The 72089-nt window shown below is 43.4% G+C and overlaps 1 protein-coding gene and 2 pseudogenes across 2 annotated transcripts; all 3 read left to right on the forward strand.

Annotated features, from left to right (window-relative positions):
- Nucleotides 1–9550: 9550 nt before the first annotated feature.
- Nucleotides 9551–10161, forward strand: LOC123105738 (arabinogalactan protein 16). The gene is made up of 2 exons (XM_044527900.1): nucleotides 9551–9755; nucleotides 9844–10161. Exons 1-2 carry the CDS (start codon nucleotides 9647–9649, stop codon nucleotides 9948–9950), a joined length of 216 nt encoding a protein of 71 aa, XP_044383835.1. The 5' UTR covers nucleotides 9551–9646; the 3' UTR covers nucleotides 9951–10161.
- Nucleotides 10162–14111: 3950 nt separating this feature from the next.
- LOC123163279 (glycerophosphodiester phosphodiesterase GDPD6-like) lies at nucleotides 14112–41792 on the forward strand (annotated as a pseudogene).
- A 3308-nt stretch (nucleotides 41793–45100) lies between these two features.
- Nucleotides 45101–48292, forward strand: LOC123040010 (glycerophosphodiester phosphodiesterase GDPD6-like; annotated as a pseudogene). The gene is made up of 8 exons (XR_006418035.1): nucleotides 45101–45451; nucleotides 45708–45895; nucleotides 46360–46543; nucleotides 46649–46723; nucleotides 47039–47148; nucleotides 47272–47490; nucleotides 47579–47734; nucleotides 47816–48292. The product of XR_006418035.1 is annotated as a glycerophosphodiester phosphodiesterase GDPD6-like (transcript).
- The last annotated feature ends 23797 nt before the right edge of the window (nucleotides 48293–72089 follow it).

Consider the following 72089-nt stretch of genomic DNA (forward strand, 5'->3'; position numbering starts at 1 on the left):
GAGGTAGGGGTGCGCGCCCCCCACCCTCGTGGAGAGGTGGTGGGCCCCCTGGCCTTCATCTTTTGCAGGTGTTATTCTTATTTTCTAAAAAGTGGCTCCGTGAAGTTTCAGGTCATTCCGAGAACGTTTGCTCCTACACATAAATAATACCATGGTAATTCTGCTGAAAACAGCGTCAGTCCGGGTTAGTTCCATTCAAATCATGCAAGTTAGAGTCCAAAACAAGGGCAAAAGTGTTTGGAAAAGTAGATACGTTGGAGACGTATCAATTACATTAGTAGGAATATAGGCGGAAACGTCTCTAGATTGAGTCTCAACTATTGGTAAAGCGGTCATACTTCCTTCGCCTAAAAGAGAACTTAATTTAGCGGCTCTTTCTAAAAGGCGTGAATGCAAATAAAAAACATCCCCTGGATAAGCCTCACGGTCAGGAGGTCTTCTTAATAGAAGGGACATTTGGCGATAAGCTTGTGCCTGTTTGGAGAGATCATCATAAATTATTAAAGTATACCGTTCGCGGTACATAAAATACTCAGCCAGGGCTGCTCCCGTATAAGGAGTGAGGTATTGTAATGCAGCAGGTGAATCCGCCATTTCAGCTACTACAATAGTGTATACCATGGCCCCCTCCTCATGGAAAGTAGTTACTACTTGAGCTACGAAGGATGCTCTTTGACCGATAGCTACATAAACACATATTACACCTTGCCCTTTTTGATTGAGAATTGTATCTGTGGCTACTGCTATTTTGCCAGTCTGTCTATCCCCAATAATGAACTCTCGCTGACCGCGCCCTATAGGGATCATCGAATCGATAGCAATAAGCCCGGTTTGAAGAGGTTCGTATATGGAACGCCTGGAAATTCTACTTGGAGCAGGAGATTCAATTAAGCGAGATTCGGAAGCTACAATTTTGCCTCTCCCATCAATAGGTTTAGCCAGAGCATTTATAACATGACCCAAGTTATATACGCTCACGGGTATCTGAGCAATTCTTCATGTTGCTTTTACAAAACTTCCCTCTTGATGCTAAACCATAGCTCTAGCTGAGTAAAATTCCACAATTTCTAAGGACGATATGCTTTTTTTTCATTTTCCACTGTGAAAGCTTGTCTCAATCCCTCCCTAGTCCTTTCTTTCCTGGGCACAGGCTTACCTGGTTGACCGCCCACATTCATTCATTGTTTGTTCGGTTGTGGAATTGAATCACAGAGCTAGTGCAATTGGGATTTAGAGTCACATGCATGAAACTAAAGAGGATTTTCAGTCCTCTGCTCTACCAACCAGAACCTAGAAGGACACTTCACACCCGATTTGACACAGCTAGACTGGAAACACTACTTGTCAAGAGCACATACCCCAGTATAGAATACTTTTTGAGTATGTCGGTAGGGTCCGGTCATCCGCTTCCGTGCTTGCACTTCTGCGTAACTAGGGGTGCAAGTCCAGTACAGCGTACTTTCATAATTGAATCAAAAGCGTCGATACATGAAAAATCTCTATATATGATATTTATGACACAGAATGTTATTCTTTCAACATGATTCCTCAACAATTTTTTCATTGTAACTGACTGTCCGTTCTCTACGTTCCACTTTGGTTTTCGACTAATAATTACCATGATGAATTTCTCTTACTGCTTGGTTTCGCATTGGATTTTGGAAACTTTTGTTTAGAAAGTGGTGTCACGACCGTGGGGATCAAATGGATGGTTCAGGAAAGTCTAGTGAAGCGGCACGGTCTAATCATATAGATGACTATAGTGGTATGGTTCCATAGAAAACTACTGGAGGCCATTACCGCCACCGAAATGGTTTCCATGCTCCGTTGGATGATTTGACGATATCGCAGTATCAAGCTAGAACGGTTTCAATTTGTAGGACGGGAAAGAAACCTCATCCTTTGGTGCACACTAACCGATGAAGCTCAACCCTCTCTCGAACTGAGCTATTTCCGCTTTTTCAAACAAAAAGTTCGAGTAGTTCAGTGAAAAAACGGTCAAGCTTTCTTCCATCCTTCCTAGCTCCTCGAGCTTGCACCCGCTCGACGCCTTTTTCATTGTTCGTTCTGAGGTGGATTCAAACCACTCTCTCCGTTTGAATTTCGAGTCCAAAAGGCCCGGCGAAAGAGGATTTTCAGTCATATGCTCGCTGCCAGCCAGAACGGGATTTTTCCACTTCACACCCACACAATCGGGATTTGATGAAATAGCTACGTTTTTTTCTTATTTGATTCGGATACTATCAATCTACTGTCCATCTTTCTCTTTAGTTTTCTCCTTTCTTTCTCCTCAACCTATCTCCATTGGATGGACTTACGAAAGAATAATATCTAATCTCCCCATCGCGGTTAGGATCCCATGAACCAAGAGCGCCAGCATCGATTCCTCGATCTTCCTACTGGAGGCATGGTCATGGCTCTCATTCATTCATTTCATTCTTTGTTTTGTTGTGGAATCGAACCACTCAAAGGATTTAGAGTCCTTTTACCAACCAGTCAGAACCAATATTTCTCTGTTATATTCCATTTTTTCTTTGTCAGCTAGCACAATTTGGATTCCAAGTCCAATGCGCTAACACTTTCTTTAGTTTTCTTGCTTGATTTTTATACGATTTTTTGTGAAACTAGCGTGAAAGCCGTTGCGGGTTAGCGCATCCGTTTTCTTGCTCTTTCTCCGGGCTTTGACCATGTCTCCCGAACAATTTCAGTACATATGGCACAAGACGATTCCACATATATATCGAGGTCGGAATGGGATCGGGTCTTTTCACGTCTCACCGTAATGCCCTGTTTGTCTTGATTGGTGATTGATAAACAAGAAGGAAAATGGAAAAGTAGAAAATCTACATGTTTATACCGTCGAGGTCCTTAGTTTAGTCAAGTAGGCGAGGGCATTTCCATCACGAAGGATTCAATCCAGCCACAGGTTCCCCTAGTCGAAGACCCCATCGTGGTATGCGCCAATAAGACCACCAAAGGCCTTTGTGGCACTAGTGGTACACAGAAGTCATGGGTGATCATTGGTCCGATGCTTCGGGTGAAACCAATTCCCAGGGTGTGACGGGCGGTGTGTATAGGGCCCGGTACATATTCACCGCGGCATGCTGATCCGCGATTACTAGCGATTTCAACTTCACGTTCCCGAGTTGCAGAGAACAATCCGAACTAAGGCAATCTTTCTGGATTCGCTCCTCCTTACAGCCTTGCTTCCCATTGTCATTGCCATTGTAGCACGTGTGTGGCCCAGCCCATAAGGGCCATGCGGACTTGACGTCATCCCCACCTTCCTCCAGTATCTCACTGGCAGTCCCTCGTGAGTGCGGCACGCACCTCTTTCTTTGTTTCGGAGTGGGGCGCGTACTATTACCACTACGTTCCACACCATTTTCTGGCCTTCATGCCGAGTCTTCCTCCGCCGCCAACTCGACATCATCGTAACCAATTTCAACCAAACCTCCATGCTCACTGGTACTTTGACGTCACAATAGGTAGATCTCCGTGGGTCTTGGGCAAGACGACTTCGGTTCACATGTGAAAGTGCTTCGAAAGGCACCGGCTCCCAATGGTGAAATTCTTGCTGAAAGCACAGCTACGTACTGGCACTCAATCAAGTAGTAGCGCTGGCACGTCACTCAGTGGCAATTTCTCCTTAGGCGCATGTCTCAGCAACACAAAACGAGGGTTTCGCTCGTTATAGGACTTGACCAAACATCTCACGACACGAGCTGGCGATAGCCATGCAGCACCTGTATGAAAGTCAGTACCATCCTGTTAAGGACAGGTTTTGTTGTTCATATGTCAAGGGCTGGTAAGGTTTTGCACATTCTATCGAATTAAACCACATGCTCCATCGCTTGTGCAGGCCCCCGTCAATTCCTTTGAGTTTCGGTCTTGCGACCGTACTCCCCAGGCGGAGTGTTTCACGCGTTAGCTGGGCCCCTAATCCGCGTAGACCAAGGGCGAACACTCATCGTTTATGGCATGGACTACCAGGGTATCTAATCATGTTCGCTCCCCATGCTTTCACACCCCAGTGTTGGTAGGGACCCAGAGATTTGCCTTCGCTTTTGGTGTTCCTTCGTAGATCTACAGATTTCACCCCTACACACGAAATTCCACTCTCCTCTGTCTCACTCAAGTGAATTGGTTTCGACATCATTCCGCCACTTTTGGGCGACTTTCACTTTCAACCCGATTCACCGCCTGTGTGCCCTTTACGCCCAGTCATTCCGAAGAACACTTGCCCCCCCCCCCTGTCTTATCGTGGCTGCTGGCACGGAGTTAGCCGGGGCTTCTTTCTCGAGTCCTGTCATGATTGCGCACTCAACGAAAGAGCTTTACAAGCGGCATTGCCCTTCTTCACTCACGCGATATTGCTAGAATCGGGCTTTCGCCCATTGTCCAAGATTCCCCACTGTTGCCCCCCGTGGGAGTCCGGGTCGTGTCTCAGTCCCAGTGTGGCTGATCATCCGAAAAGACCAGCTAAGCATCATTGGCTTGGTCAGCCTTTACCTGACCAACTACCTAATACTATGCAGGCTCATCAAACAACGTTTTTTGAGCTTTCTTCATGATTGGGCCCAAACTGTTCGGCAGATTCCCACGCGTTACGCTCCCGTTCGCCACTTTGTTCTCAACTATTCCGATTCCAGCAAACGGAGGCCGTTAGGTCAAAGCCATAGCGCGCGCCCTATAGTTTTGAAGCAGGGCGAGACCACTTTAGCTGGGAGCCTCTTTTCCTTCTGTCCAACTCCCTGAAAACAACGTTCGACTTGCATGTGTTAAGCATATAGCTAGCGTTCCTTCTAAGCCAGGATCAAACTCAGATTTTGATTATGATTAGGCGGGGACAGGATTCGAACCTGCAGTCTTCAGGTCATGAGCCTGGTGAGTCGACCAATTCCCCTACCCCGCTTCTTCCCCTGATCTTTCTTTCCCTCTTCCCATAAACATTGATTCTCTCTCCTAACCACTCTTAAATATGTGAAATACATGGAATCGATCCAAAACTACAAGCAAGGGAATCAACTCTTATTGCCGTAAAGGAAACATAACCCCTTTATATATATATATATATATATATATATATATATATGTATATATATATATATATACATACATACAAGGAACAAGTAGCCGTCGCCACCTATTCCTAAATTAAGGGAATGCGAGAAAGATTTCTCTATGTCAATTCAAAACAAAACAAACGGACGACTGAATCCTATAAACGAAATTCTTTTGAGAAGAGCTTGCGCCTATGCTTCTATAAAAATCACCTATGTGGAACGGATGCTTCTACTTGGTCATCATAGACCAGCAAATCCATTTGAGAGCTGTCTTTCTTTGATGGTAGTGTCCTTTCTTCACGCTCACCATCTCTGCAGAGCTTAACAAGATAATCCACGCCAACAACCAAAGCCAACAAGCCTTCGCTCAGAAGCTCTTTCTTCATCTAAGCTTTTAGTAACATTAGCTGTCATCAATAGGGTGGAACGCATTAACCAGTAGAAACCTTGCTTCAAGGTACATTCTTACATGTTTGGAGTTTTGTCTGGATCTCAGTACCTCAACTATTGGCCTTACATGGCCTGACATGGGTATTCCCTCTTTCTAGTCCCACTCTTCTCCAACAGAGCTCCCTCACTAAGCGAGCATTCGACATTCCTAGTATGTTCCACTCATTCTACGCCAAGCACCCAATCACGGGATCAGAATCACACTCTAGATCATACCTTTCACGAAAGAAAAGGACAGGCAGCCGCTGCTAAACCAAGATCTCCATCTCTTGACTCCGTCAATCAATCTTACTTATAGGGCACAAAGGTATATTTACCATACGAGATGTGTACACCTACTAAAGGGAATAGAAAGATCTTGGGCACAAATACTCCACTTTTCACGAAAGACATAGATTCACCAATGATTGGTTGGACTAAATACTACATTTATTTGCTCAGAAGAAGGAAAGTTGGTTGTGAGAATGATTTCTCGTACGTAGTCTTTCCTAGGACCATTCCAACAGGATGCTCAGAGGTGGGTGGAGAAAAAGCTCAAAAGGCATACTTCCTGCGCTTTCAGAGGATCTAAATCAGTCTTCATCCTTTCGCTTTTCAAAGCCCCTCGCAATAAATATGTAAATTCGTTTCACAGGAATTCAGAGATTTTCAATCTCCTCGAAAGAAAATGAGTTCGATCAGCAACACTGGTCTCCGCAGCACCAGGATAAAGACCTTCTTTTTACCCATAACCTTTCTCTGCAGCATTGGAACCAAGATCGGGCTTGGCATAGTTACGTGGTTCCCGTTCTATTTAACTAACACTAACTAAAGCTAACCGGAAGCTTTCTTCTCATGCGACTCTTGGATCGAAAAGAGGCTGCTGGACTGGACCACGGCTGAAACTGCCAGGCACGGACTAAAAGCTTTTATTAGGGATTCCCGAGTCAAACGACTACCATACATAGCATAGAGCTGGAAGCTGCACTAGTGTACAGAAAAGACTGGATGTGAACACGGGCGGACATTGGCTATGTATGGGGCACTCACTAATCACTATTAGCAGGAAACAACTAGCAGAAAGAAAGATGAACACACTTTCACTCCTTGCTCTTCAGCGCGTACTCACACGAGGGACTCTCAAATCTCTATTTTAGATCATAATCTTTCGATCCCTTTACCGAAGTGATTGATAGCAGGGCTAAAAAATCATAGGGCTTCTTCTATTTTTAGTGTGAACTCACTTCTATTCTATATCAAGATAGGGGCTTCAGTACCTGGCTAACCGCCCGGTGGAAGACCTGGTTCTACCACACAAGGGCTGTTTTCGTAGTCCAGGATTATTTTCCTCATATGTAATTTCACCTCAATGTGGAAATGTCTGATCTTATTCCAAAATAGAAGGTCTTCATGAAGGTCTGTCTTGTTTTAGGAATATAGGTACCGAATTTCAATAGCGGTAGGTACCAAGGAGAAGACGAGTCAGGGCCGATTGACAAGACTAGCTAGGCTGACCTTCCAGCCATACTCCATCCAATATCGAACGGAAGTGCTAAAGGTTTAATGTGATGCTGACCTCAATGAACCAGACCTCTAGAATTCGTTCATCCCTTCGCTCCGAGGATTGGTCGAGTACTTGGCCACATGCATGATTAGGCATGTTGCCAGGATGTCCCATTAGAAAGGCAGGTCCCATATTTGAAATATAAAATTAAGATCAGATAGTGCTCGAGAGGTTTTTCTCCATACGAGAAATCCTTCACTCACAGGGAATTCAAATAGATGTGTTGAAGATCATCAAAGAAAGGAAAAAGACTGAATTCGATCCATCTCCTCCCTTTTCTTTAAACCATGAGCTACTCCTCCCTTTTCTTTTTTTATGTAATTTCAATACGACTTTGTTTGTGTTCAGGTTTTCAATTTAGAACCCCACGGAAGTGAATAGAAAAAAGAAAAATACCCCTGTGATACGCCTTCCTTTACCTATTTCTAGATTGATTGATGTTCAATGGAGGGAAACTTGACATTCCTTCTTTCCTTTGAAATTGTACATTTTTTTGATTCTGAACTAATTGTATCCTTTTTGTTCCCATCGAGTTTTCTTGCCTAGTGACTAAGGATTTTCACACTTGTTGTGTCTATAAAAGATTTTCTCATAAAACACTAACAGAATTTTAGAGGGATTCACTTTCGATAAGAATCAAAAAGCAAGTTCCCTATACTACCTTCTTTCCCTCCTCTGTTTCTGTCTTTAAGAGGCAGTGCATCCGGCAGGAATCGAACCTACTTTTTGACCCATTTTGCCTTTCTAGGTTGGTGGGCGCTTTCACCATTCAGCCATGGATGCTTTAGCGAGTGAACTAGGTTTTTATTTGAGAGCGAACTAGGTTTTAGTGGTATTTCTTCCGTTAAGGGAGATTCGGGGAAAAGATGGAATAGGAAGACGTGTTTCCAGAACGAACAAGATACGTGTAGAGAAGGGGAAGTTAGCAAAGTTAGACAAGATTGGAATGGGCATAGGAACATGTATTGATGTACCAGATCAGCTAATGCTCCCAGGTTGATGCGATGTATTCCACCAGTTGACTGGAGACTTTATTATTGGTATATCGATCGGTCCAGCACGGATTGAAATAGGAGCCGGTTTGACAGGAAGCTTTTGAAAACGCAGTGCACCCAGGTAAATAACGAACAAGATGAATACAGAAGTTAAACGAGCATCCCACACCCGAAAGGTACCCCACATAGGCCTTCCCCGAAACCCCCTAGTCACTAACGTAAACAAAGTAGAAAAAGCACCAATTTCTGTACCGGTTCCGGAAGAGCGAATAAAAAGGGGATGTTTTGTTAATGGAAACAAGGAACTGTTTATAGCTGTCACGATATAAATAACTATACTCATCCGAGCCGCGGGAACATGTACATACGAAATACGAGAATTTCCACCTTGTTGAAGATCTGGTGGTGCTACCCGAAGACTTAAATGAATAGCCATCGCTGTTAAGAACAACCGAGATCCAATGAGAATTTGCGCGTAGCTTTTTGTCTTTCACATAAAAAAATAAGGTTGTAATAACGAAACTGACATTTTATTTTCCTTACCTTGCAAGTGGAACAAGAAAGACTATAGTTATTTTGATTATATAAACAATCAAAGGATTTCGCATGCTTTCCATGGAATGACAGAATTCCCCTTGCTTAGTTTTCGCTCCGCTCGTGCGTGGCACTCCTTACTTGCGGAGCGGCATATCGGAAAAAGAAGGATTGACTTTCTATACGGGCCTGTCCCCTCTTACCCCTAATTAACAATTATGCTGCAACCAAGTGGGCAGTGGTAAGCAAAGTAAGCAGAGGGTTCTCGCTCCGGTTGTGCGAAGGTTCCATGCCTGTTTTTACTGATTTTGGTAACCTTCTACAAGATTTTTAAACCAGTTTTCTCTTCGTTGTTGCTTTTTTTTACCCTTTTTCCCGGTCTTTCAATTTTTGTTTCTTTTTCTATTTTTCATAAATTCACAAATTTCAAGAAATGTTCAAACTCTTTAAAATCTGTTCAGAATTTTAAAAATTCTTTGCTTTAAAAAAAACTTTCAGAATTACAAAAAATGTTTGGAATTTACAAATTTTGTCACAAGGAGCGTCTTACAGGACCTGCCATCTACCACCGTGTAGGCAACTAAACACGCCCCGGTGATTTGATTTTCGTAATTTTGTATTCGCCGGCTGCAAGTACTTGCTAGCAATATAATGCGCATTAATCAAAACCTGAATTCTATTCGCATGTAGTGAATCTGATTCGGCGTCACGTCCAACCAAACCAGTAAACAAACGGGAATGTTTCTGCGGCCAGATGATTGCGCAGCACAACCAAACGCATAGACAGCCAACCTCAATCCAGGATCCAGACTGTAAAGACGGAAAAGAAATTCAGCAACGGTCGCCCATGTGAGCGGGCCCCGGCGCTGGCGCAAGACGCCATCGCGATCCCAGCGAGGTCCAGCGAATTCCAGGAGAGGGAAAGAGAGCCGTTATATAATCAATCAATTATCAGGGGAGGTTATATAATGGCACAAGAAGCGGCAGAACGTGAGGACAAGGCAAGGAGTCAAGGAGAGAGATAGAGGCATCTTCTATTCACAAGATACGCGGCTGCCATGGCGAGAACCCTTTTTGGTTTCGTCGCCGCCCCCGCGCTCCTCCTCGCCGTCTTCATGCCGGCCCTCGCCGCCGCGCAGGCCCCCGCGCCGGCGCCCACCAGCGACGGTGAGCCATCAAACTCCAGCATCTTCCCCTTCTGAATTGCTTTTCCCTTCTGGATTTCCTCACACTTGTTTCTCGTCGATGCGTGCAGCGTCCTCGGTCGACCAGGGCGTTGCCTACTTTCTGATGATCCTGGCGCTGGTGCTCACCTACCTCATCCACCCGTTGGACGCCTCCTCCCCGTACAAGCTCTTCTGAGCCTGTACATGCGCAGAGGCTTCTCATTCTTTTGTTCATCTTTCTGTTGTCCGTCGATCGATAAGCTAGTGGATTCTTGAGAGATTGGTTGTGTGAGATTCGATTTGAATTCATTAATTTGTTGCTCCTGTACTCTGGTGGATTCGCACGCACGCGTGCATATTTTTGTTCCAATGCTCCTCAGGTCTGTTGCCACTAATTATGCGTACTAGTCATCAGCCCGTGTGGGCTAGCAATTCATGCATGCATAGTACTCTCTTTAATCCAAAATAAATGTCGTGGTTTTAGTTCAAAAATGAACTGTCGTGGCACGACACTTATCTTAGATCGGAGAGAGTACTATATATATGTAATTTCATAAAAGAATGAAAATATAGGTAGAAACCTTGAAGAATATTTTTTAAGTGGTTTACATTAGAATATGTAGTACTTAGTTATTCTGGTTATCCATGGGCCAAAAAAAGGGAACTCCATTCTTTCTATTGGGTTCTAATTAGGGGGTGTTAAGTGAATTGGAAGAATGACGATGTAGGACATATGAACGATAGTTGGCTCTTGACAACTCTAGAATACGAAAAATATGCCCCGTAAAACATTCATTTTCGAATGAGTCAATGTAGAAAAAGTTTTTCTTTTGGAACAAAATTAGCACCTTATGTTGAAGAGCCATGCTGGACATGAACGGTAGAAATGCAAACTTTAAAAGTGGTTTTCAATTTCTGTGTAAATAAATGAGTTTTTTTTAGAGAATGTAAATAGATGAGTTAGTGCAGTTAAAACTTTTCAAACTTTGACAGTACTAGTTGATAAAAAAATCTTTATATTGGCAAGATGATAGTAGTACTAATAAATTGCATTAACATGCGCCTTCGCTAATTCTGTCGACGAACCATGCTGGACACTAATGGTAAATATTAAAAACTCATGTGTCAATGTGAATTGAAAATGGTGATGTTGAATTTGCACGCTTGGTACAATCAAATACTATATACATCTACCATTCATAAATATTTTTATCAAATACTATATACATCTACCACTCATAAATAAATGACTTCCTAAAATGTGCATCTGAACCTTTTCAAACTTCATTAGTGATTGATAAAAATATGTTTATGTTGATAAGATGAAAAATCGTACCATTAGATTTGCCAAAATATTTTTAATAATTTTGCACTAACATGCGCGTGCAAAACAAATGATCAGAGGCGCATACCAGACAATGTGGTCAACATGAAAATATTATCTATCTATCAGGATAAACACCATTTCAGTAAAAAAATAAAGAAGAAAACTAAAAACAAAATGTGAAAAAACGAGCGCTAGGTCTGCGGACTGGACGCACTGGCCGGGCCATTGTCGCCCGTTTCAGGCGAGACCTTGTTCTGTCTTACACTAGTCGCCCCTGGGTGTCATGTGCCAAGGTGAGCGAAAGAGTAGATGGGCCTGCCCATTTTAACTAGCGCAGGTGACTACAGTACCCATGCCCAAAGTCCCCTACGGCGGCGGCCTAGGGTTTTCCAGTCCTCCGGCGATCTTCGCCGTGAGTTCGTTGTTGCTACCTGGCTTCGGGCCACGTTCTCTCCTTGTCCCTCTCCTCTACCCGAGCTGTTCCAGGGAGTAGTCAGTATGCTCGCCCCCGCCGCCACTAGAGGGAGTTTTGATCTAGGGTTTCCCGTGGGGAACCTTTGACGCAGTGATTCTTGATGTTATGGCGGGCAGGGAGACGACAGCACCAACCATGGAGGGGGAGTAGACGGCACTGGCGACATGCCGGATCGCCTCACACTCCAGGATGATGAACTAGATGATCTTGTATGGGAAGATGAGAATGACGCGGCGGAAGTCAGGCCCAAGTGGTTGGCGCTATGCCGCCTCCTGACATCAAAATCCTTTAGCCAGAGCGCTTTGATCGGGGATATGAAGGCTGCTTGAAATCCGGCTCAGCCGGTGGTATGGTGGAGGATCAAACCAAATTTGTTTTCTATCCAGTTCAATTGCTTGGTGACGGGAACAAGGGTATGCACAAAGGACCTTGGGATTTCAAGGGCTATGCCCTAATTCTCGCTGAATATGATGGCTTCTCAAAGCCAGAAAAAGTAAAGTTGAACATGTTGGAAACTTGGGCTCAGATCCACAAGCCGCCAGACCTCGTTCTCAAAAGCAAGAGCTTCCTGGAAAATTTAGCGCAGCGTATAGGCGAGGTGCAAGAAGTTCAAGTTACACTTCCTAATGGATCTGTGGGGGAGTTCATCAGAGTACGTGTGAAGTTGGATGTCGGGAAAAAACTTACAAGAGTTGTACAATTCACAAAGGCTGGCGAAACAGAGAAATATAGTGTGAAATTCGAGAAGCTACCCATCTTTTGCTATGAATGTGGTATGATGGGGCACTGGTATGAGGAATGTGGAACGGGGGAACACGATGCAACAAAGTTTGAATGGGCCCTTTTCATCTTGGCTTCAAGGAGCATTAGCCCTGGAGGTGGCCGAAGTCGGTCCAGCGGAGCAGGCCGAGGGGATCCAGACAGGAACGATCTAGGAGGAGGAAGAGGCCGGGGTCACAGAAGAAGGGGTAGCCCCTATGATTCGGGCATGCACCCGCATACAAGTGGGGCGGGATTTGATGATGACAATGACCTCCCAGCTGTTGGGGTGGTAGCTCAAAAGCATACTCCAGTTTTGTCAGAGGGGGGGAAAGAACATGGAATATGATGGGTCAAAGAGCTGGAGACACAATGCTCGCACTGAAACAACTTTGGAGAAGCAAGCAGAGGATGCTACCAATGATCATCAAGAAGATTTATTGGTTCTGGGTAAACGTACAACGGATGACTCTAGTACATGGCAGCCACACAAGTTGGATCCTGTTGATCCAAAGACAACAATTGTTCCGTTAGGCAATACCACGGCGATTGATGGCCAGTTTGAGAACACCATTGGGGGTTTCTTCGGGTGGTGGAGGTACACCACAGAAAAATGCCAACAAGAAGAAGCTGAAGGGATCTGATGGCATAGCAGTAGAAGTGCATACTTCAAATGAGAAGATGGCCTCCATGGGTGAGGACTGCAAGGGACAATGAGTATCGTGTGTTGGAATTGTCGTGGGGCGGGCAACCCTGCGACAATTCGCGAGCTTTGTGTTCTGATGAAGCGTTTTGCCCCCACCATCCAATGTATTCTCGAAACTCAGGTTGAGGGGTCTAGGGTGGAGTTTTTACCAAATTCCTTAGGTTTCAATAAAAGTTTTGTTGTTAGTAGTTCTGGTAGAAGTGGTGGTTTGTGTGTTTTTTGGAATGATACAATAAAGTTGGAGGTTGTTGGCTACTCTAAATACCACACTGACGCTGAACTGGAGGAGGTTGGTAACACTCCATTTAGGGTGGCATTTGTGTATGGTGAAGCCCAAGTCTAGAATAGATTCAAAACGTGGGACACCTTGAGGGGAATAGCTTCGACTAGTGCATTACCATGGATGGCAATCGGAGATTTTAACGAGGTACTTCACCTCCACGAGCATGATGGAGGTGGAAACCAGAGCCAGGCTCAAATGGATGGTTTTCGAGATGCTTTTGATATTGTTGGACTGTCAGATATTGGATTTAGAGGGAATTCGTGGACTTTTGAGAAGAGAGTTGTTGGCGGTTCTTACACACGAGTACGATTGGATCGATGTGTGGCGACAACATCTTGGTCGTTGATGTTCCCTCAAGCGGAGCTGGTGCACGAAACTGCTGCGTGTTCGGACCACGTCCCACTGCTCTTGAACCTGAGACTGCATGCACCCAAGGCAGGACCGAAAGCATTTAAATATGAATGAGCATGGGAGTCGCATGAAGGATTGCCTGCGGTGGTGGGAACTACTTGGGGACAGGACTGCGACGGGACTGTCGAGGGAGTGAAACAGCGCCAGGAGGCCCTATCATCCGATCTGTCTCATTGGGACAAGGAAGTCTTTGGGAATGTAAAAAGGGAAATCGGTAAACTGCAAAAAGATCTGGCCCTGTTACATGCAATACCGAGACGATTGGGACCCTCACATGCAGAGGTGGAGATATGTGACAGGCTGGTAGAGTTGTTTCACCGAGAGGAACTTTTATGGCGCCAGCGTGCACGCATAGAATGGCTAGCAAGCGGCGACAAGAATACATACTTTTTCCACATGCGGGCAAGCCGGCGACGCCGTAAGAACCAGATAAAAGCCCTCCAGCTCCCTGATGGGAGGTTAACAGATAATATTCAGGAGATGGAGGAATTTGCCACAAACTTTTACAAGGAATTGTATACCTTAGAACAAGTGCTAGACATGGACCGGGTGTTGGACACAGTCCCAATCAAGGTGACAAACAAGATGAATGAATTGCTCAATGCACCATATACAGAGAAGAAGGTAAAGACAACTTTATTTCATATGTTTCCTACCAAGGCGCCGGGGCCAGATGTGTACCCTGCCCATTTTTCCAAAGACACTGGGAGGTGTGTGGCGCAGATGTTACTAAGGCAATCTTGAGGATAGTTAAGGGGGAGGAAACAGCAGATAGCATTAATGAAACAATCTTGGTACTGATCCCAAAGGTAAATAATCCAACATTATTGGCACAATTCAAACCTATCTCGTTATGAAACGTCTTGTACAAGATTGCTTCCAAAGTTATCTCCAACAGGCTGAAGTTGGTGTTACCTGACATAATATCGGAGGAACAGTCTACTTTCGTCCTAGGTAGACTCATCTCTGATAACATTATAACTGCTTATGAATGCCTGCATTTCATGAAGAGAAACACTGCTGTGAGATATAGAAGTGGTGCTCTCAAGCTAGATATGATGAAAGCATATGACAGGGTGGAGTGGGAGTATTTACAGGCAATTATGTTGAAACTGGGCTTCTCCGAACAATGGGTCCAGATTGTTATGGGCATGGTGAAGTCAGTAAAAAAATTGTACTATTTAATGGTAAGAAGCTACAGGAGTTTCAACCTACGCGTGGTATACGACAGGGTGATCAAATTTCCCCGTACCTTTTCTTGATAGCAGCAGAGGGCCTTTCGTGCCTCCTAAAATCTGTTGACGAGTCATCTAACATGAGTGGTCTTAAAGAGGCTCCCTCGGCACCACCAGTAAACCACTTATTATTTGTAGATGACAGCCTGTTGTTCTTCAGGGCGAGTGCTGATGGGGCACACGAGATTAACCAGTTGTTGACCACATATTGTCAAGCGTTGGGGCAGCGAATAAATCATGAGAAATCTTTAATTTTTTCAGCAAAGGATGCCCGGAGAGCACTAAGGAGGAAGTCAAGTTATTGCTGAATGTGCCAAATGAAACAGTTAATGCAAAATACTTAGGCATGCCTACTGAAGTGGGGGCCTCCAAAATGGAGCTTTCAAATACTTGAAGGATTATTTGTGGAGTAAGGTCCAAGGGTGGATTGAACAAACTATATCAAGTGCTGGAAAAGAAGTTTTGATAAAGGATATAGCCCAAGCAGTCCTAGTATATTCTATGTCTTGTTTCAAATTGCCACCGGGTTTGTGTAAGCACTTAAATATGTTGATAAGGAAATTCTGGTGGGGGAGCAAGGATGGAAAGAGAAAGACTAGTTGGGTCTCTTGGGAGACCATGACTAAGCCTAAGGGAATGGGCGGTCTCGGTTTTAAGGACTTTGAACTATTCAATCTTGCTTTGCTAGCGAAACAAGCATGGCACATCTTATAGGCGCCGGAATCTTGAGTGCAAGAATTTTGAAGAGCATTTACTTTCCAATGGGTGTATATTATCAACAGAACTTGGGAGTCACCCCAGCCAAATTTGGCGCTCTATTATCGAGGGGCGGGACATACTTAAACTAGGCCTGATCAGACGTATAGGAAATGGTGAGACAACCAAAATCTGGGTGGACAACTAGATCCCCAGGGACGTGATGATGAGGCCGTATGGGAGAAGATCTGCCAATCCCCCCGAACTTGTTTCATCCCTGATCGATCACACAACAACAACATGGAATCGTGTGAGGCTGGAGGAAGTATGCCTCCCGATCGATATCCAGGCTATTGTCCAAATTCCAATCTATACATCTAATATCCCGGATAGCTGGGCTTGGAATTTTGAAAGAAGTGGAAGTTTTATAGTCAAGTTGGCCTACAGAATGATAGTAAACACAAAATATAGGAGAGGCATATGGATGGATGGAAGAGCGGGCTCCTCAAGCTCGGACAGAGACGAGCAATCTTGGAAACTCTTGTGAGGTACTCAAGTACCAGAGAAGATACATATGATTTTGTGGAGATTAGCATGCCATTCTATCCCAACGGAAGATGTGAGGGCAAGAGAAACATGGCAACAGCGAGCGCTTGCAGCTTGTGTGGTGTGTAGGACTCATGGCGACACTCGTTGCTCGAGTGCTCGATGGCCAGATGCGTATGGGCATTGGTTGATGGGGAACTGGCGGAACACCTGTGCGAGACGACGGAGCCTAGCGCTAAGCAGTGGTTATTCACAATGATAGACACGTTACCGCATGCAGCCTTCGTGAAGCTATCAGTAACCTTTTGGACAATTTGATGGGCGAGGAGGAAAGCAATACACGAGGAAATATTCCAGAGTCCTACAACAACTAACAGTTTATATGCAGCTTTATCAGAGAACTGGATATTGTATCAGCCAAAAAGGTCAATTTGCAGGGAGCTAACATGGCTGGTGCATAGCGGCCCAAGGCGCCTCCACCGGGCTTCATGAAAATACACGTTGATGCAAGCATTGCAAGAAATCAGAACAGGGGAGCGGCCTCGGCTGTATGTAGAGATGCGAATGGTAGTTATGTTGGAAGCTCCTCTTTGGTTATTGAGGGAGTGAGCAATGCTGCAACTATGGAAGCTATTGCCTGCAGGGAGGCTCTCTCCTTAGCAGATGACCCAATGTTACAGAACTTCATGGTAGCGTCTGACTTGAAGCAGATTGTGAGTGAGATCTATAGCGGCTCCAATGATGTGTACGGGGCCATCTTATCAGAGATAAAGAATAGGGATCTTTTGTTTAATTGCAATTTTACTTTCGAAGGCCGAGCGGTCAACCGCGACGCCCATAGGTTAGCCAAATTTTCCAATTCTCTAGATCAGGGGAGACATGTTTGGTTGATGCAACCCAATGACCTGATTATAATGCCACTTCATGTGGAGTTTGATCAATAAAACTTGGTGATACCCCTAAAAAAAAGGCTACAGTACCCGGTTTTGAAAACCTTCAAGAAAGTTCCAAAACCGGTTTTCTTTCTTTCAGGTTCTGGGTTTCCCTTTCATTTTTCCTTTCCCCTTCTTTTTTTCATTTTTTCTCTATTTTATTTTATTTTTCAAAATTTATTTCTCTTTTCAAAATTTGTTCACATATTTAAAAAAAATCATGTTTTCCAAACATGGTCAGAAATTTCGAAAATTGTTTGTGTTTTAGAAAAATATTTAATATTTTCAAGAAATGTTTTTTTTCTGAAATGACCAAAAACTGACAATCTACTGTGCTCTACATGGCTGGAAGACCATGCCGACCATGTGTACCCAACGTGTAACAATGTCATGCGGAAGATCAAATCTGTAGGAGTCACGTGTAGTTACTCGCACTTCCATTAGCATTTGGGATTTCTAACCAACCAAGAGTATTCTAGTGTGGAACCTTTAGTTTTCTCTAGTTTTGTAATCTTTTGTTCTCCACGGGGCTAGACAAAAATCACTGCCTTTGACCCATTTGAGAAAGTTCAACAAAAAAGGCTCATGTAGAAAATTTTAGCACGATCTAACCCTCTTTAGCAACGCCCCAACACACTGATTTTGCTATTGTGCAATGAAACGTCAAACACTATGGCGTTGTCACCTTGAGGCATTAACAACTACTCCCTCCGTAAACTAATATAAGAGCATTTAGATCACTATTTTAATTATCTAAACGCTCTTATATTAGTTTACAGAGGGAGTAGCATGCAGTGAGAGAGAACGCTTGGCGTTGCGCATGTGAGCAACACCAATGACATTAGTATTGCATAGTGCATCAACAACGCCATCAACATTAGCGTTGTAAAAATAAGGTCAAAATCGTGTTAAAGTTTTCTGCAAACAGTCACTTTGTGCTGAACTTTCTCAAAAAGGTTAAATATGTGATTTCAGCCACGGGGCAAAAGGCTAACTGGTCTCAAAGTCATAACTAAAGAATGGTGCCAACAAGTTGAGGCTTGGGGACTTTGCTGCAATCAAAAGGAAAATTGATTACGTGTAGAAAAGGAAAATCGACTGAAGTGGCTATCATAATCTTTTTTACATGAGATTTGTAGTTGTGATGTTCTTGAGGTTAGTTACGTTAATTGCTGGCTTTTCTTTGTCATTGTCCGGTCAACACTCACGCGTAGCAGACACCATAGACAAAGGATGTTTCTTATGCGTTCAGGTCACACAGAATTTTATCTTTGCATTTTTACTTCTGTAAGTATGTGTTGAAACATATAGTATGTGTGGAACTCAGAATCATTTTGTGCACACCTACAACATCTTGAAACTACTATCTCCGTCTTGATTTGCTAGTCCTCCTCGAGTTTTAGGTCATATTTTGATTATAATTTGAACTAATAAAATATAAATTATATGTAGCAAAAATAATAATAATAAACCTATATTCAAATAAGATCTAATGATATAACTTTTTATGACATGTTTTAATATTTTGATAGTAAAATATGTGGTCAACTTTTAACCTTAAATACAATGGGACTAATAAACCGAGACGAACCCAGACGAAGGCAGCACAGATATACTCCCTCCGTCCGTGAATAGGTGTACTTCTAGCTTTTGTCCTAGGTCAAAGTTTTAGAACTTTGACCAACTTTATAGAAAAAAGTACTAGCATTTATGACACTAAATTAATATCACTAGATCTATTTTGAAATGTACTTTCATAATATATTAATTTGATGTCATATATGTTATTACTCTTTTGTATATAGTTGTTCAAAATTACAAAACTTTGACTTAAGACAAAAGCTAGAATTACAAGGAGTACGCAGCATATTCTCAACAGATGCGTTGACCGCTGAAATCGTTGACTGACAGCAAGCTTGCCGATACCCTGGCAACCCTGCTATACCGAACTCTGCGACAGGCACGGGACAGCCAGTCACCCTGTTTGTCCAGTGGACTTCCAACTCCAGTCTGACTTCATCTCCTTCCGAAAATCAAACAAGCAGCAGAAATGCAGGGGTAGAAGCTCACGCCATGTCCAAATCCAAATCCAAATAGCTTCGCCTCCCATAGGTGGAGGCGGCTACTCCGATAGAAGGAGAAGGAAGCAAAGGAGGGAGGCAGCAGAACTGCAGAAGCACCATGGTTTCCCTCTGTAAGTACCACACCATGGCCTCTCTCTCTCTCTCTCTCTCTCTCTCTCTCTCTCTCTCTCTCTCTCTCTCTCTCTCTCTCTCTCATACTCCGTAGAATAGTGCATAGATTTGATGTAAGTTAGCGCCGATGTATGCTTTTAATCTCGACTTGATCTGAATTTTAATCTTTGACATAAGCTAAGCTCGACTTGATCTGAATTTGATGATCTTACTATTTTGAATCTTGGAGTAGCGTAACTTCATATGACAAAGATGGATTCTGTATCAAATTAGTTCGTCAGACTCTTTAGTACTAATACTACTTAGTTTCAAGATCCTGTAAACTGAATGCATTCTCTGACAGGGCACGCCTCCGTCATTGTCCTTGTGCTCATATTCCTCGGAGGATCCGATGCCAACCCAGCTGCGCGTCGACACGGTCAGCTGGATGTAAACCACAAGAAGAAGCCACTACAGACATCCAGACCTTACAACATTGCCCACAGGGGTTCCAATGGCGAAATACCCGAAGAGACAGCTGTGGCATATTTGGTAACCAGCAAATTACTCATGCAATTATCTGTCCTTCCTTCTATGCTGGATCAGATTTAGATTGATATTTTCTAGTGTTACGTCAAATTCAGCTGTATTGATTATTTATGCTTTTTTTTTACATCAGAATTGATTATTTACGCTAATAATCGACAATAACCAAGAAGGTTATAATCTACTTGTTACTATTTATTTATTATATTAATATTATGTACTATTTATTTATATTATATCTCTACTTCTAATGGAGCAGTTGGTAGTCTTCGCCGGTTAAATTTCGTCCCACCTCCCCTGATTTTTTTTGGTACTTCGTCCCACCTCCCGCTTTCCACCGTCTCCCCGCAACTTACCGCCCAACCGGTAAAAAAACATCAAAATACAACTACGCCCATACTGAACCGCGCCGGTTCACAGATAGAAAAAAGACCTAAAATGATCTAACACGGTTAACCTACGAAATGACAGCTGATCGATCTGAAACAGGACCCCTAGGACCAGAAAATCGTCATGCCCTCGATGCCATTGCGAGTCGCGGTCATTCGTCCACGCCCCTCAAACCCTTGACCGCCGTCACAAACCCTGAAACCCTTGTCCGCCGCCACAAGCGCTCATACCGTAGGTCTCCTTCACAGGGTGAAGTTTTTTCCCGGCGCCGCCGCCGTCCGAGAGGTGGGACGAAAGATCTTCCGGCGCCGATCCGTCACTGTTCAGCGGATCTGCGTGTGATCCAGTCGCCGCCGTAGTGGCGATTGCAAAATCAGGTTGGGCGTTTATGTATTATAACCTTTACAAATACTACTCTTACAAATCTTCGTCTCTGATCGGTACCGTGGTCATACTGCACAAAATCTGACATTGTGATCTCGGATCGGTACCGTGGTCATACTGTGTAAGATTTGAGAACCTGTAATTAAAAAATACATATTCCGTCACCATTCTATGCAGAATTGTAGAATTACAGCTAACTGGATTATATGCCGAGGCCATACCTCTTGCTCTCATTTTATCAGCCCGAAAATCGTGCAGGTCGTGAATCATCTCATTGCCGGTTTCAGTATTGCAAGGAACTCAGTTTTCGTGCACATAACTGACAGGAGTTTGGGGCTGGCGCCGGCCGTCGGGGACGGTGTCATCAGCAGTAGCATCTGGAGGTTAGGTGACATGCAATAGTTAATGTTTCTATGCCAACAGGAAATAGGCAATGTTTCTATGCCTAGGTGAGCATCAGATGGTTGAAAATGATTGAGTCCAACTACAGTCTGGACCTATAAAAGAATAATGCCATCCTCCCAGATGAACCACCGTTTTGAATGGGAAATAAAATCATTCATGAATGTTTGCCAAGGGCATACCTGTTTTACTCTATTTGACAGCCCCAAATGATTGCAGGTGGTGAATCATCTCATTGCTGGTTTAAGTGTAGTCATCAAGTGGCAACAGGCATCTATTTTACCAATAATTTTGCAAGTATCTCAGTGACGGCCCTTGGGGACGGTGTCATCAGCAGCAGCATCTGGCAAGCGCATCGAGTTTGCAGCTCACAACTTCATAGGATCTCCATTTTCCAGCCCCAAAACAGCATCACATGCGAAAAGTGACACAAACATAAAGTAGTTATGACACTTGAATCTAATAGGTTCCATGCAATATTAAACAGTCAAGGTTTATATGTCATCAGGAAATAGCCAAGGGTCTGAATATAGAAAATAATAAGGTAAAAAAACTTGATCCTCCCAGATGAACCACCTGGAGCATTATGTGAAATAAAACCATTCATCAATTTATATACGACGCCGTAACCAACCATTTTTTCATGTTGGTCAGATAGAATTTATGTGGGATTCAATATATAGGCGCCGCGTCCCTTCCCTCAAGATTGGCCTCATGAACTTTCAGTAAGCGCTAATTATAATATGAGATCATCATATGCTTCTTTTTGTAATTCTACTGTTGCAATGTTACTCACATTTGTATTTGTTTGTAGACGGCAGATAATTTTCTTACGTGTACGTGAAGAGCACGTTGGGCCTAACTTCTGGCATTTGCAATGCACTGACAACCTGTTCGAGAAGTTTGCTGTAACTTACATACAGGTAAATCAGAGGCAGCGTTGCTTGCAAACTATGAGGGAGAGCACATTCTTCTTCTCTCCCAACATTAATGATGATCATCATTATCTACAAGGTAGGGGTTGCGTTCTATTTTAAAATTGTTTTCAATATTTTTTTTCTGTAATACTATTTCACTACTATATAAGACTGATTGTTATCGTAGATATCCATGAAGCCAGCCTGACGACACTTGATGAAACACGTGCTTACGTCAATCGTGTTGTTCAAGGTAGGAACAATGGACGTCAGAACTATCACAGTCGAAATTAGAGCATCCTTGAGGGTTTTGGACGACTGACTATGTACTGATGCATATTCAAATGTCGCAAATAAATGGCTTCTACAGTTTTGTTATGGATTGAATTGAGAATTATCATTTTGGCATTATGATTAATGTATTATACATATATATACCTTCATAATACGCAGTGTTCAGTATTTCGTCTTACGCCGTCGTCCTTTATCCGTCTCTCCCCCACCATTCCTTTTTTCACACAAGCCAGGAAAGGAAACAGCAGACGCACGCAATAGTTTTTTTATTGGAATACCTGACTAAGTCCTCTTCCCCTCGTGCGATCCCAACACAGGCATGATCCTGGGATAACAACACGCGCACCCACGCCTCCGCCGACGCATGTTTGGCCCCATCTGCCCGAGTCCTCTGGTCCATGTTCTCCCTTTCTTATCCCTCCTCCATTTATGCCTTATCGATCCTAACATGATGGTTCGCGAACGGCGCGCATATAAGGATTATGTTGAAGTTGGAATATATACCAAACAATAGTTGCTTCATTTTTACCTTTACGACTTTTACGTTTCTCATGACTATGATCATTATAAACTCTTACTTGATCTTCAAAGACTTGCGGGAATAAAAGGCCAATGTGCGGTGTTTCATGCACTATCATATTGTGACTAGACTCACTACAGCTGTATTTTATTGATCAATTAAACTATAGACATAATTTGCGGGAATATTTCTTTGTAGAAGGCTTTCTATGTGTATCTGTAGAGCTTAACTAGATGTGTCTTAGTTATTCCACGTTCATACGAGGCACTCAAACATAAAACCAAATGAAAACGCTACCCACACCAATTACATGTGATTTAGATGTGCAATATATACTACTTAAAACACATCTAGACGTGCATCGGCAAAAACGAGGTTTTATAACTCAAAATTTTCTCTCCATGGAGATATACCCGTGCGTTAAGAATATGGATCAATACATGTAAAAGAAGTGGGCTGTAGTATCATAATTCAATTAAGGGTAAAGATATAGATTATTCCACATGGTATAGGTTATATTATGTTATATGTACCCCGTTGCAACACACAGGCGCCTATGGATCATATCATCATGTCTACAGTTTTTGTTATGGCAACTTGTAATTATGGAAGGATATGGACCACCTTCCGAGTACATGACAACGATTACTTAAAGTTTCCAATACAATGTAGTATCCAATCTAACGGTGTGGCCTACCATACGTTCAATGGGTTTCCCATTTTAGCCATTAATTTTCCCTTAGTCGGATTTGCTTATAAGGAAAGTTAAATCCTGCTTGTTCCGATCTGTAAAGGGAGACGTATATAATAGAATTATAATCGGCGTTTATTTATTTGCCCATTGTAGTATGGAATAAGAATAAATGCTTTTCCATTTAGATGCAAGGTTTTATAATGGATACATGCACGGATGGAATGATATCGGCACCTTCCAATCCAATGCTAATGCCTCACCGACCTTTTAGAAGGACAAGTCCCCTCCGACTATCATATATATGGCCCGACTGTGAGTCCACCATTGTCTAATGCCCCCTCGCTCGCTCATCCTGGTGCTAAGATGACTTTCTGCCCGCGGTAATGGCTGCAATGCCGATTTTTGATGGAGTGGATGACGCAGTCGAGTACATCTACAACTACGTCATGGATTCCTCAGACGAGGAGGAATTAGAGTTTGTTCTGGCAGCGCTAAACTTCATCTATACTTTAATTGCAATTGTTAGCTGCAGATCACTACCATTATAATTTGTTGCATGCATTTACTGAAAGTTCATGCTATCCTTTCTAAATACATAAGGTTCTTAAGATCTAACGTAGTGGTTGCAAATAAATGGCCATGTTGTAATATTATCCTTTTACATTACCCCATTATAGGACCATCCACCCCACGTTATTTTAAAGTACAATATTTTTATGAACGGTAGTACATTGCAACGCGTACTGTTGCATGATACATGTGCCATCTACACATTAGTTCATAACTGTAATACTATAGCAATACATTGCATCCGAACATGTCAGGATATATTTGGTTATCTCAATAAATAGTACTCCTATCCTGAATTGACACTACGATTCCAATTAGAATATACATACATTTCAGACCTTACTAAAGTTTGGAAAAAAATGTATTATTATTTGCCCACACATTGAAGTATTACATTATTTTGATACCCTTATTTTTCTAACAGATTTGCTATCATGCTGTCTTGTTTGCAGCACAATATGGATAAGGAGCCCTCGTCCATTCGTTATCGAGTTAAGCCTACGGACTATCCAAGACACCATGCGAGGTGATACATGGGTCAATCCGAACTGCTTCGATCTTGCAGTGCGTAAGCTTACTAGCGACGCGATACAGAGGAATGCAGGAACAGACTTTGTTGGCTCCACGCATACGTTTGATTTGCGATTCCATCGCCTAGCACGGGTGCTGATTCAGACTGGCTTAGGCCAAGCTGAACGCACCAACTTGTTGATTAACAATGTCATTGTACGGCCTTTGCCGAAATACGACATGCTCATGACCCCGTCCATTGTAAGGATTTACATTCTTAACAATTGGTTTGTATACTATCTGTTCACCATTAACTTTGTATACCTATTGCAGTACCTATTGCCATTGTATTTGGTGGATTCCTCCTACGGCCTCCTTGCAGTTAATATTGAAAATAGGAGGACTCTCCTGATTGATCATTCCAATGAGTCATTCTTAGGCTCAGAGGATTTTCATAACAAGGAACTTAAGAAGGAAGCCCGTATAGTTTTGCAAGAATTCGGCAGTGTGTTGCAACAGGGGAGGCCTGGTTTGAATCCCCATCTCGTGGATTGGCCACAAGATCATACATTTATTACAGCCCCGCGGTAATTTTTTAAATTGGTCATGCATATTATAGCCACACAGCTATAGGTTCTAATATATGTAGACTTTTGGTCACAGCCTAGATTCTAGATTGAAAGTCCTACAGGAGATGGCTCACCAAGATGATACTCGCGGGCATAACATGTCCAGGACTTCGGTACGTGCATATCTAACAAGTTTATGTCTCCCATAGCTATGCTAATTATAATTTTATGTTCTTCCTATCATGTATGTCCGTTGTGCAATTATTTTTTCAACGAGTTATTAAATTTTTGTTTATGTTTTCTAGGATTCAATACAGCTCAGAAAGCACTTGCTGGTCCAGATACTGATGATCAAAGGCAATGAAGCAGCTGGAAACATCCCAGCTGAAATTACAGCGTCCTTGAGGTTTTTGGATGAATGACTCCGGACTGATGCATACTCATATGTCGCAAATATAATAAGCTAATAGAACTTTGGTAGGGATCAAATTGAGATTTATGTTTTTGGCAATATGAATAATGTATTGGATTACAGTGAATAAAGGATTTGATGGATCCCTCTAGCTTCCTTTTTGCTTCAACGTTGTCTGCTTGTTTTGGTTCTATCTATTAATTTTGACTTCTATGTATATTTTGTACTATAACACTTGTGGCCACAGGAGCAGGTTTGTTGCTCCAGGTGAACCGGTGGCATTTTGTAATGGACCATGGCAGGTTCAGCCGGCATGCGAGGTTTACAGTCATGCCTCACATCATATACTAACTCGTAGCGTATAACTCCATCCATACACACACTGCTATACGATACGAGGTTTACATTGGCGGCCATCCTCACATGCAATTTATGGAATAGCCAATTTAAAAACATGCTGGATATAATGGACGTACCTTCAATTGCCTTTGATCTTCAAGTTCGCACATGATCCACATATCTCTGTCATGCTCATGATGTCTCTGATAACCAGCTGATTAAATTGTATGTGCTCCTGATTAGAGTAACCAACATAAGCCCCTTCCAAAGTGCTTTCTTATTGACTATATAAAGTACAAGACGGTGACAGCATATTTCGACAAACAGTATACGTTACCAACATTTTCAAATTTGTGGTGGGGGGGGGGGGTTGGTGTTGGGTGGTAGAATAAAACGTTTGTGTTGTATGGATGAACTTTCTCTAAACATAATAGCCATATATACCTACCTATCACGTTAAATAACAATAAAATAAAGGAGGCACTAATGACTGAATAAGAGGACGAAAAAATGTGCATATGCATCTCAATAGGTATCAAGGTTGCCCCTGATTGTAGATTTGTAATGGACTCAAGTTATTAAAATGTTGTGGATCTTACTCTTACATGAGAAGGCATGGCTGCCCCTGATTGTAGATTCACCAAGGTTAGGTTGGTAAATGAACACATTTACACTAAAAACAGAAATATGTAATACGATACATTAGTATCAAGGAATTCCCATGTTACCATCAGCACGACGAGTTCCAGAAAGAAGAAAAAAATCTCATACCAGTCTAACGGGATGTATTATAATAGCTTCATGTTAAATGTCTTGTAAAGTGAGTTCATATGCAGTCGAACGGGATGTATAATAAAAGCTGCCAGATCAAAACATCAAAAGATAACTACAATGAGATTATATACAGTCAACCAAACAAGTGACATAAAAAGGCCAAAGCATTATTTTTCAGTGAGAAAATAAGTGAACAAAAAAACATTATAATTTCACTTTTACAACTTTAATATTTTAATAGACAAATCACAGATTGTATCTATTGCATTTTTTATATGTGAAAATTGTATACATAGTAAAAACTATTTTGTAACTTAAAGAAATACTAAAGAAACAAAATTGTTTTAAGCATGTTTGGATCTTTTACATCTTCTCTGATTTATTAGCAGACGTACTCCGTTGCAATCCTTCGGTGTATAGATTAATATGAGTTAATAAATTAAATATTTCATTTGCCTGTGATAGAAAAATAAGATTGTATTAAATCTAGAGATATGATTACCCTAATAAAGATATAATGCTTGTACATACAGACGACCACGGGGAGGAGGAAAAGGAAGTTTCTTTTATTTCCTTTTCTGTTGTATTCACAGACAAAGTGGGCTGAAATAATGTAACCGGGAATATATTATCTGATACTGGGAGAAAGATCAGATCAGTCCACAAGTTATAATATGTTATACATGGAAATGAATAACTGCTTTAATTAAACGACGTTGATCATTTGGAAGGCAATATCAACTCTCCAATTTATTAGATGTCACGGTAACAAAATGATAAACTCCATCTGCCTACTATTTAACCACCCACCCAAGTTCACATATATCCCATCAGCAATGTCCGATCGAGAACTAAGGAACTAATTTTCTATCCAATGGAGACGATCATTGGGAACGCTACACACGCACCCGAAGAGGGTGCGTCTGTGGCCCAGGAGGATGTTCCCGGTCCCCAGGAGGATGTGCCTGCACCCATGGATGTTTTGCCCCCATTAATGCATGCCGTGGAAGATGCACTCCAATACATATTTCACTATATCATGGGCATTCGAGACCAAGATACATTAAAGTAAGTTGTCTTATTATACATTCTTTTACTATATACAAATAATGTTGGAAAACTCTTTTACACAGCAAGGAAAGATAGCTAGATGGGCAATCTTAAAACATTCATAGGTACATGTATACGTTTTTTAGTTGAATCCGACGCTACATGAACAATGACATGCAAAGCCCATGAATTAAGGTTCTAGATTTGATACGTGTAGGTACATCTAGGTGAGGACAATCTGACCTCATGCAGTGTCATGCAATCTAAACATGAATTCGGTTTATAGGTTAGTATAGACAAAGTTAAACTAGAAGATGACCATTGATGTCTTTTGTTGGGCATTTTTTCAGCTTAACATGGACAAGAAGCTCCCGGCCGTACCAAATCGACATCAGCCTCCGAATGATCCAGGACACCCTTTTTTTCATAAAAAACTTCACCCGAATGCTTCAACCTTGTTGTACGTAAGCTTGCGAGCGCTGAATTAGAGAGGACCGCAGGCACTAACTGGGTTGGGAGCAAACATTATTTCGACTTGCAGTTTCATGCTCAGTCACAGGCCCTGAGGTACTCCTAGATGACTCAAGGAGAGCGCATCACGACGCTGATTAACTATGTTGTGGTCCAGCCTCTTCCTAAATATGATGTGTTCAACTCTATAATTGTAAGAGACGCTCATTCTTAAAGTTAGTTTTACTTATTATAATAGCAGTTGACATGTGTCGACCTGCCACGGTATCTACTACCATTGAAACTTTCGGATTCGTCGTACGGGTTACTTGTAGTCAACCGGTTGAGGAGGAGGGTTGTCGTGATGGATCCATCCTTCAACACGTTTGATCCTGAAGATAGCACTCATAACATATTGATGAGGAAGGAAATCACACTGCTGAAGGAAGAATTCAACACTGTGTTGCAGACTAGGATCGCTGGTTGGAATAACCAAATCATGGATTGGGAACAAGATACCATGTCCTGTGCTGCTCGTCGGTAATATACTAAATTGATCGCATACATAAGATGCAGACCGTTATAATGTTTAATATTTATTTATTTTGTCGCAGCAAACACTCTGGCTTCTTTGTGCTACAGGAGATGGCTCACCAGATTGGTCGTTTGCGTAGCATGGGCTGGATGAACACTACCGTAAATACATAAATGATTAGTTGATGTGTGCTAATTAATATCCAACCAGTTTATTAAATGATTTGAGTTTTTGCACCTTTCCTAGGATCCTATACAGCTCAGACACCAAGCTACGGTCCACATGTTACTGTTCAAAGACAATGAAGCTGCTGCAAACATCCCGCCAGAGATTAGAGCGGCCCTGAGGGTTTTAAGCAACTGAAGATGGACTGATGCATGCAGATATGCCAAGAATGTTTTCCTATACTTCAGATTTGTTATGGATCGTTTTGATAATTTTTTTTGATATGAATAATTAGATAATAAGTTTGTGGGGTCCTCTATAGACGTATGTTCAAAAAGATTAGGATGTTTTGGTATTATCAACCTATTCAAACTTTATGGTGTTTTGGTATTATTGAAGTTTGGTTTTATTACCATATTGTTGGATTATTAATTGATTTTGTTGCAATGTCATGAACGAATCATTCGGTTGTCTGCCATGAATGAGCATGTAGCTCCATTTGGGAAGCTGGACAGGGGTAATAGGGCTTGACGCTAGATGAGATGAGCAGCCAGAGTTTAATGTTTTTCACATACTAGGCAAATGCATGTGTGTGCACAGGATATTTACATCCTTCGGCGGCAGCATTGTGCCTTCAACTATTTCTGCACCTACTGTCATTTTCCTCGAAGATGTACAAAGCGGGTGTCATATTCCCCCGCCGTTAGAAGATCAATTCACGAAAAATTCTTCCGAGGATCACTCCCATTGCCGATCTTCCCGATTAGATCCTCGTGCCCCTCTCCCGATCGCTGCTCTTTCCCTAAAACCCCCCACTGGTTTCCAGCGCCTCCAACCACAACTAACTCTCGCCCCCACCGCTCAGGTCGCTTACGGCAAACCGAAGAAGGATGTGGAGGCGGACGTGGGTTAGATATGGATCATTATTGTCTTGGACGTCGACGAGCGGTCATTGATGGGGCGGGGGTGGCGCATCAGGAGTTATCCTTCTTCCTCCATTATCATATTCCACTCGCTTGCCGGTACCATGCGCCTCTCCCTCGCCCTTTGTTTTGACCTCTGCCACGCTAGGAATTTGAGATGTGCAGGAATACTATAAGGAAGAAGAGAACGAGCAAGAAGCCGAGGTATTGGGTAGAGCATCCGGGTCGAGTGTAGGTCTTAGCCACGCTTCATGGTGCAGGTGAAGATAAATTCAGCCATTTCCTCGGACAGGCTTTGCTCTGTCGGCGACGCGGTCAGAGAGCATATGGCAGGAGCGCGCGGCCGGCCTGCTGTATGCAGTTGGTGCCTTGGTGTGCAGTGGCACGACTGCGCGCGAGCATGGTGATGGGTTTCGTGTAAGGGCGTGAAGCATGCGTTTTGTCGTGCTGCCGGTTGTGCTCTGCTCTGCTCACGGAGGATGCAGAGGGGTTGGTGGCTTTGGCGCTGGGAAGAGGAAGCTCGTTGTGATCTATCTTGTGGTTCAGAGAATATACTGTGTAGCCTGTACTATTCCTCTATGTCTTCCTTCCTGCTAATTCCTCTGTCTATTACAGTTATTTCCTGATTATTTGTGTGCACAGATCGAAATAACAATAGCAAGGAAAACTTGGAATATGTGGGACCATGACTAAACTCGATCTGTTTATCTCCCTCTCAAGTTACAGTTTGGTTTGTACTTTTTTGGGGGAGCTAATGTCGATTTGTAGTGATTAATCATCCATTTGATTGAAAGTTCAGGTGGTCTTGGGGATCTCTAGGTGGCAGAAGATAGACATTTGGTGCCTTTTTGTTGCAAATATTTCTAGGTTGCTAGGTAGGCCAAGATTTCTCAACTTGCTGCAATATTCAGTTGTTGTATGTGGTCCTAGGCTCACACGAAATGCTGAATCATAGCAGTGAATGTAAGTTTTATTCCATGTATAGTACGTAGCAGATTTATAGCTTAATATACTTGTATAAATCCTACAACTCCCACATTAACACACGAGCAGCCCTAAATAGTAAAGTCCATCCACGATATGTCAAAAGATCCATAAAGTCATGAATTATATTTGGCAAAAAAAACTATAGGTAAATATAACGTCAATTCGTACTGATCAACATCAACGCTAAAATAAAAAGTTGATTCCATAAATCCACAATTAGTATTGGTTACCTTTGGCATTGGGAAACCATGGATAATCTGGAATTGACAGCATTCATCGAACTTGTGTGGTCTCTCAGATATTACAACTGCAACAAGTATAATGAGACTGTACATTACTACCAAATTATTGAATGAAGTATTAGTACAAACTGTTAAATCATACAAAAATAGCTAAGCATGAAGATGATTAGTGTGCATGCTGTGATTTTTGTTTGCTGTAGCTAAATTTGGCATGCAAGCAATGAAAATCTTTTTATTTAATTAATACAATAATTTAATTCTTTAGACAGTTATGATTATTTAGTTATTTGCTTATTTATTAACAGGTGTGCATTTGATGGAAAAAGAAAAGAGATCTGCACCATCAAAAATGGTATATATGGTAGAAAACATTGTTATATATGGTAGAACTATATTCAGCCATGATCTGCTACCCAGTTATTCTCCGAATGTCCTACCTATATATGTTAACCTTCTCTGCCATCCCTCCTCCCCCTCCTTGCTCTTCCTTCGGCCATCACAATAGCTGACCTGGACGAAAATTTCCCAAGGAGTACCTTGTGTAAGCAAGGAGCATCTTTAAGGCGAGTTCCTCTAGGTACGAACAATTCTGGATCTTTATATTCTCTAAAAGTGTAATAGTTGTTATACTAGGATCATGTTTCGTTGAGATATACTATCAAAAGTATGATTTATCTTTCATTTTCTGTATGTTCACCTACAAAAGTATGCATGCAATTCTGAACACGTGATTTTCTTAAGCACATTATATAGCAAAAAAAGCATGCATGCAATTCTTAACATGGCAGAGAACAAACAAATAAACAAACACTTATGAAAATCTTAATATTATGACAGTCATAATAATAAGTCCTTTCATGTAATAAAATCCCTGTGCGTTGCACCGGTGTACAAAATGTAAATCTATGCTTACACACTTGAAAAAAACTACAAACAAACAACATTGCAATCAGTCAAACAGCCATATCAGAACAAATAATTCAAACAATTTTGGTTAAAAATATTTGTCAAACATCTAATACCTTATAAGTTTGCAAATCCCGTACCATTCATAGGAAACATACACATGGATATGCTCTTACTTGATTTTCCACATCGCAAGTTGAAATAATTTTTGTTGTATCAAAAGTATTGTGATAAGATTTAGGATCAAAATTGATGAATGATTTCGGATTATGTAGTCAACAAGACAATACAAATATTAGGCATTGTTGCATGCCTAAGGCTCAAACCCAAAAATAGCCATGCACCCATAGTGAACAATAACCAGACAAATCATGAGCAAATTCATTCAAAAAGATTGGCTGCATGTTCTCCATTTATAATTCACAACCAAGAGTCAAGTCATGGTCGTAGGTAAGTTTCATAGCAGAGTATATATTGAGCCTTGGCTGGAAAAATAGTTGGAAACTAAAAAAAAATTAATTGATGGTCATGGTTGTCTGTCAATTAGTGTCAGTGTTGGCAGACAATGATACAACTAACAATCGAAAAACGAACTTGCTACTTAAATTGCTTGCTGGTTAGAATAATAGATCCATTATAATTTGAACAGAAGCTTTTATAGAGGAAGACTCATCTTAGCACCATAGTAGGTCTGGCTGGTGACAGCGTTGGGGACTTGGTGACGAACTGGCCAACCACACCATGCCGTGGAGTTGGGGAGTCGTCGCTCCTTCCCGTAGCTGTGAGGCCGGGTCACGGCGCCTCGGCTCATCAGGAAAGAGGAACCACATCAAACCATTATATAAAGGAAGAAGAAGAGGGCGGGAGGGGCGGGATCAAGAAGGGGGGTGACGTACCGGAGTTGCTGGCGATGCAGATCGAGGAGACGAACACCGCCGCGGATGCGACGGGAACTGGACCGGACCGAGCACCCGATCCCGTTTCATTGAGCTCGCTGCGGCCGTTACTCGTTGGTCCCGCTGCACACAGCTCGTCGGATCCCCTGGCCGCACAGGTATGTCGTCTGTGGGCGGAGTCACACGGTCGACGCGCAATATCTGCCGCGGCATGGGATGGATCATATCAATTTAATATGTGTGAACTAATTATCCATAACTACCTTAATTAAAATAGTAGTGACTTAGCTAAAACAATTAAAAAACATGATCCAGATCCCACAATAGTTCCATCTACAATTAATCGGCCAAACATCCAGTGACAACCACTGTTTTAAGAAGTATCAAACTTAGCACACCTCATAGCAGTTCATGTTTGTGCTAAGTCACTACATGATTGAGTGGAATAGCTAAGAGCTCGTATTTATTTGTGAAGGCCTGTATAATAGTAAACGAAGTAGTCGAACGCCCGATTAAGTTTGCTAACCATGCTATGGTAACTGCATAATATGCTACTAACTAAAAGTGACATCATCAAAAACAAAAAAACAAAAACACATACATAATAATTGCTAATAAAATGACAGGCAAGCTTGCATTGAAAGATAACAGTCCCTCAATTATACGCTGCTAGAAAATTAAAATCAGGGGCTAATCTGTTTGGGTTTAGTTTAATTCAATCCTAAAATTCACAAACAACAATTATACACTGCTAGAAATTAAAAATAAAGCACACATAAAAATAGGTTATCCTAAGCTTAGTTCTACTACGGTTACTTTCCCATGAAGAATTATTGTCCTCCATACTACATTTCCAGTAAAATGCATAGGCATCAAAATATGAAGAGTAAAGCACCCACATTAATAATAGGAGCTGTCAATATGGATAACTTTGAATTGCAAGAGGACATGGCTGAGCACTAATGAAAAGAGAGGACACAACCTAAAATCTTTTTCCACATGGATAATAAAAATTAAAATTGGAGAAGGAAAAATAAGAAGAAGCCCTCACATATAATCGACATGTTGAAGGTGAGGGAGCTGACATATACATCCTCTCATCGCCACATGCATCCCAGTTCGCTCTGGCCCGCATCAGTACAGCAGGGCAATAGGTGCCAGTGCTGCTCCTGCAAATGTTAATGTGGCCTTCACAAGTGGGTCTGGTTCGTAATAGCAGTGGCTAATAATAGGAAATCATTAAACATGTTACTTTGAGATATGCATGCCAAATAATGCCTGCTCAGGTGATAACTTTTCTTGGGAGTGTACTTTTGTGATAATTTGGTAAATTTGCATAAATTCAAATCAAAGCAATTGATTCTGCATAAGCTAATTATATGCCACACCACAATCTAAGATAGTTTAACCTCCATTGGTTCATGACTTGTTTTCTGAACATCTTAGGGTATTTGATAACATAGTTTTTAGATAATGTGCAAGAGCTATGCGCTTCTTATTTTAATCCGAAAGCATTACCGATGATAAGAAACTGACCAAGAAAGGATTTCTCAGAAAGTTAAGTAAAAACATACACCAAACCTAGCAATAGGTGCATCAAAGGCGCACAACTGTACCCCTTCTATAAAAGGTCAATGTCTTCTGTTATCCGTCATGCACAGCAAGACGGTCTGCAACATATTGAAAAAAATGCTCAAAGTTGTAGCAAACATCTGCACAAACCCTATAATAATGCTCAAGGTTCTAGCAAACATCTCCAAAAACCCTAGCAAACATCTAGCAAACATTAGCAGAAACCCTAGCTAACATCTAGCAAGCATCTACACAAACATATGGAAACTAAAATGCTCAATATTCAGTTCAACATCTCCACAAAACCTATAAAATAGATCTAAGGATGCAAAGATGCTGCCACAGATTAAGGATTAATTTGCTTACCATCAGATAAGCGGGATCCGTGCGAGCTAGCTGTTGCTGAGAGGGAGTTGCTACCGAGGGGTGCAGCAGCATAAGGCGGGCACAAAGCGATGTCCTGTGGCCGGCTGGCTGGAGCGGTGGGGATGTGGAGGGGTGGTCAGATGCGCCGTTGGTTGAGGTGGTTGTGTCCCCGCGGCGCGTCGGTCGGTGCACAGCGTGCTGAGTGCTTGTGCATGTCATCCCTCCTCGCCGAGGGCGGCGGCGTCGGCAAGCAGTCATCGTCCTCACCGTGCATGCGAGGTTTGGTCACCGCCCCGCGCCACAGATAGAATAGAGAACCACATCAGCACGCTAGAAACATTCGGAAAAGACTAGGAGGGGGCGGATCTGCCATGGGGAGTGTCGTACCGGAGCTGTGGCATTGCAGATCTGGACGCAACTCCTCGGATCCACCTGCGACATCGCCGGAGAGGAGCGCCGCCGTGGATCTGTGCTGAGTGCATGTGCATGACATCCCTCCTTGCCGAGGGCGGCGGCGTCGGCAAGCAGTCGTCGTCCTCGCCGTGCATGTGAGGTTTGCTCATGGCGCCGCGGCACAGAGAGAACAGAGAATGAGTTCAGTGGCTAAGAAGGCGAGGAGGGGGCGGATCTGAGCAGCCCGCGTTGAATGGATTTGTGAGGCATGGGTAGTGGCTTACCGGAGTTGTGTCGTTGCAGATAGTGATGCATCGCTGCGGATCCAGCTGCGACATCGCCGGAGAGTAGCGCTGCCGCGGATCCGACCGAAACGGGACCGCATCCATCACCCGCAGGTGCTCCAGGAAGCGCGCCCCGTCCGTCGCGCTCGGTCGCGCAGTCCACAGCAGGCAGCCCCAAGGTCAGTGGATGCAGGAGACTGATGCGGTGGCTGGCGGGCGGGAGAGTGGGTCTTCCTGCTCGTCGACGCGGGCGGCGATGCAGCGGGGGGAGGGGAAAGGGAGAGAGGGTTTGTGTGAGTGAGACGAGAGGAGATGAGAGAGTGAGCGAGACGAGAGGATAAGGTATGTTAGGTAGAATGCGGCGGGGGGAGGGGAACGGGCGACGGCGCGTCGTTTTAGTTCTGATGCCGCCCTAGAGGCCTGCGTGCCAGGTGGGCCGTGCAACAGGCCCGTCGTGGCGGGCATGGCGTTTTTTTTGCTGTTTTCTTTTCCTTTTTCTCTTTACTTTTTTGGGTTTCTGTTTATATTTTATTTCCTATTCTTTTTTATTTTTTAGTTACATTAATTTGTTTTAATTATAATATACAGCGTTCGTTGCATGTCACAAAAGTGTTCAATAGTATTAATGAAATGTTCATGGTTTTTTAAAACAGTTCATCATCCAATACAAAATTGTTATTATAAAATGTTCAATAAATATATAATCATTGTGTTTTTTAAATTTGGTAACTGTATATTACAAAAATTCGAAATATGTATTAAAAATTTGTTCAACTTATATTACAAAAATATATAATCATTGCGTTTTTATGTTTATTTTATTTTCCTTTATCTCTTTTTTTATTTTTGTTATGTTTAAATTTTTTCCATATACTCTTTTATTCTTTATTTATAATGTTTGGTTTTTATTATAATATACAGAGTTCAATGCATGTCACAAAAGTGTTCAACGGTATTAAGGAAATGTTCATGTTTTTTCGAAAAGTTCATCGTCCATTACAAAATTGTTCAACATTTATTGTAAAATGTTAAGTGAATATATAAACACTGTGTTTTTTAAATTTGTTAATTGTATAAAACAAAAAAAATTGAAATATATATTAAAAAATTGTTCAACTTATATTACACAAATATATAATTGATGTGTTTTTTGTTTATTTTCTTTTCCTTTATGTCTGATTTTTTTTTGTTTATATTTTTTTCCTAAACTTTTTATTCTTTATTTAGATTGTTTCGTTTTTTATTATATGATGCATACAAAAATCCTATTTATATTTCAGCATAGATATAAAGTGATGGGTGACAGTCCACACTGAAACACCACGAGAAGAGGTGCATATAGCTAACCTTACTCTGTATGTATATTATAGATGATAATATGAATGGTCTATTTTATATTCTTGTTTAATCAGAATATAAGAGACATGGATATGGACATTGGAGATGCACAGAAAGAATACATGGAGGTTTCAGATGCAACGTCGAAGGAAGGGGCCGGATATTCACAACATAATAACGTCGAAGAGGTTATATCTCATAACAAACCAAAAAAGGATGCTAATTTGCGTGTTATCCCACTAGGTATATGTTTATATTATTATCGATCTTATTTTTGTGATATTGCCTTTTGTATTCAACTAATTTGGCTCATTTTTTTAACTAAGTTGTCTCACTTTTTATGAATTTGACAGACTATGTTTGTACCCCTAGAGATATTATAGTCATCGAATCAATAAAGTGTGCCCACAAGGATACCCAGTTTGTGGACATTGGAGATGCCTTGTTAGCAACCGACGATTTGAAATGCCTTATAAAAAATGATATGTTCTTACATGATGGTGTAAAACCAATTGCACAAACTTTGTAATTAATAATATGAACAATATATAATATTATAAAATATAAATATATCCTAAATGTTGTTTACATGTGATAAATGCTTACATATATTGCATCCTTGCTTACGACCATCTACAAGACAGAGCGGGTGAAAAGGTACACATTATTAGCACGTTTGTATCTGGACAGATAAAAGAAGACGGTGAAAGAGACATCGACCCAACAAAATATCGTCGCATTGTGCGTCATGTTAATAATTATCTACAGCAAGATATGGTTAGTTGTTGTCTTCATATCCATGCATATATTTATGGATTTTTTATTTAGTTTTTATGTCTAATCATTTATTAATAATTATGTCTAATTGTGATTGTGATTTGTATGATATTTACACCAGTTATTCATTTTGATAAACATGCCGTGCTACCATTGGTATCTAGCAGTCGCCAATGCCAAAAAACGAGAGATCCAAGTATTGGACTCACTTGGTGAGAATGTCAAACGCAATGACCTTGCTACTACGGTAACTATCTATTTTTTTACTCATCTTAACATATGTTTTGTTTGACTTCATCCCTAACATTTCTCATATGATAGTTACGGGGGCTCGAGAAATGGCTGAAACTTGCAGAGCAGAGTTCGGAGTTTATTAGAGGTGATAAGTGGCCCGATCTCAATGTTACAGAATGGACGGTTGAAGAGCAAATTCAGGAGGCAATACAAACCCATGGGTAAGCAATTGTTAAAATGTTTGTTTATTTGATTCATCTGTGTGATATTCTAAAGCACACTTACCAAATATTATAGCGTATCATGTGGGTTGTTTATGCTAAATTACATGGAATATTGGACATCACATGGACTGTCAGACCAGTTCACCCAGGTATTTCATTTTTATACATTATTTCGTTATTTTATCTGAAAATATTATATAACTTTTTTGTATAATTATTTTAGAAGGATATGAAACATTTTCGTCAAAAATTAGCAGTCATTTTGCTTGATTCAGAGCTTAATTTGCTAAAAGGATGTCCCATATACCATAAACCTGTCAGCGAATAAACTTTAGCTAATTCTGATTTCGAGATCCTGGATAATCCTCCTGACATAGTCGAAGAAAAACGTCCTGCCCCAGTCACTATTATTCCCACGGACCAACGTCAAATACTTGCCGACCTCTGCAAGTACATCATGTCGATCGATGATGCCGGGTGTTTGGAGTAAGCATCATGTATCAATATTTAATGTGCGGATGTATATTATTGTTCTTCTTACCATCCAAATTACAGGAAGGTATGGGTCCGGAGCTGCACACCCGATTCAATGAGCTCAAGTCTTAAAAAACTTCAGTGCATACTTAAGATGGAGCAGCCTATGGACAATGATTGCTTCAACACTGCCGTGCATATGCTGGCATGTGATGAGAGAGTATTGTTCACAGACCCTCCTATACACTACATGGATCTACGATTTTGTGTAAGTTATCATAACTCTTCATTCTATGTGCCATTAGTATCAACATGTTTAAACAATATTTCTTCTTTTACTTAGTCCATGATGCTAGAGTCAACACGAGGTCAGAAGTTTTGTGAGAAGGAAACTATCCAGACATTGGCAACATTATTTGATAGCTGGCCTGGAATGGAGAACGACATCTCATCTTGCAATAAGGTAAATAAAATATTTTGTCCATCGTTATGATGGTTTGTTGTTGTTTCTAATAACTCCACTTGTAGATTTATCTTCCCTATGCATCCATCGGCCGATACATATTGTACGTCATCGACAAAGAGGCACATCGTTTATATATTATGGATCCTATTCAAACATCACAATCGTCAGAGGATAAAAACTTGAGGCATTCACTGAAATTAAAAAGTTTTGCAAGGGATTTCAAAGAAGCACTCGAAATAAAGATGACTGGTTGGAATTATGATATATCTAAATGGCAACGTTTATTTCCGTTTAGTGTTCCAACGAGTGTAGACGGGTAATGAATTCATAACAAGAGTATTTACTTTTGTTATCACTATATTTTTTATATTATTAAATTAAATTTTTTCAGGAATGTGTCTGGCTATTTTATTTTTTATTTAATGCTCTGGTGGAACGGTAAAGAATTGGTGAAGCCGATTTGCACGGTGAGTATTGTGCATTACATGTTTTAAGACCTTCGGCGTGAAATTGTCATACTAACTACATGTCTTGTTTCTGCAGGATGGGAATGAATTGAGAAAGCATTTTTTATTATACTTACTAAAACATCGTGGGAATGAAGCTAGAGGAAACTTTCCTGATATTATGAAAGAATGTCTTAAGCGCATCATCTAGATATTAATAGTTTTATAATAGATGTTCAGTTGGAACATCACTCAGTTGTTACATGGACATCTCGTTATTTTTTCTTTTATGTTATCCAATTACATTGCAATAATGGACTTCTGTTATTAAATAATTGTGTTTGTGTTATATTGTTTGTATGTGTGAAATATTTCAAGAGCCCGTGGCAACGCACGAGCATTCTACTAGTACTTATAAAAGCACGAGTTCGGTGAATCCAAATGATCAGAGCCATCCAACCACCTATATCCAACGTCTCACGCTGATCCAATGATGTATCCATCACATCATCAATAATTTTGAAACATATTAGTTGTGTTAATCTTAATTAAAAAATGACATTAATTGTATTAAATGCAATTAATCTTGGAATAAACACTAATTGTAGTTAATGTTGGAAATAATATTACGGTCAAACTGGATGTGCGTGCACGAACACGATTAGTAGTACTATAATTTTAGGGCAGCACATTCACATGCCCAACCGTAATGAAAGGAGGTGTATGTTGAAGCAATATCCCGAAGATCATGCCCAGACTATTAGCCTGTTATTATACTGATGGAGATTCTCTGAAAACTGAAATCCAATATCTTAATGCAAACCTGAATATACATATGCATTGTTTATGGCAGAGGGCAATCGAGGAAGGTGCTGACTTCATAGAGACTGATATACTTGCATCAAAGGACGGACATCTGATATGTTTCCATGATGTAATCCTGGATGCCACGACGGACATCACAAACCGTACCGAGTTTGCTGGCAGGAAGAGAACCTATGATGTCCAGGGATTTAAGTTGACTGGGTGGTTTATCGGTATGCGACACCATGTCTCAAGCTTCTTTTCTTGCTCTTGCTATTTCTGACATTTTTGGCTGTGAATCTACTTTGACTTTTGGAGTTCTTCTTGCTTCCAGTGGATTTTACTTTAAGAGAACTGAAATCACTGAGGGTGAAACAGCGCTACAATTTCAGGGATCAACAGTATAATTGTATAACTTTTGTCTTCTCTATCTCTCGCCTTTTCATATTGCATTCTGCTTTCATAAATACTGCTCACATCTCATCACTAATGAAATAAAATACAGTATAATATGGATGCCTGGATTTGTATAAATTGCTATTTAAATGTCCCTATAAATATATATAATCCCTTTTCCCTTTGCAACTGCTAATAATGTTCTCCTACTATATTGCAGGGAAGTACAATATTCTTACATTTGATGAGTTTATTTTGATTGCACTTCATGCTGATAGGGTGGTCGGAATATACCCAGAGATCAAGAATCCTATATTCATCAACCAGCATGTAGGTGATTTCAACCTGACCAACTCCTGAGGACACTTTGTTTACTTAAGAATGAACCAACTTTAATATCTACCTATTTTTTGACTTTTTTCCACAATATGATTACTAAATAAACATGCAGGTCAAGTGGTCAGGTGGCAAGAAGTTTGAGGACAAGTTTGTTGGGACGCTTCTCAAGTATGGCTACAAAGGCAAATATATGTCTAAAGATTGGCTCAAGAAGCCACTATTCATCCAATCCTTTGCTCCAACTTCACTAATTTACATCTCAAACATGACAAATGCTCCAAAACTGCTTCTAATATACGACACCACAGTTCCAACTCAAGATACCAACCAGATAAGATCAGCAGTAAGCACTATTTCTTTTCTACCAAGTTCATCACCCGAAAACTCCTAGTTTTCAAAGATCATTTATAACCTGCAGTCATACTATGAGATAACTTCGAATGGCTATCTCGCGTTCATAAGGAAGTATGTAATTGGGATTGGGCCATGGAAGGATACAATTATCCCCCCAATGAATAACCATCTAGGCCCTGCAACCGATCTTGTGGCACGGGCACACGCTCTGAATCTTCAGGTGAGCAACACATTTCTCTCTGTTATACATGTACATATATACATATGTCAGGTCTTAGATGGCAGTACCATGCTGAATCATGGTGGCATTGTAGGTGCATCCATACACATTCAGAAATGAGAACTCATTCCTGCACTTCAACTTCCATCAAGACCCTTATGCTGAATATGAGTACTGGCTCAAAGAGATTGGAATCGACGCGCTGTTCACCGATTTCACCGGCAGCTTGCACAAGTACCAGGAGTGGACAGCTCCACACCAAAAGAAGGAAAAGAAGTGCAGAGGAACTCCTGCATGAGATCGCCAACACGTTGAAGGTTGATGTTCACTAACCTTAGGTTGCCAAGTCTGTATGCCTCCTCCCTTTCAGGAGCTATTTCATTGTTGTCAGTACCGAGAAAATGAACTTGTTAATACCATTCTATGTAACTGTTTCCAATAAATCACGGGAAGTGCCAACTGTAGAGCATCATAGGGTTCGAAAAAAATTCGTTTGGTGAAATTTTTCTTTCCATTTCTGCGGGACATGCCAACGATTTTTAACATGGATAATTAGGTGTGCGGTCTTATTTGTTGCCTACTAACCTCGAATAAGGGTCACTCTTCCTTGCAAACAAAAAAATGTGTGCATGATCTAACTTCCACTGTTATTGTAGCGATTTCTGAAGATATCCTACTGCTTTTTCCCTTGAAGTTCTTTCTGGCTGCCTCGCTCCATATGCAAAGCCATCCTCCAAGTTTGGGTGCAGGGTTTCGCACCATCGCCCCGATTTTTGGTGTGTTTCTTTTTATCCTCCTTTCTCCCTCTTTTTGGCTGTAATAGGCAAAGGTGTGGTGCTTTCTCAGATCCTCAGTAACCCCTTCCACAACGTTCCAAGGCGTATGATAACATATAATGTTGTTGTGGCTTTTGAGAGTGTACATGCAATGACGAGAAGGAAGAAAGGGAAAATTACTCTTGTGTGATAGAGTGAAATGGCATTATTTGGAAGATGGGCTTTAGCATTAATTTTTATCCGGCTGATTATGAAATGTGTGTTTCAGTCAGATTTTCGGTGCAAGTGAAAGGTGAGTTACTGACGCATTTTACCCCCTCATGAGATTGCGGCCGGGAGATCCCATGTCACCATTTCTTTTCCTATTGTGTGCTGAATGACTCACTTCCGTGGGTATATCACTTGCTTTTTGCTGATGATAGTCTGATCTTCATCAGTGCAAATTGTAGAAGTACATGCTCTAGCCAATGCAACCAAAAGACCGATCTGATGGAAGAGACTATGCAGCACATTATACGTCAACACTCCCCCTCACGCGTGGCTCCCTCAGGCCTAAACATGGACCGAAAGTGGACTGCAATTTAATTGCGCCAGCCGGGTCTTGAACTTAAGACCTCTTGGCTCCGATACCATGTTAGAAGGGAGAGAGAGGATTGGTGGAATTGTTTGATGTATTGCTTGAGCCTCATGAGCATATATATAGAACTACAAGGTCGTCTTGAAGTATAAGGCAAGATGGAATAAATCCTACGCTATCCTATGTTTTCATAATAACAATGATACTCAACACAAATATTCATAGTGCGGACAGACTTAATGAGATCCTCCAGATTTATGCGGTCTGTCAAGGTCAAAGTGTTAATAAACTGAAGGGTGCAGTTTTCTTCAGCCCCAACTCGCCAAGGAATGTGGGACAGATTGTGAAACAGAGGTTGGGTATTCTAGTCGTGGCCTTCAGTGATAGATATTTGGGTCTCCCTACAGCTGTGGGTAGAATCACCAGTGGCACCTTTGATCATAGGGTGAATTCTATATATGCCACCCAAAATTTGCGCGTATCCCCATATGACCCCGCTCCAATAAATCTGGCGCTCGAGGCCCGAGTATTGGCCTCGAGATTAGATTGCTGCACGAACCTCATCACGTCCCATCAACCTCTTGAACTCTCGCCGCAATGATCTTTCCGCTTTGGCACCGATCCTTGACGAAATTCGAGAGCTATCTTCATCTTTTACTCTTTTTGTCGTTCAATACCGTCTCATCATTGTGCAAAGCATGCTTGTACGCTGATGGTCATTGATAGCTAGCTAGACTCTGAACCATTGTTCCTGATCAACGGCCTCCTAGTTGATTGTTCGAGGACCGCTTTTGTTGGATAAAGCTCTCTGAAGTTTCCAAAAAAAAAACATTTCCCCGGTACCAAACCTGACATATTGCCCCCACTTTGTCAATGTGGCATCTCCCTCTCTCTCTCTAAACGGCAGCGTGCCGGTGGTGGTGCGGCGACGGCGTGCGGGCGACGCGGTGGGCAATGGGGGCGACAAGCTGACGTGGCAAGTATTAGGAGATGCCAAATTACCCTAGATATTGGGAGATGTGGAGAAATTTATTAGGACTTTCCAATAATTTTCAGCAATCCAAATAACATTCAAACAAATCTAAATTCATTCAACTAAGATTCAAACAGCCCAAATTTCTATTAATTTTTAGGATTTTTAGAGGATTCAAATGAAATTTGAGTCTAAACATAACTAGTCACATTCCTAATCCTCACTACTTGTTGTCGTAGTTGCCGAGGCCGAGGGAGTCGTCGCTCCCGAGGTCGATGATGCCAGCCGAGGCCACCGAAGTGGCAAGTGTAACGTGAAGCCCCCGCACGCCCGCCGAGTTGTGAGGGTGGCGCCGCGGCACCTTTGATTCACGAAATGCTTGGAGGAACCCCGATGAGTCTTCCGGGTTGCTAGGCTCCCTGGCCACTTTGTACCCCCCGGCAAGGCGGCACCAGATCCTTCTTAGGGACGCGGAGGCTGCTGCGCGCCGTGGAGCTCAATTCCAGATTGATGAAGACATCGCCTCGCGGCATAGAGCCGCTGTCACCACTTGGAGGCACCGGAACACCCCTGACTTGTGCGCGGTACGCGGCCAACACGTGATGGTAATTGCGCCCCTCCCAAAATGGGTGGCTACGTGGCGTCGAAGTGCCGGATCTGGTCCACATGATCCTGGGTGAGGATCTACGGCCAAAGAGGGTTCTAGGGGCGTAGGCCAGACCCCCCCTCGCCGCCAACGACAGGCGTGCCTGATACACAGCAATGGTGCACATCAAGGCGACGGAGCCGATGGTGGGGACTGGTGCCACTGGAACGCCCCGATGCTCACATGTCATCCCGACGGCAGGCGCGTGTCCGACAACGTGCCGAAAGGAGCGAGGTCCGCGGCAAGAGAGGTGGAAGCTGCATATATGGGGAGGGGGAGGTGGGTGGGCGCCGATGGAGGCGTTAGGCGTCCTCTTGCTGGTCTTGCTATTTTGATGGGGCGACCCAAATGGACACGTATTTTGTCCGCATTTTGATGATCTTTTGGTCGCCCCATTGGGGTGCACCGAAGCAGAAGCGTTTTGTCTTTGCATTTTTCACTTGTGTATGTATGTGTAGAGACCGATAATATGTGAGGTTCGGAGCTCAGAATCATTTTCTTCACGCCTGCAGTCTTCTGATCTGACACTAGGACGGATGGGCATACCCATTACCCAGCAGATTCCTCATAGGATGTGACCCTATGCAATTAGTGAACCCAGCGGATTTCATTGACCGCTGAAATCGTTGACTGACAGCAAACTTGTCGACACCCTTGCAACCCTGCTGTACCGGGCGACGGACGACGACTCTGCGATAGGTACGGGGCAGCCAGAGTCACCGTGTTTGTCCAGTGGAGTCCCGACTCCAATCGACTTCATTCCCCTCCGAAAATCAAAGAAGCAGCAGAAAGAAATGCAGGGGTAGCAGCTCACGCCATGTCCAAATCCAAATCCAAATAGCGTCGCCACTTACAAGACTTTTTTGGGTGTGTCGCTCTCAAAGGAATATTCCGCGCCAGGCCGCCGCTTCTTAAAAGCTTCTCTGACTCTGACTCCGATAGGCGGAGGAGGAGGCTACGCTTGTAAGGAGGAGAAGGAAGCAAGGAGGGAGGCAGCAGAAGCACCATGGATTCCCTCTGTAAGTGCCATACCATGGCTTTTCTCTCTCTCTCTCTCTCTGAATAATGCATCGATTTGATGTAAGTTAGCGCCCATGTATGTGTTTCCCCCCACAAAAGCTCGACTTGATCTGAATTTGATGATCTTGCTATTTTGAATCTCGGAGTAGCGCAACTTCATATGGCAAAGATGAAATTTGTATCGAATCGGTTCGTCAGAATCTTGAGTAGTTGCTTAGTTTCAAGATCCTGTGAACTGAATGCATTCTCTGACAGGGCACGCCTCCGTCATTGTCCTTGTGCTTCTAACCATTGGAGGATCCGATGCCAACCCAGCCGCCCGTCGCCACGGTCAGCTGGATGTAAACCACAAGAAGCAGCCACTACAGACATCCAGGCCTTACAACATTGCCCACAGGGGTTCCAATGGCGAAATACCCGAAGAGACAGCTGCCGCATATTTGGTAACCAGCAATTTACTCCTCAATTACTTGCCCTTCCTTCTATGTTGCATCGGATTCAGATGGTAGTATATTTTAGTGGCACGTCAAATTCAACTGTACTTCCTCCATTTTCGAATTACTTGTCACATAAATGGATGTATCTAGAACTAAAAATACGTCTATATACATCCATTTATGTGACAAGTAATTCCGGACAGAGGGAGTATTGCGTATTGAACCTAATAGTCTTCAGTGCCCGAGAAGACTATAGTATAATTTTAGGACAGCACATTCACATGCCCAACCATGATGAAAAGAGGTGTATGCTGAAGAATATCCCGAAGATCATGTCATGTCCAGATTGTTAGCCTGTTTTTTAATCTGGTGGAGATTCTCTGAAGACTGAAATCCAATATGTTAATGCAAGCCTGATTTTTTATTTTTTTAAACCGAACCTGAATATATTTGTGTATTGTTTATGGCAGAGGGCTATCGAGGAAGGTGCAGACTTCATAGAGACTGATATACTTGCATCAGAGGACGGTCATCTGATATGTTTTCATGATGTAACACTGGATGACACGACCGACATCGCTAACCGTACCGAGTTCGTTGGCAGGAAGAGAACCTATGAAGTCCAGGGAGTAAATATGACTGGTTGGTTTACCGGTATGTGAAACTGTATCTTAAGCTTCTTTTGTTGCTAACTTGCTATTTCTAACATTTTTTGGTCGAGAATCTACTTCTGACTTTTGGAGTTCTTCTTGCTTCCAGTGGATTTTACACTAAGAGAACTGAAATCACTGAGGGTGAAACAGCGCTTCAGTTTCAGGGATCAACAGTATAATGGTATTACTTTTTGTCTTGTCTATTTCTTGCTTTCTTATTTTTCTAAATGCATTTTACTGCCCTTAAATATGACTCTCATGTTTGCCATCAACAATGAAATAAAATCATATTAGTCTCAGTCGTGTGTAATTCGGATGCCTTATACATTTTTAGTTATTACCTTCGATTCATAATAAGTGTCGCAGTTTTGAACTAACCCCAGTTCAAAACTGCGGTACTTATTTTGGATAGGAGGGAGTACTATTTAATGTCCCTTTAAATACATAACTCTTGTTTCTTTGCTACTGCTAATAATGTTCTCCTACTATATTGCAGGGAAGTACAATATTCTTACATTTGATGAGTTTATCTTGATTGCACTTCATGCTGACAGGGTGGTCGGAATATACCCAGAGATCAAGAATCCTATTTTCATCAACCAGCATGTAGGTGATTTCAACCTGACAAACTCCTTGGAACACATTGTTTACTTAAGAAATGAACCAACTTTAATGTCTACTGATTTCTTGAATATTCTTCCACAATATGATTTTTGAATAAACATGCAGGTCAAGTGGTCAGGTGGCAAGAAGTTTGAGGACAAGTTTGTCGAGACGCTTCTCAAGTATGGCTACAAAGGCAAATATATGTCCGAAGATTGGCTCAAGAAGCCGCTATTCATCCAATCCTTTGCTCCAACCTCACTAATTTACATCTCAAACATCACAAATGCTCCAAAACTACTTCTAATAGACGAAACCACAGTTCCAACTCAAGATACCAATCAGGTAAGATCAGCAGTAAGCACTACTTTTTTTTCTGTCAAGTTCGTCACCCGAAAACTCCTAGTTTTCAAAGACGATTTGTAATCTGCAGTCATACTATGAGATAACTTCGAACGGCTATCTCGCATTCATAAGCAAGTATGTAATTGGGATTGGGCCATGGAAGGATACAATTATCCCCCCAGAGAATAACCTTTTAGGCCCTGCAACCGATCTTGTGGCACGGGCACATGCTCTGAATCTTCAGGTGAGCAACACACGTTTCTCTCTGTTATCATATGCAAGGTCTTAGATGACAGTACCTTGCTGAATCATGGTGGCGTTCCAGGTGCATCCATACACATTCAGAAATGAGAACTCATACCTGCACTTCAACTTCCATCAAGACCCTTATGCTGAATATGAGTACTGGCTCAGAGAGATCAGAGTCGACGCGCTGTTCACCGATTTCACCGGCAGCTTGCGCAAGTACCAGGAGTGGACAGCTCCGCACCAAAACAAAGAAAAGAAGTGCAGAGGACCTCCTGCATGAGATCGCCCAGACGCTGAAGGTTGATGCTCACTAAAGCTTAGGTTGCCAAGTCTGTATACCTCCTACCTTTGAGGAGTTATTTCACTGTTGTCAGTACCGAGAAAATGGACTGGTCAATACCATTCTATGTAATTGCTTCCTACAAATCACGGGAAGTGGCAACTTTAGAGCATCATGGAGTTCCAAAAAACTTCATTTAGTGAAAATTTTCTTCCCGTTTCTGCGGGACATGCCAACGTTTCTAAAAAGGGATAATTTGGCATGCAGTCTGAATCGTTTTCCTGAGCATAGCGGCGACCGGTCATCTACCCTTCTCACTGACAGGCCCCGCTCGGTAGACAAAGTTATGTGTGCATTGAATTTATGCTCCAACCAACTCATCCAAAAGTCCGGATTGATAAAGAGAGGCGGATAATATATGGATTTATGTAGGACGTAGAATCTTTTTTAATACTGCGTTGGCATGGTCTTGAACTCAAGACCTGCTGACTCTGATACCATATTGAATTCATACTCTAGCCAACTCATCCAAAAGTCCGAACCGATAGAGAGAGACGGGCAATATATTTCAACAGTGTGTTTCATGGTTGTCAGACGACGGCTCGTTATGTGTCTGAGCCGGGTTGGGCTAACATTTAATTATGCTTGTGTTAGTTCTTTTTGTCGGTATGGTCTTACTTGGTGGGTGGAGAGAGTTGTTGGGTGAGTCGACGTGATGTTGTAACACATCACAACGTTGGTGGTCACTGATAGTGTTCATATTAGCCCCATACAAACACCATGATTACTTGCTAGTAGGCTCATACCTCCTCGAGGAGGAAACACACTCTTAGAAATGGCTCCCACCAACGACCCCCAAGGTCCCGAGCTACTACGGCCCAGCATCCCTAAGGAGTTTAGTAACTTGGTAAATAGATATGGTTCATGTCATTGTCAATTCAGCAGCTACTCCTAGGAGCTTATTTCTGTCAGAGCATCCCCAATAGGTCTCCAAAAAGCCCCCCCCCCCCCCCCCCCCCCCCCCAATGGTTATCATGGCTTTCTCAATAATTTTATTTGGGTTTGCAGGTTTAGATCCCTCCCTTTCGGTTTATATGGCTCAATTCAAAAATATCACCAACCAAGATAGATGGTGAGTGTTGTAATAATTTTTTTAGTTTTCAAAAAAGATTCACTTAATGAGCTCATTTTTCTCAAGAAATTGTGTATGTTTACCAATGTATTAATTGCAATGCATGCATGCGTGATCAATAAATGACCAAGAACTTTTACATGCATTGGCGAATTTTCTCTTAATCATTGCATGCAACGATTTAATCCACCTTGAAATCTAAAAAATGTGAATGGGAGAAATAAACGAGGCTTGCAAAATGAGAAATCAAATGTTTTGAGATATGCCCTACAAACTAGAAGGGAGGGAGTACTTTCCTAGATCCTCCACAATACCTCCCCGAATACCGAACCTTGCATATGCGACAGTTGCATGAAGGTGGCATGGTGGGCAATGGTGGCGACATGCTGACTGACGTGGCAAGTATTGGGAGAATTCCCCTAGATATTGGGAGAGATAGGGGGATTTATTGGGGCTTTTGAAATATTTTTAGGGAAAATGGCAGAGTTTCTGAGAAACTAGAACTTCATGTCTCCAGAATACAATTTTAGGGAAACGACAAGTTGGTATATGACGTTGGTCTCCGAAAGCCCGGATATAACGAACATGAGGAGGATCAAATAGAAAAAACAAGGACTCCAACTAAGGTTTTTTTGGGTGGACCGAGGGTGTTGGAGTCTGACATGGCCGACCTCCGAACTTTACTAAACATCCCCTTGATTTGGGGCTAGTTTGTGGGATTTCAAATGCCCGGACTGGTCCGAACGAATTTCGTGAGCCATGTTGGATGACTAAGTGACCGGACCGCCGAACATTTGTGGACATTTTATCCCCAAGCGCCTCCCTTCTCTACCTTGCCGTATTGGTCAGATAGTAGGTTGCAAACTATTCCCCTCCCATTCATGTGGCTCAGGTGTTGAGGTTCACCGCATTTTTTTGCGAATACGTATGAGAGCATATCATTGCATTGATAGGGAAAGCAAATATAGGGCAATGCCTAGCCATGTACATATATTGGCGTGGTCAGGGCACCCGATGAGCAGAAGAAAAGGGGGTGGTCAGCCCCAAGAGTGCACGATCGGGTTACATGGATAACTAGTCTTAATCCTTTGGCTCCGATGTTAGCCCAGGAGCAAGCCTCGTCCTTGATCACGTTGATAAGGGTGGAGGATGACGGTGTGATCTTGTCAAAGATAACGGCGTTGCGGTATTGCCAAATAGATCATGTAGTGAGAGCGCCGATGGAGGCTAGCGTCGGGTGCTGTTTTCTGCTTGTTTTTTGGTTTTACGGAAAATACCAAACAGAGTCCAAACATGATGAAACTTTTTGATGATTTTTTCTGAACCAAAAGAGACCCTAGAGGCTTCGGGGGAGGACTAGAATACCTACGAGGCACGCCCTGTTGTCTTGTGGGCCCCTCATGGCTCCGTCTGACTTAACTCAAGTGCTATAAATTTCCAAATATTGGAAAAAACCCAGATGCACCAACGAAACAACTTTTCCACCGTCGCAAGTCTTTGTTGTTTCGCAGCCCCATCTGGAGGCCTTCGCCGGTACTCTGCTGCAGGGGGAATCGATCACGGAGGGCTTCTGCATGAACCTTGCTGCACCTCCGATGATGTGCGAATAGTTCCCACAGGACCTATGGGTCCATAGTGATTAGCTAGATGGCTCTCTCTCTCTCTCTGGCCTTCAATACAATGTTCTCTTTGGAGATCAATTCGATGTAATATTTTGTGGTGCGTTTGTTGGGATCCGATGAATTGTGAGTTTATGATAAGATTATTCATTGAAAGTAATTGACACTTTTCTAAACTTTATTATGTGTGATTGTTATAGCTTAGTATTTCTCTCTGGTCTATCCGTTTGGTTTGGCCAACTAGATTGGTTTATCTTCAACGGGAGAGGTGCTTTTGATGTAGGGTGGAACCCTAGGGGCCAGTCTTTCATGATTTGGAGGGGATCCCCCGAAGAACACGAGGAAAAACACGAGGGAAATCACGAGAGGAACACTCTAGAACAAGTCCAATCACACATCCACTAGACAATCAAACACACAAGTTCCACAAGGTACATGAACAACAAGGGGAAAGATACACGGTAAAGTTCATCTCCAAGAGGACGCCTTGAACCCTAGACGGATCTTCACATGAGGGGCCTTGAATCCACTAGGGATCTTCTCACATGCTTACATGGAGGTCTTGAACTCCATGGGAGTGGTACTCTCTCTCTCTCTCAAGAGTAGAGTGGTACAAGGAGCAAAGCTCTCTATCAAACGAGCTATCACTTTGCTAACCCTAAAAATGTGGAGGAGGAAGTCTATTTATAATCTAGGCCACGAAGGGGTAAGTGAGGGGGCGGAATGGGTACATGGGCCTCAGCCTGAAACATGCATGCAGGCAAAGGCCGGATGATCCGGGCATCATCCAAATGAGCCGAGTGTCCATCTAGATGATCCTGCTAGGTCGTTGCTACAGGGAACAACCGGACATTTGGGACTGTCCGGACGGTCCGGGCATCTTCCGGATGATCCGGGAGGGGGTCCGGATGATTCGGCTTCACGCGAGGCCTTCGGGTGTCTTCCTGCCGTCGTAGCCGGACGATTCGGGAGAGGGTCCGGATGATCCAGCGGAGCCGAATGATCCGGACGGAGATCCGGATGTCCGGCCTGGCTCCAGCAGCCGCTCCGTCTTCTTCTCCTTTCTCCCGTCTTCTCTTCCACGCTTCCCTCGTGGACGGTGTAGTCGTTCCTTGGCGCTTACACTCCCCCTCGACATTCGTGAAGCTTCGACAATACCTATGCATGCACGATGGAGGGTCAAGTAGTATACCATCCTCTAAGGGGTCAAGTGAGCATGTGTAAAGGAGATGATTTCACCTTTGTGTATGTTAAGTAGACGTCACATGTGTCACTTGCCAAACGGACTCTTGACATGGTGATGTCCGTAGGATGCTCCGCGTCATCCCCTACCCCTTCGGAAAGACCTGACCTCGGATCGAAAACCAAATCACCATGGGAAAGAGACGGCTCGTCGTGTAGAAGTAGACGATCACTAAGTACTCGTCATCTTGAGGCTCGAAAGGGACACTCTCCATTGTCGTACCGTCTCGTGATTCCCTCAAAAGGAGCAAAGACAACAAACACTTGGAAAAAGAAATGTGGTTAGCGTTAGTGCAAAACCAAGCATTCAAATGGCGATTCACCCAACAAGTGTCGTCATCAAGCATAGCATATGGTGTGACAAAGGATTGTGACATGGCATGTAAGCATATGAATTGAGCACAATCAAGGTCATCATGGAGACAAACATGTAAATGTGAGGTAGTGATGAAAATATGTGTGACAAGAGAATAAGCATCTACCTCATGGTCATAGCAGTCATGCATAAATCGCTCAAAAAATGGTCTATGGTAAGCATATGAGTCATTCAAAACACCAAATAAAATGAAGTGTCTAAACACATGGGGCAAGACAATCCAAGTATAATGTGCATATGGTGTAGTGAAGATAGTGTGGCACTCAACACAATAGAAAGAGCAATTGTTCATCATGTGTGAGGCAATCAAGGCAAGCATGTAGCAATCAATAGGACATGGAATATGTGAAGTGATGACATTATTGCAACCAAGCATATGATAGGAGCAAGTAGGCAACAAGTTGGATGCAACATAGAAGGTATATATGTCATGAGGCATGGCAATGTGGCAATGATAAGTCGAAGAAAGATATCTAGCATGTGTGCAATATGTCAAGGTGCAAGCAACACATGAAGTATGATCCATAATATCCATGCGCATGGTTTGGGGGTTCTCAAAAGAGAAGGATATCACATTGAAAGCATGTCCTTGTGCATCCTTCACAATGCCGAAGCACAAGCAAGTACGATGTGGAAGCATCGTGATCGAAGGTGGTTCGCTCTCAAGAGCTCGAATGGTCAACTCACGTGAAGTGGAAGTCAACACAAAGAATGATCCTACACAAGCACAAATAAAATAAAATAATGTATGCACATGGTAGATAAACACATCATCCAGCATGCTGGTTCTCTTCTCTTGCACATATCCAATAGAAGCAAAAGTGCATGAACAATATGATTCAAGAATTTGTATATTCATGTCACTAGGCATATGGTGCAAATGAAGGAAATATGCCCTAGAGGCAATAATAAAAATGTCATTTTATATTTCCTTATTCATGATAAAGGTTTATTATTCATGCTAGAATTGTATTGATCGAAAACTTAAATACATGTGTGAATACATAAACAAATACCGTGTCCCTAGTAAGCCTATACTAGACTAGCTCGTTGATCAAAGAGGGTTAAGGTTTCCTAACCATAGACATGTGTTGTCATTTGATAATAGGATCACATCATTAGGAGAATGATGTGATGGACAAGACCCATCCGTTAGCTTAGCATATTGATTGTTCAGTTTATTTCTATTGCTTTCTTAATGTCAAATACATATTCCTTCGACTATGAGATTATGCAACTCCTGGATACCGGAGGAATACCTTGTGTGATATCAAACGTCACAATGTAACTGCGTGATCGTAAAGATGCTCTACAGGTATCTCCGAAGGTGTTTGTTAAGTTGGCATAGATCAAGATTAGGATTTGTCACTCCGAGTATCGAAGAGGTATCTCTGGGCCCTCTCGATAATACACATCATAAGAAGCCTTGCAAGTGAAGTGACTCAGGAGTTAGTTGTGGGAGATTAACCAATAGCGGAACCTGGATGCTCATATTGGTTCCTACATATTCTACGAAGATCTTTATCGGTCAAACCGCAATAAGAACATGCGTTATTCCTTTGTCATGGTATGTTACTTGCCCGAGATTAGATCATCGGTATCTCAATACCTAGTTCAATCTCGTTACCGGCAAGTCTCTTTACTCGTTCCGCAATGCATCATCCCGTAACTAACTCATTAGTCCCATTGCTTGCAAGGCTTATAGTGATGTGCATTTACCGAGAGGGCCCCAGAGATACCTCTCCAATAATCGGAGTGACAAATCCTAATCTTGATCTATGCCAACTCAACAAGTACCATCAGAGACACCTGTAGAGCACCTTTATAATCACCTAGTTACGTTGTGACGTTTGGTAGCACACAAAGTGTTCCTCCGGTAATCGGGAGTTGCATAATCTCATAGTCATAGGAACATGTATAAGTCATCAAGAAAGCAATAGCAGTAAACTAAAACGATCAAGTGCTAAGCTAATGGAATGGGTCAAGTCAATCACATCATTCTCCTAATGATGTGATCCCGTTTATCAAATGACAACTCATGTCTATGGTTAGGAAACATAACCATCTTTGAGTAACGAGCTAGTCAAGTAGAGGCATACTAGTGACACTCTGTTTGTCTATGTATTCACACATGTATTATGTTTCCGGTTAATACAATTCTAGCATGAATAATAAACATTTATCATGATATAAGGAAATATAAATAACAACTTTATTATTGCCTCTAGGGCATATTTCCTTTAGTCTCCCACTTGCACTAGAGTCAATAATCTAGTTCACATCGTCATGTGATTTAACACCAATAGTTCACATCTTTATATGATTAGTTCACATCTCCATGTGACTAACACCCAAAGGGTTTACTAGAGTCGATAATCTAGTTCACATCACTATGTGATTAACACCCAAAGAGTGATCATATTTTGCTTGTGAGAGAAATTTAGTAAATGGGTCTGCCACATTCAGAGCCGTATGTATTTTGCAAATTTTCTATGTCTACAATGCTTTGCATGGAGCTACTCTAGCTAATTGCTCCCACTTTCAATATGTATCTAGATCGAGACTTAGAGTCATCCAGATAGTTGTCAAAGCTTGCATCGACGTAACTCTTTACGACGAACTCTTTGTCACCTCCATAACCGAGAAACATTTCCTTATTCCACTAAGGATATTTTTGACCGCTGTCCAGTGATTCACTCCTGGATCACTATTGTACCCTCTTGCCAAACTTATGGTGAGGTACACAACAGGTCTGGTACACAACATGACATACTTTATAGAACCTATGACTGAGGCATAGGGAATGACTTTTTCTATTTTCTGCCGTGGTCGGGTTTTGAGTCTTTACTCAACTTCACACCTTGCAACACATGCAAGAAACTCCTTCTTTGACTGTTCCATTTTGAACTACTTCAAAATCTTGTCAAGGTATGTACTCATTGAAAATATATCAAGCGTCTTGATCTATCTCTATAGATCTCGATGCTCAGTATGTAAGTAGCTTCACCGAGGTCTTTCTTTGAAAAACTCCTTTCAAACACTCCTTTATGCTTTCCAGAAAATTCTACATTATTTCCGATCAACAATATGTCATTCATATATACTTATCAGAAATGTTGTAGTGCTCCCACTCACTTTCTTGTAAATACAGGCTTCACCGCAAGTCTGTATAAAACCATATGCTTTGATCACTTTATCAAAGTATATATTCCAACTCCGAGATGCTTGCACCAGTCCATAGATTGATCGCTGGAGCTTGCTCACTTTGTTAGCACCATTAGGATTGACAAAACCTTCTGGTTGCATCATATACGACTCTTCTTTGAGAAATCCATTAGGGAATGCAGTTTTGACATCCATTTGCCAGATTTCATAAAATGCGGCAACTACTAACATGATTCGGACACACTTTTAAGCATCGATACGAGTGAGAAAATCTCATCGTAGTCAACACCTTGAACTTGTCGAAAACATTTTTGCGACAATTCGAGCTTTGTAGATAGTAACACTACTATCAATGTTTGTCTTCCTCTTGAAGATCCATTTATTCTTAATGACTCATCGATCATCGGGCAAGTCAATCAAAGTCCATACTTTGTTCTCATACATGGATCCAATCTCAGATTTCATGGCCTCAAGCAATTTCGCGGAATCTGGGCTCATCATCGCTTCCTCATAGTTCGTAGGTTCGTCATGGTCTAGTAACATGACTTCCAGAAAGGATTACCGTACCACTCTGGTGCAGACCATTCTCTGGTTGTCCCACAAGATTCGGTAGTAACTTGATCTGAAGTTTCATGATCATCACCATTAGCTTCCTCACTAATTGGTGTAGATATCACTAGAATCGATTTTTGTGATGAACTACTTTCCAACTCGGGAGAAGGTACAATTACCTTATCAAGTTCTACATTCCTCCCACTCACTTGTTTTGAGAGAAACTTCTTCTCTAGAAAGGATCAACAATGAATATCTTGCCTTCGGATCTGTGATAGAAGGTGTACCCAACAGTTTCTTTTGGGTATCCTATGAAGACGCAGTACTCCGATTTGGGTTCGAGCTTATTAGTTTGAAACTTTTTCACATAAGCATCGCAACCCCAAACTTTAAGAAATGACAGCTTTGGTTTCATGCCAAACCATAGTTCATACGGTGTCATCTCAACGGATTTAGATGGTGCCCTATTTAATGTGAATGTATCTGTCTCTAATGCATAACCCCAAAACGATAGCGGTAAATCAGTAAGAGACATCATAGATTGCACCATATCTAGTAAAGTGTGATTACGACGTCCGGACACACCATTACGCTGTGGTGTTCCAGGTGGCGTGAGTTGTGAAACTATTCCGCATTGCTTCAAATGAAGACCAAACTCGTAACTCAAATATTCTCCTCCACGATCAGATCGTAGAAACTTTATTTTCTTATTACGATGATTTTCCACTTCACTCTAAAATTCTTTGAACTTTTCAAATGTTTCAGACTTATGTTTCATCAAGTAGATATACCCATATCTGCTCAAATCATCTGTGAAGGTCAGAAAATAACGATACCTACCGCGAGCCTCAACATTCATCGGACTGCATACATCAGTATGTATTATTTCCAACAAGTATGTTGCTCGCTCCATTGTTTCGGAGAATGGAGTCTTAGTCATCTTGCCCATGAGGCATGGTTCGCAAGCATCAACTGATTCATAATCAAGTGATTCCAAAAGCCCATCAGCATGGATTTTCTTCATGCGCTTTACACCAATATGACCTAAACGGCAGTGCCACAAATAAGTTGCACTATCATTATTAACTTTGCATCTTTTGGCTTCAATATTATGAATATGTGTATCACTACGATCGAGATTCAATAAACCATTCACCTTGGGTGTATGACCTCAGAAGGTTTTATTCATGTAAACAGAATAACAATTATCCTTGACTTAAATGAATAACCGTATTGAAATAAACATGATCCAATCATATTATGCTTTACACAAACACCAAATAACATTTATTTTAGGTTTAACACTAATACCGAAGGTAAAGGGAGTGTGTGATGGTGATCTTATCAACCTTGGAATCACTTCCAACTCACATCATCACCTCGCCCTTAACTAGTCTATGTTTATTTTGCAACTCCCGTTTCGTGTTACTACTTTTAGCAACTGAACCAGTATCAAATACCGAGGGGTTTGCTATAAACACTAGTAAAGTACACATCAATAACATGTATATCAAATATACCTTTGTTCACTTTGCCATCCTTCTTATCCGCCAAGTATCTAGTGCAGTTCCACTTCCAGTGACCATTTCCTTTGCAGTAGAAGCACTCAGTTTCAGGCTTGGGTCTAGCTTTGGGCTTCTTCATGGGAGTGGAAACTTGCTTGCAATTATTCTTGAAGTTCCCTTTCTTTCCCTTGCCCTTTTACTTGAAACTAGTGGTCTTGTCAACCATCAACACTTGATGCTTTTCTTGATTTCTACCTTCATCGATTTCAGCTTCATGAAGAGCTTGGGAATCGTTTCCGTTATCCCTTGCATTTTATAGTTCATCACGAAGTTCTAATAACTTGGTGATAGTGACTAGAGAACTTTGTCAGTCACTATCTTATCTGGAAGATTAACTCCCACTTGATCAAGTGATTGTAGTACTTAGACCATCTGAGCACATGCTCACTGGTTGAGCTATTCTCCTCCATCTTGTAGGCAAAGTACTTGTCAGAGGTCTCATACCTCTCGACTCGGGCATGAGTCTGAAATACCAATTTTAGATTTTGGAACATCTTATATGCTCCGTGGCATTCAAAACGTTTTTGACGTCCCGGTTCTAAGCCGTAAAGCATGGTGCACTAAACTATCAAGTAGTCATCATACCGAGCTTTGTCAAACGTTCATAACGTCTGTATCTGCTCCTGCAATAGGTCCGTCACCTAGCGGTGCATTAAGAACATAATTCTTCTGTGCAGCAATGAGGATAATCCTCAGATCACGGATCCAATCCGCATCATTGCTACTAACATCTTTCAACTTTATTTTCTCTAGGAACATATAAAAAAATAAATGGGAAGCTACATCGCAAGCTATTGATCTACAACATAGATATGCAAATACTATCAGGACTAAGTTCATGATAAATTAAAGTTCAATTTAATCATCTAAGTCCTCTAATAATCTAAGTTCATGATAAATTAAAGTTCAATTTATTGGAGACTTCATATCTCTCAATTCGGGCATTTGCTTGAAATATTAACTTCAACTCCTGGAACATCTCATATGCTCCATGTCGTTCAAAACGTCGTTGAAGTCCCGATTCTAAGCCGTAAAGCATGACACACTAAACTATCGAGTAGTCATCAGCTTTGCTCTACCAGACGTTCATAACATCTGGTGTTGCTCCAGCAGCAGGCCTGGCACCTAGCGGTGCTTCCAGGACGTAATTCTTCTGTGCAGCAATGAGGATAATCCTCAAGTTATGGACCCAGTCCGTGTAATTGCTACCATCATCTTTCAACTTTGCTTTCTCAAGGAACGCATTAAAATTCAACGGTACAACAACACGGGCCATCTATCTACAATCAACATAGACAAGCAAAATACTATCAGGTACTAAGTTCATGATAAATTTAAGTTCAATTAATCATATTACTTAAGAACTCCCACTTAGATAGACATCCCTCTAATCATCTAAGTGATCACGTGATCCATAACAACTAAACCATGACCGATCATCATGTGAAATGGAGTAGTTTTCAATGGTGAACATCACTATGTTGATCATATCTACTATATGATTCATGCTCGACCTTTCGGTCTCAGTGTTCCGAGGCCATATCTATATATGCTAGGCTCGTCAAGTTTAACCCGAGTATTCTGCGTGTGCAAAACTGGCTTGCACCCGTTGTATAAGAACGTTGAGCTTATCACACCCGATCATCACGTGGTGTCTCGGCACGACGAACTTTTGCAACGGTGCATACTCTGGGAGAACACTTGTACCTTGAAATTTTTAGTGAGAGATCATCTTATAATGCTACCGTCAATCAAAGCAGAATAAGATGCATAAAGGATAAACATCACATGCAATCAATATAAGTGATATGATATGGCCATCATCATATTGTGCCTTTGATCTCCATCTCCAAAGCACCGTCATGATCACCATCGCCACCGGCGCGACACCTTGATCTCCAGCGTAGCATCGTTGTCGTCTCGCCAACTATTGCTTTTACAACTATCGCTACCGCTTAGTGATAAAGTAAAGCAATTATATGTCGATTGCATTTCATACAATAAAGCAACAACCATATGGCTCCTGCCAGTTGCCGATAACTCCGTTACAAAACATGATCATCTCATACAATAAAATATAGCATCATGCCTTAACCATATCACATCACAACATGCCCTGCAAAAACAAGTTAGACGTCCTCTACTTTGTTGTTGCAAGTTTACGTGGCTGCTACGGGCTAAGCAAGAACCGTTCTTAACTACGCATCAAAACCACAATGATAGTTCGTCAAGTTAGTGTTGTTTTAACCTTCAACAAGGACCGGACGTAGTCACACTCAGTTCAACTAAAGTTGGAGAAACTGACACCCGCCAGCCACCTGTGTGCAAAGCACCTCAGTAGAACTAGTCTCGCGTAAGCGTACGCGTAATGTCGGTCCGGGCCGCTTCATCCAACAATACCCCCGAACCAAAGTATGACATGCTGGTAAGCAGTATGACTTGTATCGCCCACAACTCACTTGTGTTCTACTCGTGCATATAACATCTACGCATAAACCTGGCTCGGATGCCACTGTTGGGGAACGTAGTAATTTCAAAAAAAATTCTACGCACACACATGATCATGGCGATGCATAGCAACGAGAGGGGAGAGTGTCGTCTACGTACCCTTGTAGACCGTAAGCAGAAGCGTTATGACAATGCGGTTGATGTAGTCGTATGTCTTCACGATCAACCAATCATCAGTACCGAACATACGGTACCTCCGCATTCAGCACACGTTCAGCTCGGTGATGTCCCGTGAACTCACGTTCCCAGCACGACGGTGTGGTGACGGTGTTGATGAAGCTACTGACGCAGGGCTTTGCCTAAGCACCGCTACGATATGACGGAGGTGGATTATGGTGGAGGGGGGCACCGCACACGGCTAAGAGATCAATGATCAGTTGTTGTGTCTCCAAGGGGTGCCCCCTGATGAGGACATAGACCTGGGGTAGGGTAATAGGCCTGACCTATACGTCCTACCTAAGGTCCTTGTCTTAGAAGCAAAGAAGTTCAAGAGTAAACAAGGTGGACCCAATAAAGGCGTCGAGTGCAATCCACTCGACCCACCATTAACTCAGAGACTACTTCTTCTTCGAGTCACTCAACTATTCAACCACTCGACCATGTAAAAGACCACTCGACGTACAAGAAGATATAAAGCCGTTCTGCACAGCAACGGTCGGGCATTTACTCGTATATTTAATGATCATTTGTAGCACTTTATTATAGACGTTACCTGTAACGCTCTCTCTTTATGAACATTGAACCCTATGTAACTGAGGGGAGCTGGGGTCCTGGTGCACTCTATATAAGCCACCCCCTCCTCTAGGACAAGGGTTCGCACCCCCTGTAACTCACACACATATAATCCAGTCGACCGCCTCCGGGCTCCGAGACGTAGGGCTGTTACTTCCTCCGAGAAGGGCCTGAACTCGTAAAACTCGCATATACAACTCCTCCATAGCTAGGATCTTGCCTCTACATTCCTACCCCCCATTCTACTGTCAGACTTAGAACCACGACAGTTGGCGCCCACCTTGGGGCAGGTGTCTTAGCGACTTGTTGGAGAAGTTGCGTTTTAACAATCCCCATCAACATGGTTTCAGGCGGAGGTTTGGACGAGGGCCGCGAGATCCGTCTCGGCGCGCTCGTATTCGTCGCCGACGACTCCAGTTGGCTCCAAGAAGCGCCACTCGACGTCGAGGCGCTCCCCGTCCGTGGGGCAACGCACTTTCGTGCGTGCGTCCGTGGCGTCCTCCTACGGCAGCCGTCGACTCAGTATCGGTCGACTCCTATGCTGACCTCCCTCCCTGCAGCCCGCCGGAGCAAATGTTCCGGTCGATTGAGGCTTCAGCGGTGGGTGAGGCATGCGGTGGCTCGCCAGTCGGCCACCCCCAAGTCATGGCAATCGAGCCCGACGAGACTCTCTACGGCCTGTTCGACTGGCTCCGTAGAGACTGCATCCGAGTGCGAAAGTAGCGACCCCGCGGCGGAAGTTTTGATGGTCAATGGACTACACAGTCCTCCTGGCTTCACCCGTGAAGATATAGGCGATGGGGGCGTCGATCCGTCGCGTGCTCACGAAGAGTACCGCCTCAAACCCCTCTCTTCGCAGCGGAGGGAAGAACTTCGCTGCCAGAACATGGATGCTCTTCACACTCCTATCGTTGGAGAAACCCCTGAGGCCCAGGCCTTGGAGAAGGCGCGCCTGGCCAACTTAGCTGAGCGCACTCGACTGGAGAACCTCCAGCGCGCACTCGACGAGCGTGCTCGACAGTGTATCCCCGAGTCCAGTTGACGCCAACTTTTTCCGCCTCTGACTCAAGTATACCGAACTCCGATCTAGAATCTCACAGCTGCGGCCCGAATAGCAAAGTCAATTCGACCTTCCCAGCCAGAAGCTGGTCGAGGTTTGGTGCAGATCCGGGCTTTGCTCCGAGCAGCGGGAGAGCAGAATACAACAGTATCTCAGTCGCGGAATAAGATCCATAGCAGATCCGTGGTTGCAGACACAGTCCAGTCGGCTCACAGCCCGAGATCGCCCCCGAGGCGTGAGGGACGTGGGGACCGGCGAGATTAGTACAGAAACCGCGATCAGTATGATCACCAACTCGATCATGATGATCGTCGTCGAGTGCCCACGCATTCCCCAAGGAGTGGGTCATACGTGCCTCGTCAACATGATCACAGACGTCCTCACAGTGGTGGGCGAAGGATTCCAGTCGACCCCAGGGAACCGGGCTTTGATGCGAGATCTATTCTCGTTCAGGGTCTGGTCGACAGAAACAGAGCTCACAGAGAAGGCCACGACAGAGATTTTCCATCCAGCAGCAGAGTGCATGTCTCAGGTCCAGAGTGCTTCAGCAGAGCCATCAGGGCTGCGGTGATTCCTCCCAACTTCAGGTTGGCGACTGGAGTCAGTAAGTTCACTGGTGAGTCCAAGCCTGACACTTGGCTTGAGGATTACCGAGTGGCTGTACAGATTGGTGGTGACAACGATGAAGTTTCCATGAAGCATCTCCCTTTGATGTTAGAGGGCTCGGCCAGAGCGTGGCTGAATCAGTTAGCACCTGGTAGTATTTATACTTGGGAAGATCTTGCCCGAGTATTTGTCAGAACATTTGAAGGTACTTGCAAACGGCCAGCAGGGCTGACAGAATTACAGTGTTGCGTTCAGAAACCGAATGAAACTCTGAGAGATTATATCCAGAGATGGATCACATTACACCATAGAGTGGAGAATGTGTCGGATCACCAAGCAATTTGTGCCTTCAAAGAAGGCGTTAAGTATCGGGAATTGAATATGAAATTCGGTCGGACAGGAGATATGACTCTGACTCGGATGATGGAGATTACCACCAAATACGCCAATGGTGAAGAGGAAGACCGACTCCGGAGTGGCAAGCACAAAATAGTCGCCCACGAAACCGGAGGAGGGAACTCCAGTCGGAAGCAGAAGCGCAAAGCCGAGCCAGCTGCTCCTGGAGAAGCCTTAGCCGTGACTCAAGGAAAGTTCAAAGGGAAACCCAAAGGACGGTGGAACCCCAAGAAAGTAAAAGATCAAGATGGAAATGATGTGCTAGATTTACCATGCCACATTCACACCAAGAAAGATGAAGATGGTAATTTCATTTACCCAAAGCATACCACTCGACAGTGTCGACTCCTAATCTAGCAATTCCGAGAGAAACAACCCAAGGAAAAGGAGAAGGAAGCGGACAAAGTTGAGGATGAGGAAGAGGACGATGATGGTTACCCCCACGTCAATTCCACTCTGATGATTTTCGCTGATGTTGAGAGTAAGAGTCGACTGGAAGTCATCAACAGAGAAGTGAACATGGTCGCTCCAGTGGCACCCAGTTATTTGAAGTGGTCTCAGACTACCATTACATTCGACCAGTCCGATCACCCAGTAGTCGACCCAGTAGTCGAAGGCACTCGATTGACTAAGGTTTTGATGGATGGTGGCAGTGGTCTGAATATACTACATAAATGTTGAAAGGAATGGGCATTCCTATGTCCAGACTCAGTGAAAGCAATATGAGTTTCCATGGAGTTATTCCTGGCAAGAAGGCTGCGTCACTCGGCCAAATCACCCTTGATGTAGTTTTCGGTGATTCCAAGAATTACCGCAAAGAAAAGTTGACATTTGAAGTTGTGGATTTCCAGAGCGCTTATCATGCTATTCCGGGCAGTCCAGCTTATGCACGTTTTATGGCTCGGCCATGTTACGTGTACCTCAAATTGAAGATGCCTGGTCCTAAAGGGGTGATCACTATCACTGGCAATCGAAAGAAGACAGAAGAGTGCTTCCAGAAGGGCTCAAAGATCACCGATGCACAGATGGCAGTAGTGGAATTGCAGGAGTATCAAAAAAATGCAGATCCGAGTGATCTGTTGCGAGCTAAGAGGCCTGCCACAGATTCAGCATTCCAGTCGTCTGGTGAAACGAAGCCGATTCATATTCACCAAACGGATCCCAATGCTGCTCCAACTCACATTTCAACAACACTCGACTCCAAATAGGAAAAAGCGCTCATCCAGTTCCTCCGTGAGAACTGGGACATCTTTGCATGGAAACCTTCTGACATGCCAGGTATTCCCAGGGGACTGGCTGAGCATCATTTGCGATTCGACCCAAAAGTGAAACCAGTCAAAGAGCATCTTCGACAGTCCGCCGTACAGAAGAGAAAGGCAATCGGTGAAGAAGTGGCTCAACTTCTAGCAGCTGAGTTTATCGAGAGATTTACCACTCCGAGTGGTTAGCTAATGTTGTCATGGTCCCAAAGAAGGACGACTCACTTCGCATGTGCATTGACTTCAAACATATCAATCGGGCCTGCCCGAAAGATCACTTTCCTCTCCCTCGCATCGACCAAATAGTCGACTCGACTGCGGGGTGTGAGCGTTTGTCCTTTTTGGACGCTTATTCCGGGTATCATCAGATCCGTCTGTATGGACCCGATGAGATAAAAACAGCTTTCATCACCCCATTTGGGTGCTTCTGTTATGTCACTATGCCATTCGGCTTGAAGAACGCTGGAGCCACATTCATGCGGATGATTCAGAAGTGTTTACTCACTCAGATCAGTCGGAATGTGGAAGCATACATGGATGACATTGTGGTCAAGTCACGTAAAGGTTCCGACCTACTGGCTGACCTTGCTGAAACCTTTGCCAACCTCAGAAGGTATGATATCAAGCTTAATCCATCAAAGTGCACGTTTGGAGTTCCAGGCGGAAAATTACTCGGTTTTCTCGTTTCCGAACGAGGGATCGACGCTAACCCAGAGAAAGTGGGTGCCATACTCCGGATGAAACGCCCTGTGCGTGTGCATGATGTCCAGAAGCTTACTGGTTGTTTGGCCGCCCTAAGTCGATTCATTTCTCGCCTCGGTGAAAAGGCACTGCCTCTTTACCGACTGATGAAGAAGTCAGATAAGTTCGAGTGGACTCCTGAAGCTGATGCAGCATTTGCAGAGCTTAAAGCCCTGCTTTCCACCCAGCCGGTGCTTGCTGCTCCAATCAGCAAAGAGCCTTTACTGCTTTACATTGCAGCCACTGGACAAGTCGTCAGTACAGTACTTACGGTCGAGCGGGAAGAAGAAGGAAAAGCTTACAAAGTTCAGCGCCCAGTATACTATGTCTCTGAAGTTTTGACTCCATCAAAGCAAAGATATCCACATTATCAGAAGCTTGTTTATGGGATTTATATGACCACGAAGAAGGTTGCACATTACTTCTCTGACCACTCCATTACAGTCGTCAGCGACGCTCCATTATCAGAGATTCTGAACAACAGAGATGCAACTGGTCGAGTGGCAAAGTGGGCGATTGAACTCCTTCCCTTAGATATCAAGTTCGAGGCAAAGAAAGCTATCAAGTCCCAAGCAATAGCGGATTTCCTCGCCGAGTGGATCGAACAGCAACTGCCGACTCAAGTTCACTCGGAGCACTGGACCATGTTCTTTGATGGTTCCAAGATGCTGAATGGTTCCGGTGCTGGGGTGGTACTGGTATCCCCCCGAGGAGACAAGCTCAGATATGTCCTCCAGATTCACTTTGATTCCTCCAATAACGAAGCAGAATATGAAGCACTCTTGTATGGGTTACGTATGGCCATCTCACTCGGCGTCCGTCGCCTCATGGTCTATGGCGACTCAGATTTGGTAGTCAATCAAGTGATGAAGGAGTGGGACGTCAGAAGCCCAGCCATGACTGGCTACTGCAACGCGGTGAGGAAGTTGGAAAAGAAGTTTGAGGGGTTAGAGCTCCATCATATACCCCGACTGAAAAATCAAGCAGCCGATGATTTAGCAAAGATAGGCTCCAAGAGAGAAGCCATTCCCAGTAATGTGTTCCTGGAGCATATTCATGCACCTTCAGTTCAAGAAGATCCCTTCACTGAAGAGCCCCCACAGCCAAAGAGTGCCACCGATCCGACTGAAGTCGAGATTCCAGCCGTGGTCGACCTAATCATGGATATTTTGGTTATTACTCCCGACTGGACAGTGCCGTACATTGCGTATATCCTTAGGAAGGAACTCCCAGAGGATGAAGAAGAGGCTCGACAGATCGTCCGTCGATCCAAAGCCTTTACTGTGATAAGAGGACAGCTGTTCAGGGAAAGTGTAACCGGAGTCAGCCAGAAATGCATAACCCCGGAAGAAGGTCTAGCGATCCTCAACGACATCCACTCGGGGACCTGTGGCCACCATGCGTCCTCTAGGACCATTGTGGCTAAAGCATACCGAGCTGGATTTTATTGGCCACGAGCAAATGAAATGGCGAAAGATATAGTCGACAGATGTGAAGGCTGCCAGTTTTACTCCAATATGTCCCACAAACCTGCGTCAGCCCTAAAGACCATTCCACTCGTCTGGCCCTTTGCTGTTTGGGGATTAGATATGGTTGGACCGCTGAGGACTGGTAGGAGCGGCTTCACTCACGTGCTTGTAGCAGTCGACAAGTTTACCAAGTGGATTGAAGCCAAGCCTATCAAGAATCTGGAAGCTAGTACTGCCGTCAGCTTCATCAGAGAATTGACGTTCAGATACGGAGTTCCACACAGCATCATCACTGACAATGGATCGAACTTCGATTCAGATGAGTTCAGAGCCTTCTGCGCCTCCCAAGGCACACGAGTCGACTATGCTTCAGTCGCCCATCCCCAGTCGAATGGACAAGCAGAGAGAGCAAATGGCCTGATTCTCAAAGGATTGAAACCCCGACTGATGCGAGACCTCAAGCATGCAGCGGGCGCCTGGGTTGATGAACTTCCATCAGTTCTTTGGGGATTGAGGACAACTCCCAATCGGTCGACTGGCCGAACTCCATTCTTCTTGGTCTATGGAGCTGAAGCTGTTCTACCGAGTGACTTGCTTCATAATGCACCACGAGTCGAGCTCTTCTCTGAAGATGAAGCAGAACAAGCTCGGCAGGACGCAGTCGACCTCCTAGAGGAGGAAAGAGAGATGGCCTTGATCCGGTCGACCATTTATCAGCAAGACTTGCGTCGATTCCACGCCAGAAATGTGAAAGGTCGAGCCTTTCAAGAGGGAGACTTGGTTCTTCGAGTGGATCAGCAGAAACCACACAAGCTCGCTCCTGCTTGGGAAGGCCCCTTCATTGCCACCAGAGTGCTCCACAACGGAGCATACCACCTTTACAATGTCGAGCATAAGAAGGACGAGCCACGGGCTTGGAATGCGGAGTTGCTCCGCCCCTTTTACACTTAAGTACTCATTCGAATAAAATGTAATAAGAAATACCTTTGTAATTTTCTAATCAAAGACAAGAGCTTTACAGTCCTCTTAAACGATTGTTGTTGCTTTTATTTGCGTCTGAAATCCCCCAGTGGGTGACTTAGCTGCGAATCCGTTTCGCCTAAGTTTAAAAGAAAATCCTACCGAGTGGTGAGCAAGCCTCCCACTCGGAGGCTTAGCTGCGAATCCGTTTCGCCTAAGTTTAAAAAAATCCTACCGAGTGGTGAGCAACCCTCCCACTCGGGGGCTTAGCTGCAGTCCAGTACTCGCCTAAGTTTGTAAAATCCTACTGAGTGGTGAGCAAGCCTCCCACTCGGGGGCTTAGCTGCGGTCCAGTACTCGCCTAAGTTTGTAAAATCCTACGAGTGGTGAGCAAGCCTCCCACTCGGGGGCTTAGCTGCAGTCCAGTACTCGCCTAAGTTTAAAATCCTACCGAGTGGTGAGCAAGCCTCCCACTCGGGGGCTTAGCTGCAGTCCAGTACTCGCCTAAGTTTAAAAATCCTACCGAGTGGTGAGCAACCCTCCCACTCGGGGGCTTAGCTGCAGTCCAGTACTCGCCTAAGTTTGTAAAAATCCTACCGAGTGGTGAGCAACCCTCCCACTCGGGGCTGTAGCTGCAGTCCAGTACTCGCCTAAGTTTGTAAAATCCTACCGAGTGGTGAGCAACCCTCCCACTCGGGGGCTTAGCTGCAGTCCAGTACTCGCCTAAGTTTAAAAAATCCTACCGAGTGGTGAGCAACCCTCCCACTCGGGGGCTTAGCTGCAGTCCAGTACTCGCCTAAGTTTGTAAAATCCTACCGAGTGGTGAGCAACCCTCCCACTCGGGGGCTTAGCTGCAGTCCAGTACTCGCCTAAGTTTGTAAAATCCTACCGAGTGGTGAGCAACCCTCCCACTCGGGGCTTAGCTGCAGTCCAGTACTCGCCTAAGTTTAAAAAATCCTGCCGAGTGGTGAGCAACCCTCCCACTCGGGGCTTAGCTGCAGTCCAGTACTCGCCTAAGTTTTAAAATCCTACCGAGTGGTGAGCAACCCTCCCACTCGGGGCTTAGCTGCAGTCGAGTACTCGCCTAAGGTTAAAAAATCCTACCGAGTGATGAGCAACCCTCCCACTCGGGGGCTTAGCTGCAGTCCAGTACTCGCCTAGTTTGTAAAATCCTACCGAGTGGTGAGCAACCCTCTCACTCAGAGGCTTAGCTGCAGTCCAGTACTCGCCTAAGGTTAAAAAATCCTACTGAGTGGTGAGCAACCCTCCCACTCGGGGGCTTAGCTGCAGTCCAGTACTCACCTAAGTTTGTAAAATCCTACCGAGTGGTGAGCAACCCTCCCACTCGGAGGCTTAGCTGCAGTCCAATACTCGCCTAAGGTTTAAAGTCCGTCCTTATTCGCAAGGACGACGAGGTGCAGGTCGACTACAACCTTCTCCTTCGGAACTGCGCCACAAATACAACATGCGCTCCATCACCATCCGCAAGGACAACGAGGTGCAGGTCGATTACAACCTTCTCCTTTGGAGCTGCGCCACAAATACAACGTGCGCTCCGTCCTTATCTGCAAGGACGACGAGGTGCAGGTCGACTACAACCTTCTCCTTAGGAGCTGCGCCACAAGTACAACGTACGCTCCATCCCTATTTGCAAGGGCGACGAGGTGCAGGTCGACCGTGACCTTCTTCTCCGAGCTACGCCATAAATACAACGTGTGCTCCATCCCTATCCGCAGGGACGATGAGGCGCGGGTCGATTGAAGTCTCCACTTCAGGGCTACATCTCAAAGAGCAAATTCCACGCGAAGGCAAATACAAGCATATTCAGAAATAAACCAAGTTCAGATAGATCCTAAAAATTCCAGACGACGGATCAAAAGTATTCGAGCATCAAGCCCGAAGGAGTTTAACGGTTACACAATCACTCGGCATTCCGAGGCAAATAAAGGTGGAGCATAATGTTTTTCGGTCACGCGTCAGGAGAAGGACTGGCTGGGTCGCAGAAACTGTCAAGGTCTATGTTGTCTGCAATACGAGTGGTGGCTTCAAGGAAAGTGTCCATGAAGGACTGGAAAGTGTGTCTCTTGGTGTTAGCAACCTTGAGTTCCGCCAGCTTGTCTTCTTTGACGTCTTTGCAGTGCACTCGGACCAGGGACAACGCGACATCAGCGCCACAGCGAGCGGATGACTTCTTCCATTCTTGCACTCGGTCAGGGATTTGATTCAGTCGAGCCATCAGGGACTCGAGATCTTGGGACAGTTCCGCCTGAGGCCAGAGTTCAGCATCAACCCGAGTCATCGCCGCTTTCAGGCGGGCAAGATAAGTAACCGCGCTGTCCATGCGAGATTCCAACCGCAGCACATTCATCGCAACATCATCCTTGACTGGACAGTTTATGGGGTCAAGACCCGTCTCGACCCGCCCAGTTTCCGCTTCAAAGTCTTGACAAAACTCTGCACAGTCGAGTGAATGGTGAGTCGACGATATAATTAGACTTGACAGTCGACAGAAACAAGTCAGTCAACCATCAGTACCTTCAAGGTTTAAGACCAGCTTTGCAGCAAGCTGGCCCAGATAAGACTCCAACTCGCCCTTCTTAACTTTGAGGCTCCCAAGCTCGTCAGTCAGCTTGTCCTTGTCCTTCTTCAGTCGCTCGACCTCCCGATTGGCATCAGAAACACAGTCTTCAGTTTGGAATTCTCTTCTTCTAGCTTGTCGACCGAAGCAAGCTTCTTGTCGGCAAGCGCAGTTTTCTCTCGCGCTTCCTTCTGTGCAGCAGCAAGATCCAGATCCTTCTTCTCCAAAGCCTGCTTCATTTTCTCTAAAGAAATAACATTCTTCAGACGGGCTTGGAGTTGACGGTTTTCACTACGTACATCTGCTCGAGTGGAGTCACTCGGTTAAAAAAACGGAAAGGAAAAGTGCCAGCAACAGTGAGATAAACAGTTCATGATCGGTTACCTCCCATGGCAGCTACTTCATCGCGAGCAGTCTTGAGATTCTTTTTGGCCAGTTCCAGATCAAGGTTGAGGCTGATTTGTTGCTGGTTCAGTGTAGAGAGTTGAGCACCGAGATCACAAGATTTCTGCGGCCAACACATAAGACTTGTCAGTCGACTGAAATGAAAGACATCACTGCGACAGCTACTCCAAGACTACCATCGAATAAAAAAAGAAGAGAGGTTCAGATTCTCAGACCACAGTCGACTGCCCGCAGTCAACTATGGTCTCGGGGACTACACCCAGTGGGTGCACTTAGCGTGCCCCCACCGGTTTTAATTCCACTCGGCATGGTCCGCCCAGCGCGAGTTGTAAAAAAGAAAGTTCAGATTCTCAGACCATAGTCGACTGCCCGCGATCAACTATGGTCTCGGGGACTACACCCAGTGAGTGCACTCAGAGTGCCCCCACTAGTTCAAAGATTCAGCTTGAGTCGACTCAAAGTGACTTATACAATTTCAAAATGGCCACACCCCAGTGGGTGATCAGACGAGAAATATGACCAACTAACCTGGACATTGGTTTGGAGAGCAGCTCCGGCGTTGAAGGCCACCTGGCTGGCCTCATGCACCACTTTCATTTGCCCCATCACAAGATTTAACTGAAGAAGTGCTTCCTTGGCAGCAGTCGATGGGTCATCCGGAGTCTGATACACGGTAAAAAGTGATGCTGGCAGAGCAATCGAAGCAGCTACAGGATCTGAAGCGTGGAGTTGTATACTTGTATTGGTGCAACAGGAGTCTGAGCAGCTGGTCCTGATGGACAACTAGTCGATAGCGGGACAGCGAAGGTGAGGTTGGTTCGAGCCAGATCTGTTGATTGCTCGACTGCCGCCCCAGACGTCACGGTCGACTGAAGAACCTGGACCTTAGGCGCTTTCCCGGCCAGTTCCTTGTCTTTCCTCCTCCTCCCCCTCAGCGATACTTCTTCTTCATCATCCGGGAGCACAACAACGTCCTGTGGAACTGCAATAAACAGAGAAAGTTGTACGGATGGCTGACAAACAATCTAGTCATCCAAATAAATTCGAATCGGGCAAACTTACTGGCTTTGGAGGTAGCCGCGTCGTTGTTTTCCTCGTCGACCGGATTCTTGTCAATGTCCATGTCAGTCACAGTTGAGGTCGGGCTGTAAAGGTTCATCATCCACTCGGCCAGAACAAAAAAGTCGGTGGAACAAGAAAATACAGGAAGAACATTTACCCAGAAGCAACAGGATCGCCCTTGATGTAGTTTTCGGTGATTCCAAGAATTACCGCAAAGAAAAGTTGACATTTGAAGTTGTGGATTTTCAGTGCGCTTATCATGCTATTCTAGGCAAGGTCTTCCGAGCCTTCAAAGGATTGACCTTGGGCTGCTTGGTGACCTTCTCAGCCAATTCTGGAGTCGGAGACCGAGCGCATTTTTGAGATGGAGCACTCGACGCCACAGCTTTACACGCCTGCCCATGGGATCATGGTGCTGCTTGGATTGATGTTTAGAACGAGGCGGTGAGTCAGCTACTTCCTCCTTGCCCGACTCATCGCTCTCATCTTCATCATTGTCGACTGGTGACTCCCACTCACCACTCTCCTCCGCACTGTCCTCGCCCTCTTGGTTTTGCTCCAGAGCTTGTTCACCATTGGGCATTGAATACATCTTCGTGTAAATCTACAAAACAAGGAGCCGACTGCAAGTCAGTCAGATCAA

Source organism: Triticum aestivum, chromosome 1A (assembly GCF_018294505.1).
Source record: "Triticum aestivum cultivar Chinese Spring chromosome 1A, IWGSC CS RefSeq v2.1, whole genome shotgun sequence".
In the NCBI taxonomy this organism is placed as follows: Eukaryota; Viridiplantae; Streptophyta; class Magnoliopsida; order Poales; family Poaceae; genus Triticum; species Triticum aestivum.

Bases quoted from the DNA above. Each gene is read 5' to 3' on its own strand.
- LOC123105738 (XM_044527900.1), top strand. From the start codon at position 9,647: ATGGCGAGAACCCTTTTTGGTTTCGTCGCCGCCCCCGCGCTCCTCCTC. The intron at 9,756-9,843 runs GTGAGCCATCAA...CGATGCGTGCAG, and splicing joins GCCGGCGCCCACCAGCGACG to CGTCCTCGGTCGACCAGGGC.